Below are 66,149 nucleotides of genomic sequence, written 5' to 3' on the forward strand. Positions count from 1 at the left end.
AAAAATAGGGAAGTTGATCGACTATTCTTTAAGTTTGAGTTCTAGAATATCCAACATACACTTAGTCTCTATATCTCCATAATCCTGATTTTCTTTATAGAAACCCTAAGTCTAACGCCTTTTATATCTGTTTCAAAACTCCAATCAATCAACCGAGTAATTACTTTGCTCACACCACTGCTATTTACATTTAAACATGTTTGTCTAGCTTAACCACATAACTACTAGATCTTTTTTGTGTGTTAGCTCCATATAAATTTGATCCCTAAATACTACAACTCGACCTCTTATTTGAGAGAGTATAAATCACTCCTTAGAGAATTTTGAGTGATATCAAATTTGGCGCCGTTGCCGAGGAGCTTTGATCACCATTAGATCAAATTTAGTTAGGTTTAGTCTAGGTTTTTTGTTATTTGCCCAACAATACCAGAAGCAACAAGGAACAAACACTGCTCTTTTCAGATCCTTCACGTTTAGAACGCCTAATCCGCATTGAAAATCGCACTGCATCGATCAACAACAACACTCGTTCGTCGACCGACACCCGCCTTACACCGTCGACCGAGACTACTTTTCCATCGATCGACATTCCACATCAGACATCGATTAACATTCCAAATCGAACATCGATTGATACTGAGCCGCGAGACATGATTGCGACTATAGTTCTAATTCAGGACGTGACTGGAAACCTGCATGACCAAGAGGGTCATCTGCATAATGCAGTAGGTGATTATGGGGATGTAATCCTTGATACTGATGACTGAGGACACTAGCTGATTACAACATGCCAGATCAGAACTACGAGAACATATCTGCCAATCGCCTTCCGGCCATTCAGAGGCAAGACTTCGCGTTTAAGCCTCAGTATTTTACACTCGTGGGACAGATATCCTACTCTGGCTTATCACACGAGCATCCTAGGGACCACCTAGAGAGGTTCGTGTATCGAGTTTCTGCTATTAAAGCCAACGGAGTCCCTAAGGACTACCTCTTTTACAAGCTCTTCAAATACTCAGTTGCTGGAGAAGCTTCACACTGGCTCAAGCAGTTACCACCATGATCTCTTACATCTTGCGCCGACATCAAGAGCGCATTCCTGCGTAACTTCTTTGATGAGGCACGCTGTGGGAACCGAAATCCGCACTGTCGATTTCTGTTTAAATAAGGAAACTAGGAAACCCCTAATTTTCCAGAGGTCCCGGATCTCTGCGACAGCCAACGACAAGTGACCGAATATATGCGGAAATCATGAAAAGATAACAAACGAGTTTAGAGAAAACAGTAGATCTTATTTCGAGTCCGCGTAAGAGCGTTGCGATCATTACAAGAGGTCATAAAAGCTTTGGCCGCAAAGGCTGTCAGCGAGTTACTTAGTTCTAGCGGTCTAAGAGCTCAAACCTAGTTGAGTCGCAGCTCGATAACAAAAGACGAAAAAGATACATAAAAGGTTTTTGATTGATTTCGGACTGAACCTTGTTAAAGGCTGCCTACGTACCCCTTTCGAGGATCAAGCCGAACGTAGTTCAATTGATAGAGCTGGACAAGAAATCGAACTGCCTGGGCGAGTTCGTCTAGTAATTGAGTGCCAGTCATAGAAACCGAGCTTGTCGAGAATAAAGCCTAAAGTTTCTATATGCAGAGAATTCCGACTCTAAAAAGTTCTCTTCCATGCCTCTCGCCTAGGACTCCTTATATACTAGCTCCAAGGTCGGTTTATGCTTTTACTCTTCTGCCCTTAAGCCGTCATAGCATAAAATGGAGATATTCCATTTTTTTCGATCTTCGTAATTATCCTCAAAATTTCGTATTTATCCGCGGAAACTTGACATTTATCCTTCCTTGCGCGCCAAGCGTAAACCGTCATACGGTTTATGGGCTTTTGGTTAAGAAATCGTAAGTTGGGCCTCGAGTCGTGTCTTAGGTCCCTTTGGGCCGTCTTACGACTCGAAACGTTTATTACGACTTCTTTCGATAAAGAAGGAACTTTCCGCGGTTTTTACCGCAAAGTTTGATTGATGTCTTTAGAATGGTTGGAAGACATGAACTGAGTTCGCTACGGTATTCGGGAGATAGCATCATAGGATAGACGAGAATGCATGAACTGGTGTCGTATCGACGTTTCGGAAGAGTTCGGTCGCGACGTAACGACCGAACAGAACACACACTCGGTTGCTACGTAGCGAGCGAGCGGAACGGACACTCGGTCGCTACGTAGCGACCGAGCTTGGCTCGAGCTCGGTCGCTACGTAGCGACCGAGTGGGACGGACGCTCGGTCCCTACGTAGCGACCAAGCTGTGTGCATGTTTGGTCGCCGCGTATCGATCGAGCTTGGCTTGTCCGCGGTCTGATTTCCATACTCGAGCTCGTCCGCGGCCGATTTGGATACATGTCCGTTGCCTTCGGACAATCGGTATTTAGTGGTTCGATTGAGATTTGGACGAGATTTTACCGCAAGGCTCTTCGTAAAGATATCTTTACGAAGATTACTTTTCGTAAAAACATTTATGCTGATTTTTACGAACTTTCAGACATTGATTCTGCCGTGACCGATTTTGACCCCAACACACGCGCTGAAGACTTGAGGAGCAAGATTGCGACATTCACACATGAGCCTACAAAGTCATTCAAAAGCTCATGGATCAGATTCAAGTCATATTAGAGAGACTGTCCACACCATGGATTCAATGAAGTACAGCTGCTCAGCACCTTCTTCAGAGGCATCACGTTGTCATATCAGATGGCTATAGACTCATCTAGTGATGAAAACTTCAACACTAGGAATCCAGAAGAGGCTGTGAGACTTATTGCGAACTTGGCATCCAGCAACAACACCAAAAACACTGATTTTGAAGGAGAAAATCAGCCATTACCCTAGGGAAAGAGCAGATGGACAATGTTAAAGCTAAACTGGATAATGTTCATAAGCTTCTCAAGATGCAGGTCAGCTCTGCAGAGGATGTAGAAGCTGTAGATGACGACAATGGCATAGATGAAGAGGAGGATGTGAACTTTGTTAGTGGTAAGGCTTTCAGAATCAGAGGTCTGGAAATCAGAGTGGATACAAAAACTCGTATGGCAATGGACATAAGAGTGGATACAACCAGAGTTCATAGTACCAGAAACCCTTCAGCAGCAACTACAACAACAGCAACATAGCTTATGAAAATTCTTTCTACCAGAATCCACCGCCACAGACTCGAGAGAACAAGATAGAGTCCATGCTTGATCAAGTTCTTGAAGGTCATCAGAAGTTGATGGTGAACTTCAATGGAAAGATAGATGTTGTCTACACAGAGCTGAATTCAAAGTTTGAGTCTTTGAACACACATGTGAGGATGTTGTAGACAAAAGTGGTTCCGAGAGGAGAAACTTTTAAGAGGCGGGTGGCCTTCATCAAAGGTATAGGAGATAAATCACTGAAGCGCAACGTGAATACCATCATAGATGATGATTTCTGGCAAATGGTTAAAGAGGAGAAACTTCATGAAAGGGACTTCAAACTCGAGAGCTCCATGAGTTTGGCATTTCACACTGGTGTCGACCGACGCCAAGAGATGAATATCAACCAATGGAGACAGACGAATATCGATTGACACCGGTTACTCAACATCGATCGACAGAGGAAGTTACATCATGTGCCGCAGTAAGTATCCTAACTCACGAGGAGTTTGTAGCTAAACACCCTCATCCACCCAAACCCTTACGCATCAAGAAGTTAGATATCGATCGGTACCATGAGCCAGCTACCGATCGACAAACATAATCAACCGACGATCGACACGACTACTCCAGCGTCAATCGACGACAACATCTTACATGCCGAGTGCAGCTACCAAAGATAGATGTAGCACGCCTGAATGCACTCAGAAACCCATTTCAACCTTCAGAAATTATTGCAGACAACTTCAGTCAACAATCTGATGATGCACCAGAGTCTATGCAGGTTGATCAGACATATAAGAAGAGAACCTTGAGGAGAAGGAAGAAAAGGTTCCTAATCATCTTAAGAGAGGAGTTAATGAGAAGGATATGAATAGCTTCACCAAAAGAGTTCTCAAGATACCCTTGGACAAGCCGTTTAAAGAAGCTTACTTTACCCACATGTTGTGGATGTTCTTCAGAGAGACCAAGGAAACTGAACATGACATACATAGGATGTTCAATCAGGTCAGAGAGAAGATGAAGCAAAGGATTACACTAAAGAAGAAGAGTGATCCTGAGAAATTTGCAGTGCCATGTTTGTTTAAGGGCATTGAGTTTCCATGTGCTCTGTGTGACACATGTTCATCAGTCAGCATACTACCCAAGGTAATGGGAGACCATCTGGGTCAGAAGATAGAGTCTTCAAAGGATTCATTCACTTTTGTAGACTATTCTACGAGAAACTCAGGAGGAATCATTAGAAACCTTGAGGTGCAGATTGGTAATGCACTAGTTCCAGTTGACTTCCACATCCTGGACAACAAGCTGAACATGAATCATTCCCTACTAATTGGGAGAGCTTTCATGGCTAATGTAGGATCAGTTTGAAATATGCAGACTAATCAATTGTGTCTAACACTGATAAACCCTAAAGTTGTGTCTACTACGATCCAGTCAGAATTGTCAAGTCATAGATGTCCAACACTGAAGTTGATACATGATTCATAGTAGCATGCTACTGCGAATTTGAAGCTGAATACAAGAAAGTGTATGAAGCATTTATCGGTAGTCAGCCTCAACCATCGATCAACAGCACCATTCAGCCAACGATCAATAACCGCACCAGGGAATCGATCGACAGCAGTCATGCGAATGAGTCTTTAACTTTACCAGTACACTGCTATCCGAGATTTGCAATGAACACCCAGCTACATACATCGATTGATTACCATCACGGTGACACGATCAACAGACAAGGTGATTATTCTATTGGCAGTTGGGCAGACGATAGCCATCATGAGAGCTTTGCAGTAGGCACTGCATTACATGAGATGCAATCTGATGAGTATGACGAGGACGACCAGAGAGAGAAGAATATTGAGTAACGTGGTCTTGCCATGGACGAAGAAGGAGTTCTCTATACATCGCATGCAGATAAGAAGGCAACATCGATGGACAGCAACACCAAGCCATCGATCGACATTCATCACACACCAGATTTTGTGGTACAAGTAAAAGATAATAAAGATAATGGTTATCTAATTCTGGATGAATACAGTATTTTCAGCGATGCAGAAGACCAAACACGATCCATGGATTGACGCATTCTGAACATATCCAGAGAGGAAATTTCTGATATCATTGCCATGAATGGGTCCAAAAACTTCTTGGACATGCAGAACAGAGCAGAGGATCCACCATCGATCGATGAAGCAGATGCACCATCAATCGACGGTCAGTCCGAATTCAGACGAAGAGTACTTCATCAGAACAGGAAAAGGAAACCTCGTTGGGAGATGAGAAACAAGTATGGTGTAATATCAACCGTGCCAGAACAAGACACTTACAGAAAAGCAAAGAATTGGTGAGTTGGTAGCAGAGATCTAGAGATCTATGAGGACGACGTATGATTATCATTCCAAGCAGTTCGATGAAATCTACTACCCAATCGACAACAGTATAAGCTGGTTAACCACATGCACGAATGAGATAAAGCAAGACATAACCATGATTCAGGAACAACATGCAGTCGTCACATGGCATCAAAATCGATCACCACTCACATTCAACCATAGATCGACGCCCGCATCCGAACATCGATCAACACTCAACTTTCATCATTCAAAGATAGGCTAGAAGCATTCACCTATAGGCTTGATGGTGTCTACTACCCACTCCGTGATGACATAGATTCATTGACTACACATATGAACGCACTGCAGGAGGAGATGTACACGATACAGAAACAACTAGATTTTTAAGTAGAACAGTCATCATCGATCGACAGACGTACTCGCCCATCGATCGACAGCGACCATTCATCATTACGAGGCAAGCTGGTAACCAAGAAGTTCTTACAGGATAAGCTTGATGAGATCACTTTTTCTCGAGACTTGTTGAAAGAAGATATCTATCAGGAGTTGAAGGACATCTCAGAATCAACACATGCCAGACTTGGAATGCACCAGCGCAGCATTGGTAATCTTCAAAATAGGATGCATGTCAATGAGGTTGATAAGAAGATATTGAAAAATCAGTGAACCAGAGCAGATGAGACCATAAGAAACTTCATTGGTACATGGTTCCAGATGAGAAAGGAAGATGTAGACACTTGTTTCCCAACAAGTAGTCATCCACCTCCTTACTAGCCAAACATAGCGTCCAAAGGCAACCTACTATTAGGTAATTTCTTTCAGTTTTAGTATTTAAAGTTACTTATTTTTGCATTTAATTTATTGCAGGTCTAAAAAAAAAGAAGAGAGAAAAAACCAAAAAATGACCGAAAGAGACGATTCTCAAGTCGTGGACCGATGAGACCAAATCGACATCATTCAAACATCATGAGACCAGACAAGATCGGTAGACACTTCAGTGTGTTGATCGCATCGAGATCAGCGATCATGTATATTGTTTTCCTTGTTACATATTGTCCTTATGATTTATGTTATCGTCAAACTCCAACTAGATATACACTGGAGATAGTGTAATTTAAGGGGGTGTTATTGGTTCTATAATTTTAATGGATTTGAAAATCCAAGCAAAATCTAGTGTTATTGGTTCTATGATTTTAAAATCTGTATTCAAATTCATTGTTATTGGTTCTATGATTTTAAAATAGATTTCAAAATTAGGTGTTATTCAATAGTAAGGATTTGATTAAGCATTTGATTTGAATTTGGATTTGAATAGATTTATAAGTGTTTTAGAGAGTAAAATACAAAGAAACAAATATTGAGTTATAGCTTGTTATTTTGAATGGATTTGTCTTATAAATTTTTCTCTAACATTTAAATTCCAATATCTCACGTTTCATCATGCAACAAAAATTCCTAAAAGCCATGGCACTTTCATCATGCAATATTTTATTATTAACATCAAATTCTATTTTTCAGTAGAATATGTCATCGTTTTTTTGGTAGAAGTATGTCGTTTCTTTTGAACAAAAAGTTATATTTCCTGATATTTTTATTTTCTATTATTTCTATATTGATTTCCGTTTTCCATAATACATGTGTCATGATTTCTATATAATCTTCATTATACACACATAATTTTATAAACACACAAACACATAAAACCAAAAACCAGAAGCATCAATGGGAGAATCACATCAAGAAACACAAGACCCATCGCAAGAACGAGAAAAAGGTTCATATATTCAATGGAGTCCTGAAGAAAATAAAAGTTTGATCAATTTACTTTTAGATGCTGTTGCTTCGGGTTTGCGTGACAGTAATGGCACATTCAGCAAATTTACGGTGGAGAGACGAATTCTATCTACTCTCAATCGAATGCATGGATGCAACAAAACCTATCAACACTACTCAAACAGAATGAAGATCTTGAAAACAAAATATCTGAACGCGGCTGAACTTCTTCGTTTTAGTTCTGGATTTGGATGGGATTCAACCACAAAAAGGTTTACAGCTTCAAAAGAAGTATGGGCTGAATATCTAAAGGTAAATAAACATAAGGCTGTATTACTATTATTATTATTATTTTCATTATGTTAACTTTTTTTTAATATTTTTTAGGCACATCCAAAGTTCAAAAAGTTTCGTGATGAAACATTTGAAGAATTTGATGATCTCAAACTTATATTTGACAAGAATATATCGACGGGTACGAATGCTATTGGTTTAGGTGAAACTACTGATGCACAAACAGTTAGAGTTGCAGAAACAGAAAAGGAGCAAGCAAATTGTGGTGAAGAGTTTTCTTTTGATGTCCAACAAAACTATGAATCGCAATCATCTTTTTTTTGCAGTCCTTCAGACGATACTTTGGAAAAGCTTCCTTTAAGAAAGAGACAAAAAACTAGTCCTCTTAACAAAGGTGATGATCTGTTCACTCAAAAAGAAAGTGTAGAAGAAGCTGACGAGCTGAATACTTTGACAACCATCACTCAGAAACTCTTCAATTTGATAGAAGAAAGAGAGACAAGACAAAAACAAGAAGCTGAGCAAAGAGAAGCAGAGAAAAAGAAAAATAATCTATGGGAAGCAGTCAAAGAAGTTTCTGATTTGGAAGAACATGTACGTTTTGATGCCGTTAAGCTGATCAATCAATTAGGAATGAAAGATGTATTCATTAGCATGTCTGTTGATGAACGTTACGGATGGATTAAGCATAACGTGATAGGATTTTGATTTGAGCTATTATTATGTGTGGTTTTTATTTATTTTATTATTTACTGATATTGGATTTTATATACTGGTTTTTGCATTTGATTACATGGTTTTTTATAATAAAATTAGTGTTGCTATCCTTTGTTTTAGTTTGAAACATGACTAAGCACATGTGTCTTTCATACAAACATATTAGATGCACTTAGCACATGTAACTAATATTACGATGCACTAAGCACGATGCACTAAGCACGATGCACTAAGCACAAACATATTTTTTTTTTACTTTTTAATTGAATGTAAAGTATATGTAAATATGTAAGAAATTCAGTTTCTTGGATTGCACAATTGTCATTTTATATTTATGTAAAATTTACATACAATTAAAAAGTAAACTTTTTTATATTTAACACATCAATATTTACATTTTTTTTTACTTTTTATTGAATGTAAATTTTACTTAAATTTATAAGTGAGAATTATGTAACTGAAATAACTTTACTAACTGAAAATGTAAAATTTATATAAATAATGATCTAGGTTGCTTATTGAGAAAACCATCAAATAATTACTAAAAGTCTCGTGCTTGTTTGATAGGTTCTAAGCTCTTTTGTCAATTTATTATCAAACATGGATTCAGAATTTCTTGGCCAACAAGAATCAGAAGAAAAAGAATCATATTTGTCTCATGAAGATGATGAGTTAGATGCCCATATTATTTTATTGGTGCTCCTAGTTCTTTGTCAGATGATGTGTTTGAAGAAGCGACAACGGGAACGTCAGTTGCAAATTGAACGTCCCACACGACGCCCAATCACAAGAGCTGGTCAAGATTATATAGATAATGTCTTAAAAGAAAATCCTCTTCATTTTAGAGAGTTATATCGGATGTATCCAAATATTTTTTTGAAGTTATGCAATCTTCTCAGAGAGAAGACAAGTTTAACTGATACAAGATATATCAGCCTTGAAGAAATGGTTGCATCTTTTCTCCTTGTAGTTGGTCAAAATTAGAGGTATTGCTATACAAGAGATACTTTTAAGAGATCCAAGTTTGCTATAAGTGAGAATTTTCACAAAGTTTTGCGAGCTTTAAACCAAATTTCACCGAGTTTTATGGCTACCGCCGGACCCGGAACACCTCAAAAGATTAAAGAAAGTACAAGATTTTATCCATACTTCAAGGTACATTTTTTAATATTTTAACCATGATTGAGTTATTATTTTCTATAGATCATAATTTTACTCTATGTTAGGATGGTGTCGGAGCTATCGATGGTACACATATATTTGCAATGGTGCAAAAAAAAGATGCAGCTCCTTTCCGCAACAGAAAAGGTGATATATCCCAAAATGTGTTGGCTGCATGTAATTTTGATCTTGAATTCATGTACGTACTTAGTGGATGGGAAGGTTCAGCTCATGATTCAAAGATATTAAATGATGCTTTAACAAGGAACACTAACCGACTACCAGTTCCAGAAGGTACACATATATATATAAATATATTGTAAATCATACATATTTTTTCCAGATAATTAACTACTTTATCGTTTAATATCAGGAAAATTTTATCTAGTTGACTGCGGTTTTGCAAATCGTCGGAACTTCTTAGCTCCATATCGAGGTGTTCGATACCATCTACAAGAGTTTTCTGGTCAGGATTCTACTCCTCAGAATGATAAAGAGTTGTTTAATCATCGTCATGCTTCCTTGAGGAATGTTATCGAGAGAATTTTTGGTATATTCAAATCTCGGTTTCTAATTTTTAAATCTGCACCCCCTTTTCCTTACAAGACACAAACAGAGATCGTACTTGCGTGTGTTGGGTTACATAATTTTCTTCGGAAGTTTTGTAGAACAGATAATTTTCCTGAAGAAAAAGACTCTGAGGATGTAGAACATGTTCAAGAAGTTAATAACAACGACGAAGAAATTCTTGTAACTCAGGATCAGCAAAGAGAACATGCCAATCAAGTGAGAGCCACAATAGCAACAGATATGTGGAGAGATTTTATAAACGTATGATATATGAATATGTTTTACATTTTATATACTTTATTTTATTATAAAGCTGAATTTATTGCAAATCCATTTGATTGATTTTAAAAATCCATTTATTTTGATTCTGAATTCTGTATGTTTGATTTCAAAATCTATATGTTTGATTTAAGAATCAACGGATTTCTTAAATCCTAGAAGAATTCTCAAATCCATTAAAATAGTAGAACCAATAACCCCTACTAAGTCTGAGAGGAAGTTTTACTGATATTAAATTACCTATGAGTTTTATAAATGTTTTCAAAAAGTTTTTATTGAGTCAAAAAGGGGACAATGAACTTTTTAAATTTTCCTTACTTATCTAACCACTCTTTAGCATCATTCTTAGATTTATTGACTGCATAATATACTATAGATGCTAAAGTGGATCATCCTGCCAACTATTCACAAGCTGACCTCCAACCTAATTGAAATCAACTTGCTTGTATTGGGGCAAGTCTGGAAGGTTTTACTGGTATACATTGGATCGGAATCCTCCTGCAAGTCTGGAAGGTATTAGTCTTAGTGTCCCTGGTTTTCCATCCACCTCTCTTTGGCATCCAGATATATAGTTACAAAAGATTGAGATGATTTCTTGCGGATTAGAGGGGTAGGAGTGTCTTCTGCGACCCCATTATTCTACTCTAATAGAATGATCACACCTTTTTGGAAGCGAGGGATAGATACATTATCGATGACCCCACTATTCGCCTACAACTTTGCCCAATAAAAAATCGGATTCAGAAAAAAGAGAAGTGATAAGGGGAACCAAACAAGGGTTACATGTAGGTCCATATACTTGCTTAAGTTGATTCCATGTGTTCAGTGATTAGAAGCCTACACTTTTATTTTATTTTATTTAATAAATGAGGTCTGAAGAAGTTAGTCAGACATGATTAGTTATGTTGATGGATGAATGGAATCGGTTGCTAAACTAGGATATTACATATAAAGTACTTCTAAAAATTAAGATTGATTTGATGTAGTTTGCAATATTGCTGAGGTGGTGATAGTGATTTCTTAAATTTTGTGAGTCCCTGCTGTTTCCAAACCGCTTCCATAGAGACTGCTCGTTGTTTTGCTTGAGGACAAGCAACATAGTAAGTTTGAGGGTGTGTGATATACCATGGTTTATACCCATTTTAGCCATGGTATACATGTGTTTTAGATACAATGTAGTTGTTTTGGAGTCTTTTTAGTATGTTTTCTGGTTTTGGAGTGATTTGGAGGAAAGTGGTGATTGTAGTACATTTTGGAGATAAAATTATAAAGACCTATAGCTTACCATTGAACAGCCCGGCGGTCGATGATTGAAGATGATAATCGATCGACACACACTATGTGTTGTCGATCGACAGCAAAGCTCACAAAGGCCAGATTTGGTTCCAGCCGACTATAAGCTCAAGTCCTACAAGAATTACCAAATTGCCCCTGGCGAGTTTTAACCTAATATTTATTTAGTCTGCCATTGTTCTAGGCAACACACGCTCTCTACACTTTCATACAGTAAAATACTTAAGTCTTAGGTTTGGAGAGAAGATACAAGAACTCCTTTAGTGATTTGTGATTGGAACTCCAAGTTTTTTTATTCTTATCTATTTATGCAGTTTTCTTATTACTTTGTTATTGTTATGAATAGCTTAGTTATTTCTGAGTAGTTCTCTTTGTAACATTTAGGGTTCAAATATTCATGAGGGATCAGCCAAAAATATTGAATTGCTAAGTGTTAAGATATCCATCAATTAAATTGTTCTGTAATGCATGTGTTCTAGAGTAGCTAACTAGGACTTTGCCTATAGATATTAGGACGCAAGCGGAAGCATGGTCCTTTGTCTGATCTAGTTTACATTGTGCTAGAATTTCTAGAAAGAAGCAACAGCTAATTTACTTTAGCCTAGTGAACAAGTCAAACCCATGTGTAAATCTTCCTAGAAGGTACATCGATCGACAACTAGTAGCTGCATCGATCGACGGGCTGAAAAGTGTATCGATCGACAATCCATAATTGGTATCGATCGACACTTTCTCAAGACCAACAAGCGACAGCTGAGATCTTTACATCCGGGAATAGATAGTCTAAAAATACGGAAGTTGATAGACTATTCTTTAAGTCTGAGTTCTAGGATATCCAACATACACTTAGTCTCTATATCTCTATACTCATGTTTGTCTGAATAGAAACCCTAAGTCTAATGCATTTCATATCTGTTTGGAAATTGCATTCAATCAACCGAACAATTACTTTGCTCAGACCAGTGCTATTTACATTTAAACATGTTTGCATAGCTTAACCACATAACTACTAGATTTTTTTTTTGTGCCTTAGCTCCCTGTGAATTTGATCCATAAGTACTACAACTTGACCTTTTATTTGAGAGAGTACATATCACTCTTTAGGATAATTTGAGTGATATCAATTCTCTCCTGGAATATTTAGAAAATGTATTGCAAATTTGCTTGGATCTTATGGTGGAGCCATGATTAGAGGATCAATGTTGAGTTTTGTCAACTTTTATCAATAGGATGTTTGTGACTCCATATGGTGATCATCATCATGTGTGGGAATTGGAAATTTTGGATTAGGTTGTTGCGTTTATGACTGGTGGTCATCAGCATAGATGGGAAGGCTTTATTCTTGAGGATATTAGTATGCCATATCATGTTCTTTACAAAGTATCCAGGAAAATTCGATTCTAGGAACAAATAATGTGTAACTAATGAACCAGTCTATGCATTTTTTATATATATTCTTGTTAAGAAGAAGCCGATTAATTTTGTTTGTCTCGTGTACAATCAGATAGTAGCAACATCAAGGCACTCAAATGAACGACAGCCTATCACTTGCCCTAATCTTATTTATCAGGTTAAAACTCATCAGTGTGAGATAACACCTCTAGTAGGAGATGAAAAGTTAACTAGTAGACCAATGTACTTGTGATACATGCAAAGGCTCATGAATCATGTGTTGTTTCACTACAACAGGTGATGTATCACAACGTTGATCAAGCGATGCTACGACTTCTGCAGAGTTATATTCATGGTGAGAAGTTTTAAATGGAGAATATTATGATTACGAGGATGAAAATGTTTAGGATTGTGGGAACCGAAATTCACACTGTCGATTTCCGTTTAAATAAGGAAACTTGGAAAACCCTAATTTCCCAGAGGTCCCGGATATCTGCTAATACCACACGCCAAGCAATCAGAACACAAGAATAACAACGATAAAGTATAAGAAATCGAAAAGAGAGCAAAATAGATCTTATTCCGAATCGCGTCTGAGCGTTACAACAAGGTAAGAGCCTGGGCTTCGAGAGCTGTCGGCGAGATTCCTAGTTCTAAAACCTTAAGACTACAAAACCTAGTTGAGTCGCAGCTCGAGTATCAAAAACGGAAAGTTGCCTAAAATTGCTCTAAGTGCTAAGTTTGCTCGGAAAAGTTCTCTCCATATGCCTCTCGCCTAGAACTCCTTATATACTCGCTCCTAGGTCGGTTTACGCTTTTACTCTTCTGCCCTTAAGCCGTCATAGCATAAAATTGAGATATTCTATTTTTTCCGATCTTCGTAATTATCTTCAAAATTTTGTATTTATCCGCGGAAACTTGACATTTATATTTCCTTATGCACCAAGCGTAAACCGTCCTACGATTTACGGGCTTTTGGTTAAGAAATCGTAAGTTGGGACTGGAGTCGTGTTTTAGGTCCCGTTGGGCCATCTTCCGACCCGAAACGTTTATTACGATTTCATTCGATAAATAACGAACTTTCTGCGGTTTTTACCGCAAAGTTTGATTGATGACTTAGAATGGTGGAAAACATGAACTGAGTTTGCTACGGTCTTCGGGAGATAGCACCGAAGGATAGACGAGAATGCATGGACTAGTGTCGAATCGACGTTTCAGAAGATCTTGGTCGCTACGTAGTGACCGAGCGGGACGGACGCTCGGTCGCTACGTAGCGACCGAGCTTTGGCTCGAGCTCTGTCGTTACATAGCGACCGCGCCTTGGCTCAAGCTCGGTCGCTACGTAGCGACCGAGCGGGACGGACGCTCAGTCGTTCCGTAGCGACCAAGCTTGGCCCGAGCTCGGTCGCTACGTAGCGACCGAGCGAGACAGATGCTCGGTCGTTACGTAGCGACCGAGCTTGGCTCGAGCTCGGTCACTACATAGCGACCGAACTTGGCTTGAGTTTGGTCGCTATGTAGTGTCCGGATAGCAGGCATGTGCGGTAGTTGCGCAATGACCGGGCTTGGTTTGTCCGTGTTCCGATTGTCATACTCGAACCTTATCCATAATTGGTTAGGGTATGTTTCCGATGGCTTATGTTTGATCTAAATGGAATTCGAATGAAACTTCATCTCGAAAAGATATGTTGCGGAGAGACCTACTTGTATATTGCAGAGATTTGGACGTTTACTTTATCGTAACCGTTTTCGACCCCAACAGTTAGCCCCCCTGCCCGTTAGAATCGTGGGTTTCCAGCGAGATTCTAATGCGCGGTATGGCGAGTTCGGATGAGATATGTGTATTTGGGCGAAGTTTGTTTCCGAAAATCTGCAAGTAAATAGTAAGTCATCATGCCTATAAGAAGGGAGGTAACTTCTTCACAATTTTTTCACTTGCTTATTCTCATAAAGATTTCCTTAAGAAAAAAATTCTTTCTTTCTCTCTATCCTTTTCTTCTTGTTTCCCAAAAGAGAAATACAAAATGTCGAGTAAGAAAAGGACTTCAAAGAAAGGATCTTCGTCCGCAAGCGTTCATGAAGAGCTCCTTGTTCCGAAGATTGAGTTCGTGCCTCATACGGTAGACCCAGCCGAGAATGAGGCATGGTGGGTTGCGTGTTACGGTTCGATCAATCCTCCCAAAGAGAAGTCGTTCCCGGTTCTGACCCATCGTTCAGTTGAGGAAGGGGCTCCAAGCAGGAGTACCGACGAGTTTCTCGAGATCATGCGGTCGTTCTACCATATTCGGGACATGGTGGAATTCTGGGTTCCTTGTCAAGGGGAGCGCGCTAGCAGCCCCCCAGAGGGTTACTTTACTTGTTACAAAGCGTTCGTAGTGCGCTGTCGCTTGTGGTTCCCGATTCCCGAAATTATCGTCCGCGTGTTGGACCATTACGAGTTGACCCTTACCGGCGAGCACTTTGAAGCGCTTTTGAGGCTACAGATCATCAAGGATACGGACAAGTATATGCTGGTCCCTCGGAGCTTTAAGTCGGTGGTTAAAAGGTTTAGCTCCAACTTCAACTCGTGGAAGAATTTTTTCTTCTTCGTTCGTATAGACGCTGCGTCTGTCGAAGAGAGTTGTATCCCACTGTTCCGGAGGTTGCCGAATGATCGTCCCTTCATCAACCCGCTTGCTCTGTTCCCCGAGGATATCATCGAAGTGAGGGATCTTCTTAGGAACGGTCCGTTTTTCTGGACTTCTTTTACGCCGAAGCTAGTTCGGAAGGCGTTGAGGTTTGTGCGTCCCGGTCATGTTTTGGGCGTGGAAACGGGGAGCAATTCCGAGCCCGATGATCAGAGTCCCAACGCTGCCCCCACTGTTTCGACGGGGTGGAACTCTTCGAAGGGGAAGGATATTGATCTTGGTGACATAGAGTTTTCGATGGGCGATTCTATGCTTCCAGGATGGGATCCAGACCTTGCTTACGGTGATGGAATTGGTACTAGCGAGGTTCCTATTCTGGACTTCGATGATTTATTTGCTGGTCTACCTTCGGGCTTCGATGCTCCTCCTCCTACGAATGAATCGGGGAGGCCGAAAGTCGTCGCGGAAGGGTCTCGCATCATCAACGGGGTTAGTTTTTTTTTTTGAAAATTTTGGCGATTGCCTAGGTGTTTCTTTTTCCGCTTATAATGTGTTAATCAGTTTCGCAGGGCCTTAACTTGCTTGGCTCGGCCATTGAGGCGAGCCATAGGGAAGCCATGGTCTATCACTTTAAAGCGGAGAAAGCAGAAAGGGATCTCGCTCGCGTGCAAGGCGAGATGTTGGAGCGAGATGCAAAACTCGCTCGTGATCATGCGAGGGCTGTCCTCAAGGCGGAACGGAAGGGCAAGAGGGAGATCGTCGAGGTGATGAAGACTTGTGCCTCTCAATTCCAGGTCAAGTACGGGAACCTCAAGGACGCTTTTACCTCGGTGGGTGATTTCCGTGAGTGTCGTGGTTCAGTAGAAAGTCTTTGGAAAACGCGAGCCGACGACTATGTTTTTGAGAAGGAAATGAGTTTGATGAAGGGCGGCATGAACGAACATGCTCACGCTGAGGCGCTCATTCCCTCGATCGACGGGAGGATCCAGGGATTCTGGGATCCCATCCCGGTTTCCCGTGATACTGAAGAGGTCGCGACTGGGTTTCCCGATGATGGCGAGGAAGTAGATCGTACTGCGGATGCGTTTGGAGCTTCGTTGTCCAGGGACTTTTACTTTGGACCTTGAGAGGTGGAGTGATCATTGAGAGGGAGGTGTTTGTTTATCTGTTCTACGTTTGTGGCCGAATGTGGCCTTCATTTCGAGAGATTGTATGGGCCTGTTTTTGCCGTTTTATCGTTTACCGGGACTGGCCGTTGGTGGCTTTGAATCCCTACCGCTTTACGAGGTTTTTATATATACGATGGGTATTTTATTTCGAATTGTTTTGAATAAGTTTGAAGTAAATATGAGTTGTCGTCTCATATTTAATTTCGTTGAGACGTTCAATCTGTCGGTTCGTGTGACTTTTCGTAAAAATTACTTATTCTTACGATTTTCGGGAACGGAGAGACATGATTTAGGATCTCGTATCATTTAGATATCATGTCTTGAGATGTCTGAGACCAATTTGATGGGTTCAGGGCAAGACCTAGGTTTACTTTCGGTATAAGGTTTGTGCGGTGACTAGCCGGCTATCAATTTTCCTGTTGCGATTTCTTCCTGATTCGTTCCGACTTAAACTCCCCGAAATGTTCTCGGCTTTTACGACTTGTATGGTATGAATCGAGCATCTTTCCAGAGACAATTTTTAAGTCAACTGGAAGTGTTAAACCAAAATTCCGGATTTTTGTTGTAGCGCGCTTTTGTCCTTGCGTTGGACGTTTGAAGATCAAAAAGAGTGATCAAGTTGCATTTGTTTAAGACGGCTGCCGTGTTCGTCGGGGCCAATCGACGAACGGGGTGTAAGGTTTTTGTGGTCGCGGTCGGACAATTTGTTCGTATCATCTCGAATTTTTAACTTGGCGACGTCTCGCAGTTGTTTCGAAGATTATATGTATATCTTAAGTGTTGAAGAATGATTATTTTTCAATTTTGGTCCGGATGAGGCCGCTGACAAGAGTCTTAATGTTTGTAGAGTTTCTAGGCGTGTCCTGAGACTTTTGCGTTAACTGAAGCGTAAGCGTTTTAATAAAAACGGAGCAATGTATATTGTAAAACTTTCGAAAAAACTCGATTACAATAAAGCATTTTTTCCAATGTGGGAGTATACGCATCCACTCCCCCCCCCTTTTTAGAGAGGGGGATAGCTGAACTCGTCTTTCGACGAGCTGCCTACGTACCCCTTTCGAGGATCAAGCCATCTCGTAGTTCTGTTTTATGCCGCAAGCGTTTTTTACTCTGCGATTTGCCTTAACTTGTGCTCTGCAAGGAAGCATAGCCGCAACTGTTTTTGACATCCCCAGATAGCCGCGACTCCGCTTGGGGTTGGGAATTTGACACCCAGGTGGTACGTTGATGAAACTGCTTGCATGGCGTTGAGCCATGGGGTTCCCATGATTACGTTGTAGATAGCGGGATGATCGACTCCCGCGAACTTGACGATTTTCGTGATCTCCTTGGCCATGACTGGCAACTAGATTGATCCGAGAGTCATCGACACTTCGCCCGAAAAACCCGTGAGTGGTTTCGGCGTCGGAGTTATTTCCCCGAGTTCGATGCTCATTCGATTGAGAATGTCGCGAAAGATTACATTGACCGTGCTTCCCCTGTCGATGAGTATTCTCCCGACTTCCAGATCTCGTATGACGAGCGGATTGCAGTGAGGTTGATTGATGCTGACAGCTTCCTCCTTTGTGAAGGTGATCGAACAATTTTGGCCATCTCGGGGAGGAGACCATGTAGGCCAGTTTGCACTCGACTATGCCTTCCGCTGGTAAGCCTTGATGGCCAAAACAGTATCGTTGCAGTATTGCGATCCTTCGATGATCATGTTGACTCTGCGACGATTGTTATCATTTCCCTTGTCGTCCGGCCTTCTGCCACGTTTAACCCCAGATTGGTTTCATTGAGAGGATTTTTCCGCGGGCGGATTTCTGTATGTCTTCAGAGGGCGATCGGAATCGAGGATGATATCTTTCACACTGGTCACTTCCGAGAGCTCTCCAGCGAGTAGCTTCGCGGCCAGCCTTGCTCCCAAGACTTTGCAGTTGGTCGTGGAGTGTCCTCGAGACTGGTGGAACTCGCAGAAGGTGTTTTCTTCATATCCTTGACTGCGGGTCCACGTATTACCCGTGGTTCGGCCTTGGTCCGAACTGATCGCATAATTGTGCACTCCTTGGAGATCTTCCCCCTCGTGATGGACATACTTATTGTTACGAGAGTTCTTCTTTTTCGCTTTCGGATCTATGTCTTTCGAGGATGGTTTTGCCGACTTATGTTTTTGCGACAAAACTTTCATTTCTTCCTCGATTATGATGTAGTCTGTTGCCTTGTGGAGGGCGTCCTGGATCGTCCGCGGTTTGTCGAGGGTTACCCATTTTCTGAATTTTGACTTGTACCAGAGCGTCTTTCTGAGCGCGTCGATGGCCATTTTGTCGCTTATCCCGCTGACCCTGGACATCACCAGCTTGAATCGGTTGATGAACTCGCCGAGGGGTTTGTCTTCCCTCTCAGACAGACTCCAGAGATCGACATCGGAAGTTTCTCTATCTATGAACATAGAGTATTGTTTGAGAAATTCTGTTGCAAGCTGTCGGAAACTCCCGATAGAGTTTCGCTTAAGGTGCGCGAACCATTCGAGGGCTGCTCCTTCCAGATTCTCGACGAACAGGCGGCAATAGCCGGCGTCTTTTTCGCCATCTTTCAGTCTCGCTCTTCCCATCGTAATGTGGAATGCCTGAAGGTGCGCCTTCGGATCGGTCGTACGGTCCTACTTTGGTACTTTGATTTTTCCCAGATCGGACAGCCTCATATCTGAGATGAGAGTGGTGAAGGGGGTCTTCCGAGCCCCTTCCAGCAGCCTGTCGATCTCGAGGGCAGCGCGAGTAGCGTGATGGATTTGAGATTTTACAGCTCTTACTTCTGCCGCAGTTTTGGTGATATAGTCGCGAAGATCGTGAATATCCGACGTCTCATCAGCAGATTTCTGAGCCTGTCGGCATTTACTGCGAGTGAGCTCGGTTTGCTTTTCAGCCAGCTCTTCTTGTTCGTTCCAATAGAGGAATTCCTCCTCTTCTGTCATCGGTTTGTCCAACGGAGAGCTTTCCCGAGCAGATCGGCTTCTGGTCCTTCTTGGATGTCTGTCGACGTCCTCATAAGTATTGTTGGAGACATCGCTAGGATCCAGGTCGACGCGTTCGACTTCGTTATCCTCCGACGGGAGATTTTTCGATAGGGTGTTGACCCGAAGGTCGTTCCCGTGCGACTCCAAGTCTATCGAGTGGGATGGCGAAGTCGAGTCTTTTCCCGCGGACTTTAGTGGTTCCGCGGGGACGGATTGCTCGAGTCCTTGCCGTGAAGGTTTCAACCTGTTTGGTCAAGGTGCTCACGAGCCTGTCCTGTTCTTCCGACTTTTTTTCATAGGTGGCGAACATCTTTTTAAACTCCTCGAGCGCCGCGGCGTTGGCTGGTGCGTTGGCCGCGGATACGTCCGCTGCTGGAGTGTGGAGATCAGTGCCATTGCCTCCGTTAAGAGGAGTATGCACGTTATCCGCGTTGTCTGTTGACATGTTTGGTTGAGCGTGATGTGGTTGAGAGTTAGATTAATCCGTATCCCCCTCCTTCTAGCGCCAAACTGTGGGAACCGAAATTCGCACTGTCGATTTCCGTTTAAATAAGGAAACTAGGAAAACCCTAATTTCCCAGAGGTCCCGGATATCTGCTAATACCACACGCTAAGCAATCAGAACACGAGAATAACAACGATTAGGTATAAGAAATCGAAAAGAGAGCAAAATAGATCTTATTCCGAATTCGCGTCTGAGCGTTACAACAAGGTAAGAGCCTGGGCTTCGAGAGCTGTCGGCGAGATTCCTAGTTCTAAAACCTTAAGACTACAAAACCTAGTTGAGTCGCAGCTCGAGTATAAAAAACGAAAAGTTGCCTAAAATTTCTCTAAGTGCTAAGTTTGCTCTGCAAATTTCTCTCCTTATACCTCTCGCCTAGAACTCCTTATATACTCGCTCCAAGGATGGTTTACGCTTTTACGCTTCTGCCCTAAAGCCGTCATAACATAAAATGGAGATATTTCATTTTTTCCGATCTTCGTAATTATCTTCAAAATTTTGTATTTATCCGCGGAAACTTGACATTTATCTTTCCTTGCACACCAAGCATAAACCGTCCTACGATTTACGGGCTTTTGGTTAAGAAATCGTAAGTTGGGACTCGAGTCGTGTTTTAGGTCCCTTTGGGCTGTCTTCCGACTCGAAACGTTTATTACGATTTCTTTCGATAAAGAACAAACTTTCTGCGGTTTTTACCGCAAATTTTGATTGATGACTTAGAATGGCGGAAAACATGAACTGAGTTTGCTACGGTCTTCAAGAAATAACACCGAAGGATAGACGATAATGCATGGACTGGTGTCGAATCGACGTTTCAGAAGAGCTCGGTCGCTACGTAGCGACTGAGCTTTGGCTCGAGTTCGGTCGCAACGTAGCGAACGAGTTTGGCTCGAGCTCGGTCGCTATGTAGCGACCTAGTTTGGCTCGAGTTCGGTCGCTACGTAACGACCAAGTGAGACGGACGCTCGGTCGCTACGTAGCGACCGAGCGGGACGGATGCTCGGTCGCTACGTAGCGACCGAGCTTGGGTCGAGCTCGGTCGCTACGTAGCGACCGGATAGAAAGCGTGCGCGGTAGTTGCACAATGACCGGGCTTGGTTTGTCCGTGTTCCGATTGTCATACTCAAACCTTATCCGTAATTGGTTTGGGTATGTTTCCGATGGCTTATGTTTGATCTACATGGAATTTGAATGAAACTTCATCTCGAAAAGATATGTTGCGGAGAGACCTACTTGTATATTGCGGAGATTTGGACGTTAACTTTGTCGTAACCGTTTTCGACCCCAACAAGGATGTTCAAGAGTATCTCTTCTTAATGCTCTGTTCAGATTTTGAAGTTTGTATTTGTCTGGCTATTAACTCATTCTTCAAAGATTATAGGTGGCTTGCATGCTAATGCTAAAATTTTTAAATTTCTTAACTCTTAGCTTTTGTCTTTTCTATTAGTGAACTTAGCTATACACAAGCTCAAGTTCAAACAAGTTCAGTCTCTCCCGCCAAAGCGAGACTTACGCGTGAAGAAAAGGGCAAAGCTAAGATGTTTGAAGAAGACAAACCTTGTGATAGCTTCCATTCAAAGAGTGACAGCATGGCTCCCAGAGATCAACGGTCACTAAGCGTTGGCTTTTCCAAAAGCAAGCTTCACGACAGAACTGAGACTAAGTCTGGTACTAATGGAGTGTTTAGTGTAAAGCTGGCAAACGCATTCTCAGTCCTTGATGGCGCATCAGACACTGGATGAAGCCATCTGTCTCATCTTAGGGCTTTCACTTCTTTGTAGAAATATGGTAGCTTTAAAAGAGAACAGCCTCCATGCTGAAATGAATAAAGATTAAAACTTTATATTCTTCATTTTGTGTGTGATATTGAGGTTTCTTATATGGTATCAGAGCCATGGAAGCTCAAAATCTAGAGGTCTATCATCCTCTTGGTCTTCGCATCACAAACAGTGTCACCGTTACCTTGACAGAGAAGAACTACATTCTCTGGAAATCTCAGTTTGAAGCTTTTCTTAACGGTCAAGGTCTTCTCGGCTATGTCACCGGTCAGTCTCCTCAGCCCGCTGCTACCCTCACCGTCACAGGCATCGATGGCGTGGCTACTCAAACCCCAAATCCTGACTCTACCAAATGGTTTCAAACGGATCAAGTGGTAAAGTCTTGGCTTTTAGGTTCTTTCTCTGAAGACATTCTCAGCCTTGTCGTCGACTGTCAAACCTCTCATGAGGTCTGGATCTCTCTGGCTTGTTACTACAATCGTTCGACATCTTCTCGTTCTTTTGAACTCCAAAGGAAGCTCCAGACGACACTCAAGCCCACCAAACCCATGGCCGAGTATCTTCAAAAGATAAAGTCGGTTTGTTCTCAACTCTCTTCCATTGGTAGTCCTGTTCTTGAACGTATGAAAGTATTTGCGGCTCTTCACGGTCTTGGTCGTGACTATGAACCTATCAAAACTACCATAGAGAGTTCCATGGATGAGTCTCCCACTCCAACCTTTGAAGACATCATTCCTCGACTGACTAGCTTTGATGACAAACTACAGAGCTACAACAGCTCCTCAGACGTCTCACCACACCTTGCTTTCTACACTCAGCATGGTCGTGGTCAGTACTTTCGCCCCAGAGGAAGAGGTCAAGGTCGAGGTTCTTACTCTACTCGTAGTAGAGGTTTTCATCAACACATCAGCTCTCCTTCAGGATCCTCTGCTTCCTCCGTTTCGTCAGACGGTGATAACAGACCCATTTGTCAGATTTGTGGCAAACCAGGCAACAACTCTCTTCGCTGCTGGCACCGCTTCGATAACAGCTATCAATTAGATGATCTTCCTGCTGCGCTTACTGATCTCCACATAACTGACGTTACCAACAATGGCCATGAGTGGTTTCCAGATTCTGGAGCATCGTCACATGTCACCAACTCTCCCCCACCATCTCCAACAGTCTCAGGTCTACACTGGTTCTGACTCGGTTATGGTTGGTAATGGAGAGTACCTCCCTATCACGCACACTGGTTCCACCAGCTTGGCCTCCACGTCAGGTACAATTCATGTCTCTGATGTCTTAGTGTGTCCTAAGATAGCTAAGTCTCTACTCTCTCTCTCTCTAAGATTACTTCAGATTATCCTTGCTCTATTGATTTTGACTGTGACAATGTGCACATCTATGATAAGGCAACATAGCGGCTTCTTCTTCAAGGGCCTCACACTAGTGGTCTCTACTCTTTGCGGTCGTCATCTCCTCAGGTCTTCTACTCCAACAGACAGATCAGTGTGAGTGATGAAGTGTGGCATCAGAGGCTTGGCACCCTAATCCGCTTGTTCTTCAACAGCTCTCTGCAAATAAGGCAATCTTCATCAATAAGAGTTCCAAGACTGTTTGTGAAGCTTGTCATCTCGGAAAGAGCTCTAGATTACCGTTTTTTTTAGACCTTTGGAAAGGGTCCATTGTGATCTTTGGGGCCCTTCTACGGTTTCTTCTATCCAAGGCTTTCGCTTCTATGTAGTTTTCATTGATCACTACACTCGATTCTCTTGGTTTTATCCTTTAAGAAACAAATCAGACTCCTATGAAATTTTCTTAAAATTTCAAGCTCTTGCACAAAATCTTTGCCAAACTAAAATACATACCTTTCAGTGTGATGGTGGAGGTGAATTCATCAGCCATAAGTTTCTAAAACATCTAGAACTTCATGGGATTCAGCAACATCTCTCTTGTCCTCACACGCCTCAGCAAAACGGCTTAGCTGAATGTAAGCACCGTCAGTTAACTGATCTCGGTCTTGCTCTTATGTTTCATGGAAAGGTTCCTCAAAAGTACTAGGTAGAAGCCTTTTTCACAGCCAATTTTCTCAGTAACTTGCTGCCTCACACTGCTCTTGATGACTCTAAAAGTCCCTTTGAGTTGCTTCATCACAGGAGGCCAGATTACAGAGCTCTTCGAGTGTTTGGCTGTGCGTGTTTCCCCATGCTTCGTGACTACTCTGCTAATAAGTTGGATCGAAGATCTCTCAAATGCGTTTTCTTGGGATACAATGAGAAGTTTAAGGGTTACTGCTGTCTGCTACCAACAACAGGCAGAGTTTATATCACGTGTCATGTCATCTTTGATGAAACATCCTTTCCGTTTGCTGATAGCTTCTCTCATCTGCATCCAGCTACTAAATCTACTCTTTTGAAAGCTTGGCAAGACAGTTTGTGCAACTTAAGATGAAGCCGCCTGAGGTTCAGAAGCCTGTCAAGTCTACTCTTGAACCTATTAGCTTTGTCAATGTACCTTCTCCTTTGGCTTCCTCAGTTGGATCTACCAGCTCCAGCATCTTCACTTCTGAAGACTTTCCTCCTCTAACATTGAGGCCTCATTCCCAAGCTACTACTTCAGTTCCAAGTCCGTCTGTTAGTACTACGTCTTGTGAAGAGCATCGCACTGGGTGTACGTCAGGCTTAGATCATGTTTCTATATTCAACAGCGTTGCTTCTTTACAAGAACGGCCAGTACTATCTTCGGCTCAGACTACTTCGTCCCCTTCTCCAACATCTTCTCATCCCATGATTACTCGTTCAAAAGTTGGTATAGTGAAGCCTAATCCTCGTTATGCTCTTCTTACTCAGAAGGCGGCGTTTCCAACTCCCAAAACCATTTCTGAAGCTCTTAAGCATTCTGGTTGGAACAATGCCATGTTAGAAGAAGTTGATAACTGCAAAGAAACTAAAACTTGGTCACTTGTACCTCGAACTCCTGGTATGAATGTTCTCGGTTGCCTTTGTGATGAGGACCTAAAGTCAGTAGCTGGACCACCAACTCATGAGATCAACCATACAAGCTACATTGGAGCCAGCAGCGACATAGGTGCACTCAAAGAAGGATATCTTTGCAAGCATAAGGAATTTAACCGTGAAACCAGTTTCTATAGATTCTCAACTCAACCAGAGCACGCAGCGAATTGGTTTCATACCAAAAAGAGTAATGGTTTAGGAGATATGCCAGTTACAAATCAGACTATCTACACTGCATCCGAATTGGTTCTAATTAAGGAAAGTAATTCTTTGCTTAAGGAGTGTGCAACTCAAACTCACGTGTGGAAACCAGGAGATTATTCATTACATCTAAGAGCAGTGGGAGAGTTTCTACCATGCACCAGCAGCCACATGATCAAGATGAATCCCTTATTTGTCAACTTACCTTACATGGATGCATTCACACTTGGAGTTATTAAAGACCAACGGCTCTTTCCCCTTCTGTTCAGGCACGACTTAGAGACTATCCAGACATCAAAGGAGATCCCACGGATGCATTTATTTCTGCCCAAACTCACAAGATACAAGGAGAGAAGACAACTTCCATACATGGACAGATTCTGCACCAACTAAGTCCAACGGCTAGTTTTTCACTTATTATTTCTTTCCAAGTTATTCTTTTAGGAAATTGTGTTCTTTTCTATTTAAACAGAGCTAAGTCTCATTTGTAAATCACCCTTGCACGAAATTAATAAAGTATTATTCAGTTTACAAAGTTTGTCTTTGTTTTGTTCAATTAGTCTTTAGGTGGATTCCTTTAGATTTCTTGTCCGTTTGCTTGTCTCCTTAGTTTGTGGATTCATTCTAGGATACAAGTGTAGGTCTCTGTCTTTGTGTGGATTCACATAGGCGCAGGCTTCTGGTCTTATCAAAGGGATATTTCCGCAACCCTTTGTGGCGACAATCGACCCATTCAAGCTTGACAACTCATGTTGCCTTGTGATCTAGCCTTTGTTAGCTTAGGCTTGTATCATTTTTGGTATCAGAGCTTCAAAAGCTCCTATCTATCAGGTTATATCTATCCTTGTCTCTATTCATTTGCATTTGTTTATTTGTTTCATCTCTTTTGCATTTGTTTCATTTATAAAATCATATTAAAAAAAAAACCATAAAAATTGTTTGCAATTTCTGTCCATTTTTGCATTTGCTTGTTCTTGGTGTTAAAACCAGGGAGGCACGACAAAGATGACCATTTACTTTCTTTGATTCATATAAATTTGAAAAGCCAAAAGAAATCGTGTTTGCGTTAGTTGTTTCCTTAGTTTCCATTTCGGTTTATTCACTTACTATATAAAAAAAAAAGGTCAATTTTGTTTCTTGCTTCTCTTAAATTCTAAAAATTATAAAACCAGAATAAAAAGTTAATTACATTGTCTTAGTTTATATATTTCGTGTTTCCATTAAAAAAAAAAACAAAAAAAAAAAGTGAATTCTTTTTCATTTGTTTTAATTTTCCAAAAAAAATAAAAAAAAAAAATAAATAAAATAAAAACAAGGAGATACTAAGTTTCCATTTTTCTTTGTTCTTTCTTATTCTTCTTTCCTTTCTTTTGCTAAGCCACGACTTAATTCCTTTTTCTTCTGTTTGTGCAAGGCAAACTCTGAGAAAAGATAGGGAAGACGCCAATGGAGGATGATTACTCAGAAGAAGAGGCTGAAGAATACAACACGTCTGAGGTAGATTGGGGAGAAGAAGCTGACCAGGATTGTTGGGACGATGGAGATGACCACACTGAAGGTCATTGGTGCGCAGACTCTGTTCCAGAGTATGTCCCAAACGATGAACAAGAATACCCAGAGGTGGAACCAGAATCAATGGACCGGTATTCAACTTGCTATGGTCCCAAATCCCAACTCATCTATGAGGATAGTTCTGAAGGGAAATATTATTCTCAAGCGTGTCCTAGAAGAGAAAAGACCACCGTGGCTGCACCATCAAGATCTTATCATGGGAGTCTATCAAGACATGCTCACAGCAAGCCATGGAACTACAATGGAGATCAGTTTTATCAGAATCGCTTGGCTGCACCATCTATACATTTTTCTGGTCATAAGCAAGGACCAAGTACATATCTAAGGTGGGAGGACGACATGGAGCAATGGTTTATAGCTTGGAGAATTCCATAGAAGCTAAAGCTAACTTATGCGAAGGATACCTTAACCGGAGAGGCATACAATTGGTGGAGTCAGCTAGATGCTGATAGGATCTATTTCAATGATCCGGCTTTTACTTGGAAAGAGGTTAAGATGCTCATGTATAGTGAGTTTGTGAAGAAGGCAAAATACATTCAGAAGGTGTCCACAAGAAGATTAATAAAGCACCAAGTCTTGCAACCCACAGTTCAGAGAGAAGTTGTTTCCCAAAGACAAAGTTCAAGGCCAGTGCATCCACCTCAAGTCAAACGAAACCAAGGTGAGCACTCTAACCCTTTAAAACCATCTGAGGTTATTTGTTATAGGTGTCAAGGCAAGGGCCATCTAGCAAAGGAGTGTCCCACAAAACGAGTTGTGAAGTCAGTACTATCTGAAGCAAAAGAAACAAACTTGGAGGTAAGTGATTCCGATACTAGAATTGATGATTCCTTTTCTAGAATGGATAAACATATTGATGATCTTATCAACTTGATTAAAGCTAGATCTACTTCTGTTTCTAGTAATTCCATGACTGTCTTAACACACTTGTCTAGCGCCCAAAAGGTTGAAAGTATTTCAGGTACTAACATAGAAATCAAGGAACAAGAAACCAACCTTGCTGCGCAATCAAGTCCAACACTTGATAAGGTGATTTCTGAACATAAAGTGAATAATCTTACTTATCAAAACACTGGTATGATGCACTTGCACTCTGTCCAGAATGTTGATGAAGGTCTAGGTAATGAGGAGACACGTACAGAAGCTAAACCACAAGAGAATAATGAGCAATCTACCCTAGAGACCTCTACACCAGCTGATCATGCTTTAGAGGTAGTAAATACCAAAGCTGAATCAATGCAAGATAACCAGGTAAGTGAAGCTCTAAATCTTACTCAATATTATTTTTTTGAATCGTCCACTTCAAGTATGAAACACTTGCTCTTGCCCATAAGTGATGATTCAGATATAGGTACAATGGAGAAGCATCCAGAACCAAACTCACAACCTTACACCCAAGCAGTGGTCAATGGAGAAACCAATTGTGAAATAGGAGATTTCGAAAAGGAGACCACGATCCTTCCAAGGGAAATCATAGACCGACCATGGAAAGGGGGCATAGCTTCCCTACTGATCAAAGAAGAACCACCAGATGGACAATGCATCACAAAACCGTGCATATACCAAGGTAAGACCCTAGCCTCCCAAATTAGAATGAAACCTAACTTGCTCTATCTTGGTGCAGGTAAATTGGTTTTGAGGACAAAACCTTTTGAAGAGGGAGGGAATGATGAGGACCTAAAGTCAGTAGCTGGACCACCAACTCATGAGATCAACCATACAAGCTACATTGGAGCCAGCAGCGACATAGGTGCACTCAAAGAAGGATATCTTTGCAACCATAAGGAATTTAACCGTGAAACCAGTTTCTATAGATTCTCAACTCAACCAGAGCACGCAGCGAATTGGTTTCATACCAAAAAGAGTAATGGTTTAGGAGATATGCCAGTTACAAGTCAGACTATCTACACTGCATCCGAATTGGTTCTAATTAAGGAAAGTAATTCTTTGCTTAAGGAGTGTGCAACTCAAACTCACGTGTGGAAACCAGAAGATTATTCATTACATCTAAGAGCAGTGGAGAGTTTCTACCATGCACCAGCAGCCACATGATCAAGATGAATCCCTTATTTGTCAACTTACCTTACATGGATGCATTCACACTTGGAGTTATTAAAGACCAACGGCTCTTTCCCCTTCTGTTCAGGCACAACTTAGAGACTATCCAGACATCAAAGGAGATCCCACGGATGCATTTATTTCTGCCCAAATTCACAAGATACAAGGAGAGAAGACAACTTCCATACATGGACAGATTCTGCACCAACTAAGTCCAACGGCTAGTTTTTCACTTATTATTTCTTTCCAAGTTATTCTTTTAGGCATTTGTGTTCTTTTCTATTTAAACAGAGCTAAGTCTCATTTGTAAATCACCCTTGCACGAAATTAATAAAGTATTATTCAGTTTACAAAGTTTGTCTTTGTTTTGTTCAATTAGTCTTTAGGTGGATTCCTTTAGATTTCTTGTCCGTTTGCTTGTCTCCTTAGTTTGTGGATTCATTCTAGGATACAAGTGTAGGTCTCTGTCTTTGTGTGGATTCACATAGGCGCAGGCTTCTGGTCTTATCAAAGGGATATTTCCGCAACCCTTTGTGGCGACAATCGACCCATTCAAGCTTGACAACTCTTGTTGCCTTGTGATCTAGCCTTTGTTAGCTTAGGCTTGTATCACTTTGGATTTATAGAAACAAGCTCAATGCTGATGGTACCTTCAAGAAGCATTTGTTGCTAGAGGAAACGAGCAATTTGAAGGCGTCGACTATCTTGAGACTTACAGCCCAGTGGTTCGCTCTGCGACAGTATGCATTGTCCTTCATATTGCAACAGTCATGCAATGGAGCATCAGGCAAATGGACGTCAAAAACGCGTTTCTCCATGGCGATCTTGCTGAGACGGTCTACATGCGTCAGCCTGCTGGTTTCGTCGACAAAAGCAAGCCTGATCATGTCTGTTTGCTTCACAAGTCTTTGTATGGTCTCAAACAATCGCCTCTAGCTTGGTTTGAGTTCTCCAATCCGAAGTTCTTTCGCACTCTTGCAGGCAAGTTGCAGTATCTAACTCTTACCAGACCTGATATTCAGTTCGCAGTTAACTACGTGTGTCAGAAGATGCACTCTCCAATGGTTTCAGACTTCAATTTGCTGAAACGGATTCTTCGGTATGTTAAAGGAACCACTTCTATGGGCATTAGTATCATCAAGGAGACAGACTTTATGCTTCGTGCTTACAGCGACAGTGATTGGGGAGGTTGTTCAACAACTAAACAGTCCACTGGTGGCTACTGCACCTTTCTTGGTAGTAATCTAATCTCTTGGTCTTCCCAAAAGCAACCTACTGTCTCTCGAAGTTCCACAGAAGCTGAATATCGTTCTCTTTCTCTGAAACCGCGTGTGAGATAACTTGGCTTTGCATTCTTCTTCGTGAACTAGGTATTCCGCTTCCTGAGACACCTGAACTGTGTGGAGACAATCTATCTTCTGTTCATCTTACGGCAAATCCTGCTTACCACTAGAGATCCAAGCACTTCGCTCTGGATTATCACTTCGTTCGAGAGAGAGTAGCGCTTAAAGCCTTAGTGGTCAAGCATATTCTGGCGCATCAACAAATCGCCGACATCTTCACCAAATCTCTCCCCACTACAGCTTTCCAATCTCTTCGTTTCAAACTAGGTGTTGATGTTCCACCTACACCAAATTTGAGGGGGGATATTAGTGAACTTAGCTCTACACAAGCTCAAGTTCAAACAAGTTCAGTCTCTCCCTCCAAAGCGAGACTTACGCGTGAAGAAAAGGGCAAAGGTAAGATGTTTGAAGAAGACAAACCTTGTGCTAGCTTCCAATCAAAGAGTGACAGCATGGCTCCCAGAGATCAACGGTCACTAAGCGTTGGCTTTTCCAAAAGCAAGCTTCACGAGAAAACTGAGACTAAGGCCTGTACGGATGGAGCGTTTAGTGTAAAGCTGGCAAACGCATTCTCAGCTCTTGATGGCGCATCAGACACTGGATGAAGCCATCTGTCTCAACTTAGGGCTTTCACTTCTTTGTATAAATATGGTAGCTTTGTAAGAGAACAGCCTCCACTGAAATGAATAAATATTGAAACTTTATCTTCTTCATTTTGTGTGTGATATTGAGGTTTCTTATATTTTCTTTAACTATTAGCTTTTGTTTGTTTTTGAACTCTTAGCTGTGTGATTTTTTTACATACTCTAACCGATGTATCTTTTAAATTCTATTTGATGTGTTTGGTGTATATTTGTTTGTTGATATGAAATGTTTGTAGGTTAAGAATGAGTTGACATGCTCAGACAAAAATGAGAGATTGTTAGCTCAAGAAAATTGAGGCGCACAATGGAGACTACTTGTGAGAGAAGTAATTGTTGTTTCAAAAAGTTAATTTGGGTAATTAGAAATTGGTCAGTCGTGATTAACAATTTGTGTGTAGTAATTTAAATATAACTAGATTTTGACCCGTGCAACCGTACGGGTATTTGTTTTTACTTTTTTATACATAAATTATTGTTTTAGAACATAAGTGGTATATATTTTTAATGTTAATCATATACTTAAAATATTTATATAACTATTTCAAATACAATAATTTTATAATTTACATGTTATAATTAATTAATTATTTAAACCTTATGTATTTGCCACTTCTTATTATAAATTTATCTTATTGTATTTGCATTTAGTTATTAAGCAAATTAATATATTCATGAGAAAATATATTTAAAAAATATTTTGTATTTAATTTAGGCTAAATTCTGACCCGTATTTCAAAACTGGATTTCTTTTTACCAATATTTTTATGTTTATTCATTTTAGATAATTTATTATTGTATATATAAAAGTGTAAGATATGTTAATTTTTAGACATGTATTATATAGTTTGTTAATTTTAAAGGAGAAATTACATGTTTACCACTTTCATGGTACCACTTATCATTTTTACCACCACTAACGAGATATTTTCAAAAATATCTTCTTCATTAAATGGCAAAAGACTCTTATGTCATTGTAATTTATATATATAATAAATCATTATTTAAATAAAAAATTAAAAATTAAAAATTAAAAATTAAAAATATTAAAAAAATAAAGAAAAAGTAAAAAAAAAATTTATGTTTTCGAATTTTACTTTTTCAAATTCGAACTTTTTTATAATTTATTTTTTTGAAATTTTTTTCTTTATTTTTTTTGCAAATTTCTTTTTGAAAAACGAAAATATGTTTGAAACTATTTTTCAAAAAAAAAATTATATATTTTTAAAGTATTTATTTATATATTTATTAGAATCCTAAATTTCCCATTCCAAAAACTCTACCCCACCCCTCAACTCTAAACCCTAAGTATAGATTAGTTAACCCTCAGAGTATAATTATCTTTTACCTTTCATTAAAGTGAGGGTAAAAATGGTTAGTATAAACATGAAAAGTAGTACTATGAATGTGCTATATGTGGCAATTTCTCAATTTTAAATCGTTCTATCATCATATTATATTTTAAATAAATAGTTTATATTTATGAAAATAAAATTTATAAATTTATCAATTGAATATAATTTTATCATATTTATTTTAGTATAATAATTATATTTTAACATGATCATGACTATAAAAGTAGATAAAATAGGATGTAATTTATTTATTTTCATTTCTAAACGATAACTTAAAATACATTAAGTTATTGTTTAAATATTTTTACACAGATTTATTAGAATTTTTAAAATATAATATATAAATATATATTATATTTAAAATGAAAATATATTATGATTAAAGTAGTTACAAAGGTTTTATATTATTAACTTTAAAGAAATACATGTTAATTTTTATACATGTATTATATAGTTTGATAATGTTAACCCATCTTACCAACATATTAGATTTTATTTTGAACATAAAATATTTTATAATTACGAAAATAAAATATATAAATATATAAATTTAATACAATTTTATTATATTTAGCTCAATATAATAATTTTATTTAGCTCAATATAATAATTTTATTTTAATATGATTGATTATGATTATATAATAAAAAAATATTATAGATTTTTTTTATATAACTGAATATATTAATGTATAATAATATTTTAAACTAATTTCGAAATTAGTGAAAATATTTAAATATAATTTCAAAAATGAAGATCTTGTAAAAATCTTTTCAAACAGATTTGTTAGACTTTTAAAATAAATATATTTATATTTAAAATGAAAAGATATTAAAAGATATTATGATTAAAATATTTTAAAAATTCTATTTATTATTAGTCTGAATTAAAATGTATTATGAATTTCTATGAATAGGTCTATTAGGTCCATTTTTAAAAAAAAATCACACATGAATCAAGGTTGTGACTTCTGTTTTAATATATAAGATTTTTTTTTTCAGCTGCCCATTTAAATGATATAAATATGATTAAACAAATCTATTCAGAGTGTTAAAGTGATTTCTTTCTTTATTTATTGAAGAAAAAAGTCTTCTATCTTTGATTATTCATATTATCCACATTTTAGGTTTTTCATCTTGCAGGCTCAAGTCGTATCCCTTGCTCAAGAAGGGTGAAAGATGGGTATGAAGATATTTTTTTTGCATATTTCAAAGAATAAAGATATCTTTCATTCTACGACTCCAGCTTTTGGTTTTGCTTCAGTTTTTGCTTTTAAGCTATTCCTGTTAAGAAAATTTTCCTTATATTGGCAAAAAAGTTGGATATTTTTATCAACTGCATAGACCTTAAAACTAAGTGATACGAAGGGATAGAAGGGAAAAAACTGATTTGTTTAATGGAGTATAAGGCATTTTAACATATCGTATCCTACTCTTCATTTTTGAGAAAAAACAATGGAGAGTAGAATAATAAATTATCAGGAAAATACAAAGACTGATTTGACAATTACCAGTCCGATATGAGAGTCATTAGCACTAATACAAGTTGATTAGTTTTGAAGGATAAAAGGAAGAATTTTATATTATACTTGTTATTTACTCTTCCGTTTCCACTGTATCTCCAGCTGCAAAACAACCAACCAAGTAATCCTGTAAGACCTCTTCTACTCTCTCCAAAATAATTTGAGATTGAATTCAAGATTCATTCTCGTTCTGGGACCAACATGTGTTTTTTTTGTTGTTGTAAAAGTTCTAGCTAAAAATTAATGTTAGGCGGAGGCTAAATTGATTTTTTTTTTTTGTTGATATTTTGATTTTCAAAGACAGAATCTACATAGTAGTATAAGAAAGAAAGGTGTGGATATTTAAAAAAGGAGGAAGAAGAAGAGCTTATTACCTGAGGTGTCATCTTTAGGATGATTCTCAATGCAGTTAAGTAAGTACTTGAAAGTCTCGACCTCGCAAGGTATGGTTAAGGCGCCGCTATGATCAAATCCGTATTCTTCCTCAGCTTTCTCAAGCAAGACCTTGAACAGAGAATGGCTTAGAAAGTTTGTAGGAATTATAAATCTCCGGAGCTCGGGTCCAACATAGACCGCCAAATACCCTTCAGGGACATCAGAAGGTGGCTCAGGACTTTGGCTAGTTTCCTCATCCGAATCACATGTCTTCATATCCAATAGCCTCTGGTTGATAACAGGAGAAATGATGGCTGTGTGCTTTCTTGCTCCCAACTCGGTATCATCTGACTTTGAACCTATTGTGACACTTTGCCATTTTTGCAGAATCTCCTTTAGCCTCACAATCTGCTTGATCCCGGTTAACTTTCCTGCGTTGTTTTCATCCATTTTTCTCCTTGTTAAGGATATGTAAGATCTTCCGAGGAAAGCTGCAATTTAGAATCCCGCAAACCATTTTAAAAAGGGAAAGGAAAAGGAAAAGCATATTTCATCGTTTTGCTTCATATTGCATTGCTTAAGATCAACAAAGTCAATGTTTTCTAAATCAATCCGACTATAGGTTTGATAAAGCTTGAGTTTGTAAGGTTGTATAATTTTGGCACTTATAAGACACGGTGGTAAGATCAATCACTATTATAAATAACCTAGTAAAGTGCTATTTGTTTATAGGACAGATATGCTATTTGCAAATATCTCTCTATATGTCCATAGAATTAACGCAAGTTTCCAAAACAATGTAGGATTGATTTTCGAGAATAAATGCGTAAGATGTATCATGTTTACATAAACAAATTGTGCGTTATTCGATCTGATCTCAATAAACATGAACTCTGGATCACAAAGGCCCAAGAAAATTAGTACAAAATTTATTTGATCCTACATAAATTTGTAACCTTATATCAATCTCACAAAACATCAACCCTCCCTTATGTTTCCTTGTATATTTTTCTGTAGCCTTCCTAAAATTGCAGCATTCAACCATATATAAGCAGGGAATCAAAAGCACATCAATCGAATGGAAAAAAAAATCGAAATACATGAAGCAAAATCGTTAACAAGACCAATCAAAATAAATCACCGGTGATTCTCAATAACTATTCATGCTAGTTACATAAGAATGTACAGATTACCAGAAGAGGAAATGGAAATGAAGCACTCTTAGACACGAAGAGGAAACGCCATACAAATGGATTTAGCAGCTCTGGAAGATTTAATTCTTTTTCGATGACTTTTTTTGTTTAGTTTTAAGATGATAGCGAGAGAGATTTCAAGCAACGGATCTACGAAATTTACAATTTAATTTCTAATTTTTTTAAAAAAAAAATCTTATTTTAGATTTTATAATTTCACTGATTTTCTTTGCAAAACAAAGATCTTTCTTGGCCTTTCCGTTACTTTCGCCATTATATGTTTTTTTTTTCTATTTATATCATCATTAGTTCACTAACAATATCTTAAAAATTACAGGGTCTCTTTTTTTAAAAAACTATTCTATTATTTAGGAATATATATTGGAATAAAATAACCAACAAAAACTAAAAAAACAATGAAAAATATGAGACATCATACCTAAACCATATGTTGTACGATTCTTCTCTTTCAGAATATAGAAAATTTTGAAATCCGGAAATTTCGTTGAATCAATGCTACCTCACTTAACTCTGTGGAGAAACTCTTCAATGTTTTTGGATCATGATCATCAATATAATATCCTTGCTTTCTGCCACAAAAATGCTAGCAATTTGTGTGTTGAAACATGATCTCCTAGACCAAATTAACACCTCCACTTCTGAATACAAAGAAAACATACTATTTTCTTTGTTACATGATCCCTTTTTATTTCAGCAAAATTATTATGTTATTCTGTCATTGTATTTAGCCTAGATCTTATCTTCATTTCTCTCTCTCCTCGCAGGAGGCAAGCGAGTCAAAATGTTCTTTGTATCGCCACTTGCAAATTTGTTGGAGCCAGAAAAGTTTGCATTATAGTGTACTATTTTGTTGTGTTCTATTCTTTTTGAAATTATATAGTAGAAAATATGATTTTTATGGTAAATGAAAATGTATTATGTTTTTGTTGTATTTTTGTTATGAATTGATTAATTTGCACCTATTGATAAAAATTAAGGATTTACAATTGACAATATTTTAAATATACATGTCAATTAGGACCGAATCCTGCAGCTCAATCCCGCCTATCCTTAAAAATACCGGGTTTGGGCTTAGTTTTATAAGTTCAAAAAAATATGTTTTTCGAGCTAAGCCTATTTGGGCTTTAGGTATTTTAGGCCTAAGCCTGTTTCGGCTAGAGCCAGCCCGAAAACCCAAAATTTTGTATTTTACCAAAAATATTATCGTTCTTGCAATCAAAACAATTATTAGTATTGACATATTATTTAAATATTTTTCTAAAATCTAATAAAGCAAATATAAAAGTTGTTAATGCACTTTATTGTTTAACCATTACAAGTGTCACATTTTAAATTTTGCAGATGTACCTTCTTATTTTATGTACAACATGTTTTTTATTTCAAAATACAAAGTATGAAACGTTTGACCATGTTTATCACAAATTTTTTCTATTATATATTTAGTTTTAATTTATATTTAATTATTTAAATTTTATTAAATTTAGTTTGTTTATAATATGGTTTTAAAGCATACGAAAAAGTAAAATATTTTTTTATAATGAAAAAAAGTTAAAACTCACTTTATATTTTAAAACAAAAAAAAAATAAAACTGTATTTTTATGAAAATTCACATGTATTAAAATGATGAAAGTGACAATGACAAACTATTTTTTTCGAAAAGCTCAAAAAGCCTGAAAAGCACTATAGCCCTATAAAGGCCGGTGATATACCATAGATTTTATCCACTCTTAGCCACAGTATATAGGTGTTTTAGGAACTATTTATTATGTTTTAGGGTCTTTTTAACATATTTACAGGTCTAGAGTGTTTTGGAGGAGAGTGGTGATTTTGATACATTTTAGAGATAAAATGAGAGGAAGCCCGTAGCTGACCATCGAACATGTCCGAAGGTCGACATTCAGAGATAAAATCGATCGACGCACATCTTGTTACGTTGATCGACAGCGAAGCGCACAAGACCCGACTGGGTTTGCAGCCGACTTAAATCCCAAGTCACCCACATTTACAGAAATACTCCTGGCCAATTTTAACCTAATATTTATGTGCTCTGCCATTGTTCCATTCATACTTTTCACAGCAAACACTATTTAGGGTTTATAGTAGTTTGAAGAGAATATCCTAGACTCATTCAGAGATTTGTATTGGAACTCGAATATTTCTGAATATATTCTATTTATGCAATTTATTTAGTTATTTATTATGATTTGCTTTGCTATGTATGAGTAATTCTTCGGTTAGATTCATGGTTCAAATAGGCTATGAGGGATTAGCCCAAAACATAGAATTGCTAAGGTGATAAATATCTTTAAAAAATTGTTGTTAATACATGTGTTTTAGAGTTGCTAACTAGAACCTTGAACTTCAACTACGACGGTAAGTTCTGCACCAGAATTAATTCCTTTGAGCTAGTATTGCTAGAAACAAGTGAAAGCTTATTTAGACAATACTGGTGAACCTATCGATCAATTCGCTAATGCTTTTCTAAGAGAACACATCGATCGACGTTCTTACTATAACATCGATCGATGTTCGATCCGTATCAACAAACGACAGCTGAGATATTGGACTTAGTCAATAGGATTTATTCAACAACGAAAGCTGGAATACTTTTTCATAAGAAGTCGAGTTCTAGGATTGACAACCTAAGTATTCAATACCTCTAAAATCCTGATTACCTGAATAGGAACCCTAGATCTAGCGCTTTCTAAAAACTGTTTACAAACCTCAAACCAATCAATTGAATAACTGTCTTGTTCGCCTTACTTGCTTATTTATTGTTTTATTAATTTACCTAGCTTAGTCACTCCTGATTAGGATATATTGTGTGCCCTAGCTTCATGTGGATTCGATCTCTAAGTACTACAATTGAACCTCTTATTTGAAAGAGTAAATCACTCATTAGGAGAATTTGAGTGATATCAAATTTGGCGCCGTTGCCGGGGAGCTTTGATCGCCATTAAATCTTATCTAGTTAGATTTAGTCTAGGTTTTTCAACTGTTCAAGAAATTTTATAATGTTTTTTCTTAATTTCTTTCAGGTGCATGCCCAGCAGTACCAGAAGCAACAAGGAAAAATCACTGTTATTCTCAGACCCAACACTCTTGAAATGCACGATCCACAAAGAGAAGAGAGCCGCATCGATCGACAATAACCTCAGTTCGTCGACCGGCACTTCTTAGCAAACGTTGACTGATACTACTAATCCGTCGACCGATACCTGTGAGCTACCGCCGATCGACACTTCTATCTGAACATCGATTGACACCCGTCAGCGAGACATGGTTGCGACCCCAATCTTAGTGCGAGATGAGAAAGAATACATGCATGACCAGGAGGGTTATCTACGTAATGCAGCAGGTCAGAGGCTAGATGATCAAAGGCCTGTAATTCCTGATCATGATCCTGATATTGCTGCAACTGCTCAAGCTGTAGACGAGGCTGCTTGACCCAGAACGTTCGCTGAGTACAACCGTCCAGATCAATACTACCCCATTCGCTGACTACAACCGTCAAGATCAATACTACCCCAAGTGCTATTCGTCCTCCAGCTATCCAAAGGAACAACTTCGAGCTGAAACCCCAGTACTTTACACTCGTGGCGAGACATCATATTGTGGTCTTTCGCACAATCATCCTATGAACCATCTGGAGCGGTTTGAGGATCTGGTTCTGCCATTAAAGCCAATGGAGTCCCTGTGGACCATCTCTTTTGCAACTCTTCAAGTACTCACTATTTGGAGAAGCTTCGCGCTGGCTTAAGCAGTTACCACCAGGATCTCTTACATCCTGGCCTGACATCAAAACACATTTCTCCGTAATTTCTTTGATGAGTCATGAGCTGAGGACTTAAGGAGCAAGATTGATACATTCACATATGAGCCAACAGAATCATTCAGAAGCTACAGGATCAGATTCAAGTCCTATCAGAGAGACTATCCACACCATGGATTCAACGAAGTGCAGCTGCTTAGCACTTTATTCAGAGGCATCCAGCTGGCATATCAGATGGCTCCGGACACTGCTAGTGAAGGAAACTTCAACACTAGAAATCTAGAAGAGGCTGTGAGACTTATTGAGAACTTGGCATCTAGCAATAGCACCAAGAACACTGATTTTGAGAGGAGAAAATTGGCCACCCTAGGAAAGGAGGAGATGGACGATGTTAACGCTAAGTTGGATAGTGTTCACAAGCTTCTCAAGAAGGAGGTTAGCTTTGTAGAGGCTGTAGATGTCGAAAATGGCAGAGCGTTCGAGGAGGATGTGAACTTCATCAGTGGTACCGGTTTTCAGAATCAGAAGACTGGAAATCAAAGTGGATACATAAACTCTTATGGCAATGGACAGTGGAGTAACTTCAACCAGAGTTCACAGTACCAGAAACCCTACAACATCAACTTCAACAACAACAACAACAACAGAACTTATAGCAATTCTTCCTCGAGAGAATATGATAGAAGGAATGATTGATCAGGTTCTTGAGGGCCAGCAGAAGCTGATGGTGAATGTCAATGGGAAGATAGATGATGTCTACAACGAGCCGAATGCAAAGTTTAAAACCTTGAATACACATGTAAAAAAGTTGGAGACACAAAGGGTTCAGACAGGAGACGCTGTTAAGAGGCAAGAGACCTTCATCAAGGATAAAGGAGATGAAGTACTGAAGTACCACGTGAATGCCATCATAGAGGATAATTGCTGGCAAGTGGTTAAGGAGGAGAAGCTTCAGGAGGGAGGTTTTGAAGTTGAAATCTCTATTAGTTTCGAAAGTTCACATTAGTGTCGACCGACACCGAGAGAGGAACATCAGCCGATGGAGTCAGGTGAACACCGATCGATACTTGCTCTCAAAAATCGATTGATACCTGCTGTCCAACATCGATCGACGGTTCATACGGAGTCAGTTGCATCATGCCAGATGGTAAGAATCATGACCCATGAAGAGTTAACAGCTAAGCGCCCTCATCCACCCAAACCCTATCATACATCGATCGGCCCCATGAGACAGTCACTGATCGACAGAGAGACTCAACCGACGATGGACAAACACCTTCCAGCATTGATTAACGAGCACCTCTCACCTACCGAGTGCAACTACCCAAAATCAATGTAGCGTGATTGAATGCACTCAGAAACCCATCTCAACCTTCAGATACATCAAGAGACAACATCAATAAGCAATCTGAAGATGCATCAGAGCCTATGGAAGTTGATCAGGCTACTGTTGGAAGAACCTTAAGGAAGAGGAAGGAAAAGGTTCCTAAGCATCTGAAGAAATGAGCTAATGATAAGGAGATGGATAGTTTCACAAAAAGGATTCTAAGGATTCCAATGGACAAGGATTTGAGGAGGCTTACTTTACCCACAGGTTGTGGATGTTCTTCAGAGAGACAAAGGAGACTGAAGAAGAAAATAGGAGAATGTTCCACCAGTTCAGAGGGAAAATGAACACATGATTACACTGAAAAAGAAGAGTAATCCTGAAAATTTTGTAGTACCATGCTTGATAGGAGGCATCAATTACCCTAGTGTGCTCTGCGACACATGTTCTTCAGTCAGAATTCTACCAAAGGTGATGGCATACATCTAGGTCTGAAGATAGAGCCTTCAGAGGATTCATTCACTTTAGTGAATTGTTCTCAGAGGAACTCAGGAGGAATCATCAGAAACTTGGAGGTGAAAATTGGTAATGCCCTATTTCCAGTAGACTTCCATGTCATGGACATCAGGCTCAACTGGAATTCTTCTCTATTACTTGGGAGAACTTTCATGGCTACTGTAGAAACAATTTGCGACATGAAGACCAACAAGTTGTGCCTGACACTCATAGACCCTACTGTCTATTATGATCCAGTGAGAGTTGTCAAGCAACAAACGTGATACATGGAGATTGGAGATGATCCAGGATTCATTGTAGTTTGTTACTGCGACCATAGAGCTGAAGTGGAATCAAAGAATGAAGCATCAATCGACACTCAACTTGAAGAATCCATCGACGAGATGTCTGAAGCGATGATCGACAAAGCTTTGGAAGCACCGATCGATAGTGACCTTGTGAATGAGATAAGACGACTTCCCAGAAGGATCTATCAATAGTTGGGAGAACGATTACTACCAACCTAGCTTCGCAATTCAGACTGCTACACCTTCAAAGAGGAAGATCAGTGCAATGGATCCTGATGAGTATGATGAGAACTACAGAAAAGAAGAGATCATTGAGTATCGTGGCTTTGCCATGGAAGAAGAAGGAGTTCTCAAGATTTCCCATGAGACCAGGGGGAAACATCGATAGACGGAAACCACAAACCATCAGTCGATACTCATCACGAGACAAAGTCAGATGCAAGAGCAGAAGATGACGCGGATTTTGGTTATCTCAGAGCAGATGAGTTTGGTATTTTCAGAGATTCGGAAGGACAAGCACGTGTTTGGATGGACGAGTTATACACATCTCTAAAATCTTCGCAGAAATAATTGCAATGGCTAGAGAATCAGGAAACCTTCTCAGCCAGCAAAACGAAACAGAAGAACTAGCATCGATCAATAGGAGAGGTCAACCATCGATCGACAGCCGCTACGAGTTTGGAAAGAGAGTTTATTATCACAGCGGCAGAAGAAGATTCTAGTGGGAAACAAGAGATGAATACTATATATACGGAAACGAGCATGGAAATGCACAAACTGTAGATGGCAGAATCAGTCATATGTCTAGGAAAGAGATCAGGGAAATTATGGAAAGAGCTGCAATGGATGGACACACTCATATCTTTCTACCATAATATGGAGAGAAAGTCACCAGAACCATGCCAGTGCCAGACAATTACAGCAGAGCAAAAATTGATGACATGGTACATGGGATTTATAGAGACCAGGAGATGTCACTGGATAAATCCTACAAGAGGCTCGATGATGTCTACTACCCAATCAACGACCAAATTGACAGGCTGAATGTACGGATGGATGAGCTGAAAGAGGAAATATACATGATTCAGAGACAAACTGTGGTTCGATCAGAAGACTATCCATTTATCGACGGTCACACTCGACCATCGATAGATACTAGTCACACACCTTTCAGAGGAAACCTGGTAACAGTGAAGTTGTTAGAAGACAAGCTTGATGAGATTAATTTTTCTCAAGACTTGCTGAAAGAGGATATTCCCCAGAGATTAGAGGACATCGTGGAAGCAACTCATGCCAGACTTAGAATGCAGCAAGGCTGTATTGGACACCTTCAGGAAAGGATGCAAGTTAATGAGGTTGCTAGAGAGGTAATGAAAAACAAGTGGACCAGAGGAAATGAAGCCATAAGAAGCTTCGTTGGAACATGGTTTCAGATGATCAAAGAAGATGTATACATTTTGTTTTCCAGCAAGTAGTCACTTCCTTCCATAATAGCCAAACAATCTCCAAAAGTCAAGCTAAATGACTAAAAATAAGCGCTGAGTGAGAGGCAACCTATCGACAAACACTTAAATGCAGGTCTAATATTAAAAAAAAATCCAAGGAGACGATTGCTCAGTCTATCGACCGATGAGACCTGGTCAACATCGATCGACAATACTACACCAGCAAAGATCGACATACACTTAATTGTGTCGATCGACCCTAACATAAGCGAGCAGGTATATCGTTCTTCCTTACTAATTTGTGTACTTTTAGTTTATGTTATCACCAAACTTCGACTAAATATACATTAGGGACAATATAATTTAAGTGGGGGGGGGGGAGTTTACTGATATTTAGTTTATTTATGAATTTATAAAATATTTTCAAAAAGTTTTTTTTTAATTGAATCGAGAAGGGGACAATGAACTTTTTCAATTTCACTTATTATATAACCACTCTCGAGCACCACTCTTAGATTTATTGATTGTAGAGTGTATTAGAGTTACTAAAGTGGATAACATGCCAGTTACACTTGCTGAAAATGTTTGAAAGAACCAAAAATTGACCTCCAACTTAATTGAGTTTAATATGCTTGTCTTGGGGCTTGGTATACATTAGATAGGATTCCTCCCGTAAGTCTGGAAGGTAAAAGTTTGTGTGTGTCTCTCTCTCTCTCTCTCTCTCTCTCTCTCTCTCTCTCTCTCTCTCTCTCTCTCTCTCTCTCTCTCTCTCTCTCTCTCTCTCTCTCTCTCTCTCTCTCTCTCTCTCTCTCTCTCTCTCTCTCTCTCTCTCTCTCTCTCTCTCTCTCTCTCTCTCTCTCTCTCTCTCTCTCTCTCTCTCTCTCTCTCCAGCATCCATAAGAATAATAGATTGAAATGACTTCATGTGGTTTAGAGGGGTAGGAGTATCTCATGCGACCCCATTATTCTACTCTAATTGAATGATCACATATCTTTGGAAGCAAAGGATAGGAGTGTCTCATGTGATCCCATTATTCGCCTACACTTTTCCAAGAAAAAAAAAGAAGAGAAAACACGAAATGAAGATGAATAAGATGGACTGTATCAACATCATTGGAATTGGAATTGAGATTCAGAAAAGACAGAAAGATGGAAGAAATGGATCAGATAAGATTACTTGCGTGTTTAGAAACTTGCTTGAGTAAGAATCTATATGTCTTTTGATTGATACTCCCAAGGTAAAACGTACACTTTTTATATATGTAAAAAATGAGGTCAGTAGAGGGGGTTAGTACAATATTAGGTAAGTTGCTAGATGGATTTGGTTGCTAAGCTAGGATATGGTATATAAAATACCACTAAAGTTGGGACTGATCTGATGTGGCTTGCAACATTGTAGAGGTGATGATAGTGAGTTCTTAAATTGTGTGTGTCCCTGCTGTTTTCAAACCTCTTTCATAAAAACTACTCTTTATTTTGCTTGACGACAAGCAAAAGGGTAAGTCTCGGGGTGTTGATACACCATGGATTTTATCCACTTTCAGCCATGATATATAAGTGTTTTAGGAACTATTTATTATGTTTTGGTGTCTTTTTAGAATATTTACATATTTGAGAGTGTTTTGGAGGAAAGTGGTGATTTTGGTGTATTTTAGAAATAAATGAGAGGAATCACGTAGCTAATCATCTAACCAGTCCAAAGGTCGACATTCAGAGATAAACATTGATCGACGCACATCCTGTGCCGACTACATTTCCAGGCAACTTAAATCCCAATTCACACACATTTACAAAAATACCTCTGACCGATTTTAACCTAATATTTATATGATTTACCATTGTTCTAGGTAATACACGCTTTCATACTTTCATACTTTTCACAACAAACAAAACTTATGGTTTTTAGTAGTTTGGAGAGAAGATCCAAGACTTCTTTAGAGATTTCTATTAGAACTCCAGTCTTTCTAACTATATTCTATTTATGCAATTTATTCAGTTATATATTATGATTTGCTTTGCTATGTATGAGTAATTCATCTGTTAGATTTAAGGTTCAAATAGGTTACGAGGGATTAGCCCAAAATATAGAATTGTTGTTAATGCATGTGTTCTAGAGTAGCTAACTAGAACCTTAAACTTAGGATTGTGGACAACTACGATGGTAGGTTCTACACCAGAATTAATTCTTTTGAGCTAGTATTGCTAGAAACAAACAAAAGTTGATTTAGACAATAATAGTGAACCTATCGATCAACTCGCTAACGCTTGCCTAAGAGAATATCGATTGACGTTCTTACCATAACATTGATTGACGTTCAATCCGTATCAACAAGCGACAGCTGAGATATTGGACTTAGTCAATAGGATTTATTCAACAGCTAAAGCTGGAATACATTCTCATAAGAAGCCGAGTTCTAGGATTGACAACCTAAGTATTTTATACATGTATAATCATGATTACCTGAATAGAAACCTTAAATCTAGCGCTTTATAATAACTGTTTACAAACCTCAAACCAGTCAACTGCCTTATTCGCCTTACTTGCTTATTTATTGTTTTCATAATTTACCTAGCTTAATCACTGATGATTAGGATATATTTTGTGTCCTAGTTACTTGTGGATTCGATCCCTAAGTACTATAATTGAACCTTCTATTTGAAAGAGTATAATCACCCCTTAGGATAATTTGAGTGATATCAGTCAGACCGGGCCAGCCCGAATTGACACCCCTAACTTTAGAGTTATATTATTTAAAATTGAAATGGTTAAAGAGTTGTTGAATACTATGAACTAGTAAAACAAAGACTATACTATTTGTGTTTAGTATAACATGTTTTTCATCGTAGCCACAATCTTCTCGTCCAACATTGTCGTCATCTATTAGAGTATCATTGTATATATGGAAATGATCATAGTGTAAATGTATATACCCTAGTTCTCTCTGTATCTTAGCTCCTATATATTGTACTTACTATCATTCTAATAAAATATACAGTTCTACATTATATATGGTATCAGAGCCGTCACACCTAAAACCTAAAATTTTCTCACGTTTTTCTTTCACGCAACCTGCTATCACAGAAACGATCACGACAAACAACCAAACCCTCCTCAACATAACCATGTCAAAAGTTTCTAACTTTCCACATCCAGTTACCTGATGTGGAGTCGCCAAGTCCATGCTCTCATTGATGGATATGGTCTTATTGGCTATCTTGATGGATATGTTGCAGCCCCGTCTCTAGTTGTTGTCACGAATGGAGAAATTTCTTTCAATCCCGATCACACCACCTAGAACTGAAAAGATCAATTGATCTACAGTACACTCATCGGTGATATTTCCTTTCCTCTGCAACCTCTTGTTTCCCATGCTGTCACAGCTGCTCAAGTATGGGAGACACTTGCTTCAACCTATGCGAAGCCAAGTCGAGGACGTATTAAACAATTGAGAGATCAACTCAAAGTTTGGAAGAAGGACAACAAATCAATTGACCTCTACTTACAAGGTGACATTACTCGCTTTGATCAGTTCATCATCTTAGGAAACCATGGATCATGAAGATCAGATTGACACTGTTCTTGCTCGTTTGCCGGAAGAATACAAATCAATTGTAGATCAGATAGAAGGACGTGAAACAGCTCCTTCCATCACTGAGCTTCACGAGAAGCTCCTAAACCATGAAGCTAAGTTGTTGTCTGCTTCTCCATCGCCACAAACACCATTCCTTATCTCTGTGAATCTGTTTCACAAGAAGAATCAGCCTATCAACACCAGCAATCACAACAAGGGACGTCAGCACTACAACTACTTCAATCCGCAGTCTCGCCCAATCAACAACACCAATTGGCAACACCAACAACAATAAAACTGTGGACCAAGACCTTACTTTGGAAAGTGCCAGATCCGTGGCACACAAGGACATGGTGCGAAGAGGTGTCCAGAGCTCCTAAGCTTCCAGCAATCTCCCTTCACGCCATGACAGCCACGTGCGAATGTTGCTGTGACAAATCCTTATACATCAAACAACTGGTTACTTGACAGTGGGGCAACTCACCATATTACTTCTGATCTCCATAACCTGTCCCTACATCAACCATAAGAAGGAGGAGAAGTTGTGGTCATTCCCGATGGATCAAAGCAGAACATAACTCATACGGGTTCCACTACTCTATTATCTTATAACAAACCGTTTGCTTTAAATAACGTCTGTGTGTTCCTAATATACACTAAAACTTGATATCAGCCTATCGGTTATGCAATGCTAATAGGATTTCAGTGGAATTCTTTCCATCATCTTTTCAGGTGAAAGATTTGAGCACAGGGATCCAGTTGTACTGAGGCAAAACTAGGAATCAGCTGTATGAGTGGCCTTCTCAGACATCTCCACCGGTTGCATTGTTCTCCTCTCCAACTTCCAAGACTACTTTATCTTTTTGGCATTCCCGATTGGGATATCCATATATTTCTGTTCTCAATAAAACTATCTCTAAATTTCAGCTCCCTATTTCAGACACTTCTTCAAACAAAATTTCTTGCTCAGATTGCATGATAAATAAGAGTCACAAGTTATCTTTTTCAGACTCGAGCATTTCATCTACTCGTCCCTAGAAATGATTTTTACTGATGTTTGGTCTTCACCTATTCTTTCTACAGACCAATTCAAATATTACCTCCTATTTGATGATCACTATACTCGATACTCTTGGTTATACCCAGTAAAACAAAAATCGGATGTCAAACATATATTTGTAGTTTTCAAAAGTTTGGTTGAGAATCAATTCCAGCAAAAGAGTGGTACCTTATTCTCTGACAATGGTGGCAAGTACATCGACCTGAGACCATTTCCTCAACAACATGGTATCTCTCATCTCACCTCATCCCCCCCCCCCCCCCCCCCCCCCCCCCCCCCCCCACACGCCAGAACACAACGGAATCGCAGAGAGGAAATATAGACACATTGTTAAAACTGGTTTAACACTACTCTCGCAAGCCTCGATGCCAAGAGAGTATTGGCCTTTTGCCTTTGCAGTTATGGTCTTCCTTATCAACAGAATGTTGACGCCAAATCTTGATAACAAAACACCTTATCAAAAGCTCTTCCAGCAAGCTCTCAGTTACAACAGACACTGAGTGTTTGGATCTCTCTACTTTCCTTGGCGCCACCCTTGCACCAAGAATAAGATGGAAGATCGGTCAAAAGGTTGTGTCTTCCTCAGCTATTCCACTACTCAAAGCGCATATCTTTGTCTAATCTCCCTACCGACCGAATCTATAAGTCGTGCCATGTGATCTTTGAAGAAAGCCGATTTACATTCTCTGATTTGTCTCGCTTTCTGCCGGTCACTGTTAACAAAACTAGCCTATCGGAAAGCTTCAACCCGCCAGTCACTCATGTATGTCGCCTAAAGAAACCTATCTACGGACTGGAACAGGCTCCGCGCGCATATTACATGGCTCTCAAGCATTATCTTCTCGACCTTGGCTTCACAAACTCTCTCTCTAAAACGTCCTTGTTCACTCACCAGTTTGGCAATCACAGCACATACATCCTCGTTTACGTGGATGACATTATTGTCACTGGAAGTAACTTATTGAGGATTTCAGATGTTCTGCGATCTTTAGCGAACAGATTCTTAATCAATTATCCCGTAGATCTTCACTACTTTCTTGGCATAGAAGTAACTCGAACCTCCTTGGGTTTACACGATGCAGAGACAATACATTCTTGAATTACTAGCCAAGACCAACATGACTGACGCCAAACCGGTATCAACGCCAATGCAAACATCTCCTAAATTGACGCTCTCTGATGGAAGTAGTCTCACAGATGCATCTCAATATCGTTCTGTTGTAGGAATTTTACAGTATTTCGTCTTCACCCGACCATATATTTCATTCACGGTGAATCGTCTCTCTCAGTTCATGCACCAGCCAACAGACTCACACTGGCAAACTGTGAAACGAGTTCTTCGATATCTCGCCGGTACACCTTCGCATGGAATACATATGCGAGTTAGCTCTCCTCTCACACTTCATGCTTTTATAAACGCTGATTGGGCTGGGGATCGCGATGAATACGTCTCCACGAATTCATATGTTATTTATCTTGGCTCAACTCCAATCTCTTGGTCATCTAAGAAACAAAATGGAGTTGCGCGGTCTTCGACGGAGGCAGAATATAGGGCCATTGCAAATACGGCATCTGAGGTCAGTTGGTTATGTTCTCTCCTTCATAAGCTTGGGATCAAGATACCGGTTGCACCTATCATATATTGTGATAACATGGGTGCTATGTACCTATGTGTTAATCCTATATTTCAGTTTCAGATGAAACACATAGCCATAGACTATCACTTCATTCGGAACTTGGTTCAAGCTGGGGTGTTACGTGTGCCTCACATTTCCTCAAAGGATCATCTGGCTGCCGCTTTGAACAAACCCTTATCACGCCAGCAGTTCTTCTTAGCAACATCCAAGATTGGAATCACAAAAGTTCTTCCATATTTAGGGGTATATTAGAGTATCATCGTATATATGGAAAAGATCATTGTGTAAATGTATATATCCTAACAAGATATACAGTTCTACATTCTATATCGTCCATCTTCTCTTCACCTTTTCCTACTATATCTTCTTCTCCTCCACTTTTTGTAACAACAACAGCATCATTTCTTTCGCCGTCGTTAGATAACCTTCTTCTTCACTGCAATTAGTTTTGTAAAATGATCGGAAAAGATGAACAATTTATTCCACTTCTAGCCTCCACCTCTTTCTCCGTCTCAATCACCTTCACATGTAACTCGGCACCACCACTGCCGGTTGTTTCATCACCATCACTGTAGAAACCCGTTAAAAAAAAAAAAAAAAGAGAGAGAGAGAGAGAGAATGGTCGAGTATCTTTGTGGTGGTCGATTCTTGGGCGATATGGATCGATCGAGAAGTTTTGAAGTACGAGGTGGGCGAAGAAGTGATCGTGAGTTAACTATGGGTCGAATAAGTTGGTCGACCATAGTTAGAAGATGCCTTAGATTGATGAGACGGACGTTTTGGAAACATAATATTTTTGGAAGCACGACGGTTTAGAAGCTTGACGTTTGTGAAGAATGACGTTTCTTCAGCACGAAGTTTTCCGCGAAACTTCGTATCAGCGGAATATTATTTCGAAGACATTGGAAACATGACGGGAATTAAGCACGACGGGAAGCAAGCACGACGCGAAGCAAGCACGACGGGATCAAAGCACGACGGAAAAACCTGAAGTTGGGCGAAAACCCTAATTTCGGTATAATGGAATTCTTCGAGGAGGCCGGAGGCTCAGGGAATATTTTTCATCAAGGTCAGAAATATTTTGTAGTCTCTGAAGAATAATTAGCTCATGAGAACGGGAGCGGAAAAATATTCGGGATTGTTCGCGGGATGAAAATATGCCGGAAGGGTCAAAAATCGCGTAAACCGACCAAGAAGCTCGAGGTGTCTCTATGCATTTGACCAGGACGTTCTGTTTATCACATCAGCAGCTGAGTGTCAACACAAGGAGGAGGTGTAGACGTGCATGGAAGCTGCACATGCAGCTTGACATGTAGAAGCACGAGGTGGATCGACCAAGCACGAGGTGTCTCCGCGCATGCAACTGAAGCATGCAGCCAGCCATGTGTGTGATGCTGTGGCGCCTTGCATGAGTTCCAGTAATGCAGCCTGACATCTGGGAGGAGTTGTGGCGTCCTGCATGTGTCCTGGACATGCAGCAAGCCATGTGGAGCACGAGGTGGATCGGCCAAGCACGAGATGTCGCGACGCATGCAACCGAAGCATGCTGATCGACATGTGTGAGGATGTGTGGCGCCTTGCATGAGCTCCAGTCATGCAGCCTGACATCTGGGAGGAGTGGTGGCGTCCTGCATGTGTCCTGGACATGCAGCCAGCCATGTGGGGCACGAGGTGTCGCCGTGCATGCGTCCGGAGCCATGCGGAGCGACACACGGGCTGCCACCAACCTGAAGCTGATTGGCTGGTGTCTCCTATAAATACCCCACGACCCCAGCTCATTTCTTCACATCCAGACCTGTCCAAACAAAGTTAAAACCTTGAGAGAAAAGTAGAAAAAGAAAGCAAGTGATTCCGAGCTATTTCGAGAGTTTTAGAGAGTTTTCGAGATCAGTTCTCTATTGATTTCGAGTCATCGCCTTGGGAAGGTTCTGTCCAACTGAAGGTCAATCAAGTGAAGATCAGATCAGATGGGAGTCAAGTCAACGTGGCTATAGAGAGAGAGAGAGAGAAAGGAAGTGATCGATTCTAGAGTATTGTCGATTCTGAAGACCGATACTCCACTGAGAAGGCCAGTTCCGTCCAATCGGCGATTCTCTACGATTGTGACGCGGAAGCTCTGTCCAATTCAATTCGTCCAAGCCAGTCATATTCTATGATGGTCTAGTGGAGGTTCTGCCCAGAGTTAGTTCAGAACCACGGGTTCAGATCAGTCGAAGTTCTGCTCGATACTCCGCGAGAAGTCCGAAGAACTGTCCAGAAGCTAGAGGAGGTTCTGTCCGAGTCCAGATCAGCCTGTCGAGGCCTGTCAACTTCTTCATGGTGAAGCCAAGGTTGTGTCCAAGACAAGATCAGTCCATTCCAGTCCAGTCAAGGCGTCCATTGGGTTTTGGCCAAGTCTTCTCCGATCAACCAGCTGCTTCTCGCCTAGAACACTGTGAGTTGGTTTGTTTGAATTCCACTTGGAATTTAGGGTAGATCGAGTCGCATATAGAGTAGAATGATCACGTTATTGAATGGTAGAGTCCTTAGGGTTATTTTATTTATGGAACCGGACTCAGTTTAGCAAGGGCTAAGCTGAGATGAATGGAATTAAGACTGAGTTAATAACCTGACTAAGACTAGGGCTAGGATGCATCATGTTTTCTATTATTGCGTGTTGATATTGTTGAGTGCAGGTTCCCGTTATCTTTAAAGATAGTTTCTCAGCGGGAGGCTGGACTATCTGGGTAACTGTTTGATTGTGTTGTTTAGTATTCATATTATTGTTTAGTAGTTAGTACTAATTGTCTTAGGCCATATAGGCCCGACTACTGGTACTATTGGTTTGTGTTGTAGAGTCGAGTGTCTAGTTTGGATCTGGAACTTTGGCTTTAGGTTAGGTTCTAGATTGAGTTTGTTTTGTTGTGAGTGTGCCGACAGTATGTGCGTGACCCGCCCATACTAGGCATGTGTAGGGGTGATTAGTGTTTCCTCGGCCTCGTACCCAGCGGGTTCAAGGAAACCCCTTATTCGCTGGATCGGGAAGACTCAGACGAACGGTGTCATGTACTATGGCTGAGTATTACACGACGGTGTAATGTGGCAGTGACCCGAAGGACTGTGGGCTGTCGCGCGGTGACCCGAAGGACTGTGGGCCGCGGTCGGTTGAAAGTTCCTTCTTCTGGCCTTTGTGGTAGGAAGATAGGATATTGCCGATAGGGAGGAGGAACACGAAGTCACCAGGGCCCAGGTTAGAGTGTTGTGTTAGAGTCTCGTAGAGGGTTATGGAACCCTCGAGTTAGTGTAGCACCGATATACGGTGTTACAAGTTAGATCGAGTCGTAGTTACTCATAGTCTTATTAGTGTGATTGTGTTTGTGGTTGATTGATTTGCTTGCAGGTTCTGACATTAAGTCCTAAGTCTGGCTTAGGTACCGAATTAGGCTTGATGTGTATTTTGTTAGTGTAGGCCTGACGTTGGCCTATATGTGTTTGAGTGATTGCTTGTGAGGGGTGGTGGATATTAAAGCTATGCGGTATCATTGGTTGGCCGATCATGTTCTTGTTTGATTGTTGGTCGATCGGCCAATGGTATTTGTATAGTCTAAGTGTCTAACACTACATGAGTACTGAACTCAAGCGTATATATGGTTAACTAGGGATTGCTTGTTGACTTGTTTTAATGCAGGTTCCCGTTACTTGAAGCTAGATCATGGCAGGAGGCCAAGTCTAACTTAGTAACGGTTTGCTTAGCCTTAGCTTTTATTGCATGCTAGGGCTAGATTGATTGTTATTTTGGGTTGTCTGGGTAGAGTCTAGGTTGCGGGTAGAGGCCGCCAGCTCACTGAGTAATACTAGATTACTCATCCAACTCCGTTGTCCTTTTTGCAGGTTGCTTTAGGTAAGGATGATAGGATAGCTTCGTGCTGGACGTTAGGACCGCCGGTGTAGATTTTCATGCCTTTTGTAAACGGTATTGTGAATTGTGTTATGTTGACTCGATTTGGCATTAGGCCGGGCCCAGTCTTGAATTATTCAATGTATGAATATTTCTTGAATCAATAAAAGTAATTGTTTTATATGCGCTTCATGAGTACTCTGATATTTGACTAGTCCGGTCTAACACAACGTTAGGTCGTGGTACGGGTTGAAAAGCCTTAGGCCTCGATCTAACGGAAAACGCTAACTCTAGGTACGGGTTGCAAAGCCTTATGCCTTGACACAGCGGGACGAGTTAGTGGATGAACTGGTCTAGGTCGTGGACTAAAGTTTATGACTCTGACCGGATCGTCCCTAGCCTGTCACGTAGCGCTTCCGGACCATGGTGTTGGGTTGGACGGTCAGTCATGTTCTTGTTTGATTGTTGGCTGGCCGGTTCGCCTTTCATCTCCAACCCTTGGTGTAGGTCGTCCGTCGGTCATGTTCTTGTTTGATTGTTGGCCGGTGGGTCGACCTATGCCTAGGACGGTTCGGGGGTGTTACAATCACCATCTTCTCCTCCATCACCGTTGCCACCCATCGTCTTCTCACCTCCTCCCACTTGCGCTTCTTATCACCGACCCTCATGTGGTAAATTATTTTCCTTTTCTCAATCAACTTCAGTAATAACTCCATCAGCTCCTCCGAAAATCATGTCTTCCTCCTTCTCCTGATTCTTCTCACTCACTTGCGGCACCAATAACAACATTTCCACATGTAAAGCTGAATATTATAGTATTTGGATAAACAATGCGTTATAGTGGATGATTGGTTGCGGCTGTAGATGCGATCTAGACAGCCAAAATTTAGTCTAAAATAATATATGTCAACCAATCGAGCTTTTCTTTCCTTAAAAATCTCACAGAAAAAAAATCTCTACAAATTATAATATGGCTGTAGAAAACATTATTTCCAGAGCAAAAAGATAGTGCTTTACAAAGGTACAGTAAAATAATCTACATCAAATAAATTTATAGTTTAAATTCTACAGGCAAAAACATAAATCTACGGACAAAAACATAAATCTACAGCTCATTCCAATCTTCATCATAGTGTGAGATTTAGTGTTTTGTCACATAATTAAGTAATAATACTATACTACTGAAAATTGCATATTCTATCATATATCTCGAATGCGCATGTTCACTCACGCACATGTTGGGTTATTTGGTCTAAATTGGTGATAAAGTGTTACATCATCCTGTACATGGCTATATTTTTAATTATTATTTTTTTTTGAAAAATATATTTTTAATTATTTCCATCATTTTTGTTTAACAAATTCTCCCTAAAATTAATTGAAAAGTTACAAAAAAAATATTACTCGAAAAGAAACTATTTATATAATATTCTTTCCAGTTCATGAATTATAATATATGATTTAGGAAGGTTTTATATTTTCAAAGGTAATAATTTTTGAGATTTCTATGTTAACTATAACTTTATTGAAAAGAAAATTAACGATTACATTTTGAAGTTTTTTATTAGTCCCTTTTTATTATTTGATAAATTATTCTTAATGATATATGAGATGAGTTTTTTAATATTTGTGATTTTAGTCATAACATTCAAAATCTATTAGCATCTTATATTACGAGACATATTTTACAGTCTTTTGAAAAAAAGTAAAATGGGAAATGAAAAAAAAAAAAAAAAAACAAAAAAAACAGCGAAAATCTATGAAACAAAAAAAAATATATATATATGGTTTTATCTTCGTCTCTTCCTAATGAACACGGAAATATGATTTTTATCGGTTATCAGTTAGTATCTTCACTCCTATTTATGTAACACTCATTTCCTGTTATGTTTGTTTATCTACAGATTCCGAAGGCTTCCTCTTAAAACCTTGTCAAATCGTTATTCCTTCTATCCTTGTAACAGTTTCCTTCATGGTTTCTCTGTCATCTGGATTACTTGCAATACAAGCAGCCCCGATCCGCAGCAATTCCACCATTAGTTGCAACGAATCAGTATTACTTGCTATCTCTGGATCAATAAGTTCTTCTTCTTTATGCTGCTCAACTGAAGATTGCACCCATTCAACGATATCCGTCCCGCCTTTACCATTGTTTAGGTACTGCGAAGGAAATTTCCCCGTCATGACCTCAAGAAGGATAATTCCGAGGCAATAGACGTCTGATTTTGGTGAAACTTGCTGGTTTTGAGCGAACTCTGGTGATTTAAAAGCGAATAAAGCCTGTGAGGCGTTGTTAGGCTGAAGAAACGGGAGGAATGCGTAATCACTGATTAATGGCTCATAGGTTTCACTTAGTAGAACGTTACTGGATTTAAGATTTCCATGTGGAAGGTCGTAGGACGCAAACTCTTCGTGCAGGAACTGCATCCCACGTGCGACCCCTTGTATGATCTTCAACCTTGTTGGCCAAGTTAGCTCGGAATGATAAATCCCTCGATCTCCTGAAATTATTAATAAAAAGAAAAGACATTCGAAATTTGTTGCGAGTAGGGATAACAATTTGGGGGAAAAGTCTGCGGAACATGAGACAAAGCATGGCCTTTTTCAAAAAAAAAACATGAGACTAAGCCATGCATGTGTACCGTGCAAAACGTAGAGTAGACTGCTTTTAGGCATGTACTCGGAGACGACAAGCTTTTCTTCGCGACGATAGTGATAAGCTAAAGGGGTAAGAACGTTAGGATGTCGTAGTTTCCCAAACCGTTGTAGCTCGACATCAAATGCGTCACGTGTGAGCTTGTTCATATCCCTAATCCTCTTAACAACCACAGATAATCCGTTAGCCATTACGGCCTTATAAGCCGATCCAAGACTACCATTTCCCAGCACTTCGGCTGCAGCCTTCATGAGATCAGGTAAACCAAAGGCGCCTTTCTCGCTGTTCACCATTATAATGTCTCCCATGCCGCCTCCTCCAGGACCACCTTTCCCATGATGATTTGAACCTTTCTTAGAGGAACCGTCGGCGTTACTCCGCTTCTTGGTTGACTCAGCAGGCTTCTTTACCGACTCTGGCAAACGGACTTCCCCGCTTTCACGGTCATTTAGATGGTCCTTGCCGAGCATCCGGAACTCGGACTGCCTCTTCTTCTTCCATCTTGTTATAATTGCCACCAAGATCAAGAATATCAAAAGAAAAAATATGACCATAAAGACGGCTTTCCCCGTGACCTCGTTTGGGTCTCTCCCTGGTGATGATGGTTTATCATCACATTTGATATTCAGCGGCTGTCCACAAAGCTTCTGGTTCCCTTGGAAGTTCATCTGTAGATTCTTTCTTTCTGCAATGCTCTTCGGGATCTCTCCCTCCAGGTTATTATTGGAGAGGTCGAGAGATTTCAAAACCATGTTGCCATCTGTAAGCAAAGGTATCTCACCAGAGAACTGGTTGCCTTGCAAGTGAAGCTCCTCCAGGCCCGGGAGTTGCATCACGGACGCGGGAATTTTCCCAGCAAAACGGTTGTTATCTAAAAACACCCGCTTGAGCTGTTGCATATCCTTGAAGAAATCATCAGCAATCTCTTCAGAGAAGCTGTTGTTTGATAGCAAGAGGGATCTCAGGCCATGAAGCTTGAAGAAAGGAGGGAGTGGGCCTGAAAGAAGGTTATTGTCGAGCCTGATTGTTCTTAGGTTTGGGAGATCATTTAGATCCTCGATATGGATGATCCCAGAGAGACCCAGCTTAGTGACATGAATACCGGAGACTGTTTGACCTTTTTGACAGTAGATACCAAACCATTTGCCATTGCAAGGATCGGTTCCTGTTCTCCATGAATTCAGGTCCCCTTTGGTTATATTCACTGAGCTTTTGAACCGCATGAGCGGCTCAGACTCGCTGACGTGTTGCAGAGAAGGGGTGAAGGAGAAACAGAGGAGGAGGCAGAGAAATTGAACAGCAGTCATGGGTTAAGGAAAAGAAAAATAGCTGCTGTTGAATTGTTCTTTATGAAGAATCTGATCACAAATATGATGTGTGGTGATGTCTCTTCGTCTATGAATGTTTTGTTTGCTTGGATTGTGTTTATTGTTCAAAACTTTGGTCATTTTTTTTGAGGGTTCAAAAAGAAAGGGAGACATTTTTCCTTGTCCTTGAGGGAGTTAGCTGGCAAAGTTTAGACTTGCTCTTACCAAAAATAGGGTTTAATTATTTTCCTAAATTGAAGATTGATGCCAGAGACTTTCTTGGAGAGTTTCTTACGGCCATGGGTTTTAAAAGGTTTTGACCTTGTATTTACCATCGTTCTCGGGGTCTTTTTTTGCGACATCTCTCATTTCTTCATAGGATTTGTTTTAACTTTTATTTCATTGGTAAATTACCATAATTATACCAGTTAACTATCTATTTTCTTTTTAACATTGGCTTCACTATCTATTTTGCGTTAAGCTACTATATCTATGCGAAAGTTTACCAACTCTTTTTTTTTTTTAGTTTTAATTTTTTTTTGAAATTTTACTGAATAATACTCTCTTTTACTAGAATAAATTGTTTTATAAGAATTTTTATCATTTTATAAAATGTTAACAAGTTTATGCCTATTTTAACGTTATTTATTACTTTTTACTCTTAAAATTTATAATATTTTATATAAATTATTGAGCATATGTTGTAACTAAAAAATAATATATTTATATGTTTTTATTTTGATATGTATTTAAGTTTAGGTTATGAAAAGAATTACATTTTTTGATTTGTACTTTTCTTTTATGTTAAAAAGCTATTATATTACTAAAACGAGATGGTATAGAAGCTACATCAGAATAAAACTAACATATAAAGATCTTTATGAAAGAAATTTAACAGTCTTAGCTAATGAATCGGCAATCCCATTTTGAACCTATGGTAAGTAAGAAATCATGAAGTCTTGAAATCTTGTTTTTAGAGATGCTAACTTCTTCAGTTATGTTTTGAGAAGTTTGGTCATCTCACTCGTTCTTCGATCATCAAGATCATGTCTTTGCATTCCGAACCAAAATGCTGACAAGTTGAATAGCAGAATATACTTTTCATTGTTCAAACAAGTGCTTCCAGATTCGAATACAGAGAGGATACTGGCCTCTTTTGATTTTTTTTACCCATAAGCTAAATCTGACCAGATGTCTCTTTTTACAAATCCATCCACACGAACTATATTGCAATGTAGAAGTCCATGAATCATCTATCATACAAATGTTCAGTAAGCATACAGCTTGTGAAGCTGTTGGATAAAGTGGTTGCTACCTTCACTGCAAACCATGCATGATATTCTCCTTCTGCATACTTAGTAAGCTCTAAAGGATCTTTGTTGATTCCTCTGAATAATTTATCGTTTCGAGATTTTCAATGATATCATATTATCCACGGATAAATATTTCTATTCAACTCCATATCTTTAATAATTTTTCCACCATAAGAGATATGCCAAATTGTTATGGACACTCGTACGGATGGTGTAGACCATAAGACCCATGTTTGTAAAGATGGTGGACATTCAAAGATAGCATGAGTTACAAATTCAGTCTCTCCACGTTTAGAAAAATGATTATCATAAAGCATATGACGACGGGTCATGTTTCGTGTTACAACTAAATGTCATGTACATGAATCGTGGCTTTTTGCAGAATCGTGGCTTTTTGCAGAATCGACATTCTTCTAGCTTCTCATCATCTCCCAATAGATCATGGAGTTTTCAATGCAAACATCTATCATCTCCGAAGGAAACCCAAGACTATAAACCAATTTCTGAATCTCATAATAAGAATCAGCAGACACATTGTCTTCCGGCAAATACTCTTTAAACAAGTCCGCCCATTCGTTCATGCAACTTTCAGGTAGATTGTGATCAGTTTTAATATTCATCATTCTAGCAGCCAACGACAATTTAGAGAGACCTTCTCTACAACCACTGTAAAGTGGTTGATTCGCCGCGTTTAACATTTCGTAAAACTTTTTTGCATCTATATTAGGTTCTTCATCTTCATCATGAGCTACGAATGCATCAGCTACCATATCATGAACCCTATCATAATCTACCATCTCCTCCTGATGGTAACTATGTTCATTATGCAAATGATGATTAACCGGTTCTTCCTGAAAATTGCTATTACTACTACTAGCTTCATTCTGATCATAATTAAAACCTTTCCCATGTTGAAACCAGATATAGTAATTTGGCGTGAAACCTCTATTTATTAAATGCTTCCAAACATTTTCACGGTTTGCCAATTTTGAATTGTTGCATTTCCGACAAGGACAGAACATCTTACCACTTTCTTGGGCGAGCGGTGTTGAATCTGCTTGATGCATAAATGTCTCCAGCCCTGCAAGGTATTCTTTCGTCACTCTCCCGTTAGCATCTCTATGCATATACATCCAATTCCGCAACTCGTAAATAGTCCCAGCACTACAAGAAAACACAAGTTTTACGAGGGCAGTTTTCCTCGTGACTTCGTCGTAAAAGCAGTGTTACGAGGAATTAGCGAGGAAACCCGTTTCGTCGTTATACGTTTGTCGTAACGCATATATCCTCGCTAATTCGTCGTAACATAGCGAGGAAATAATTTCGTCGTAAAAGCGAAGAGGAATATTTCGTCGTAAAGACCACGTAAAGTTTCCACGTAAGGACGTCGCTAAGTTTCCTCGTAAATACCACGAAAGACTTTCCTCGTAAAACCCACGTAAATAAAAACTCGTAAAGTAAACGTAAATACCTTGATAGCTTTCCTCGTAAAGTAAACGTAAATACCTTGATAGCTTTCCTCGTAAAGTAAACGTAAATACCTTGATAGCTTTCCACGTTATTTCCTTGTAAACAATTCCTCGTAAAAACCACGTTAAGCTTCCACGTAAAGAAGCCGCAAAATTAGCTACGAATTTACTTTGTTTCGCTATTTTACAGAAATATAAAAATTTATAATTAAAAAAATAATTTAAATTATTTAAATTATTAATAAAATTAAAATTCTAAAAAAATCAAAACCAAAATATTTTATATATAAATAAGTTTTGAATTCATAATACAAGAACCGAAATTAAAAAGAACTAATGGTTGTTAATCGCCCGGTAGAATTCATCACTCCTCGCCGTTACATCCGCCTCGACATCTGAGTCGTCGGTTGGTGACTCGCCTGGGATAGGATTTTGTTGTCGCATGGTCCTCAACAAAGTCGCCCATTCCGGATTTGTGGCCGCTACAACGTCCAAGAAGCCCTCGAGTCCACCCACACGAGCTGTGAACGCAGATCGCGTCGAGCTCAACTCGTGACGCAGCTCAGTAGACTCTCTACGCAGCTCTTCGGACTCCCTACGCAGCTGAGAGACTTCATCATCCCGTCGCTGAACATATGACGATGTTGCTCTCGGAACATTGTTGACGGAGCCAATCCCCAACGTCCGTCCCTTTTTTTTAGGGGCAACCTTAAAAACAAAAAATAAATTTTGTTAGTAAAAATTAAAAGTTAAATTAAATGAATAATTTAAAAAATTAAAATTTTAGAAAATTTACCTCCTCGTAAAGCTTATCCACTTCAGGTGTGGATAAGGTGACGGGTAATCCATCGGTGGACTGCTGGGTCTGCTGGGTCTGGCGTTCTTCAACCCGAGCAGCCAAATCGTTGTAGATTTGCTCGGAGTTGCCATCTATAAATCGGCACGCCTTGTTCTTGTGGGTCCTCTCGTAAAGTTGCATAAGAGACGGGAGAATTCCCGTCTCTTTGGCCTAAAAAACATTTAAGAAAGTTGTTAGAATATATATAAAAATATACTAAAAATTTAATATAATTAAATATTTAATTACCATTTCCAAACGGACACCGGCGTGGGGTTTTTGGCCCGTAGTGTGAAGCATCGGCCCGTTCCCGTGCTCATCGACTGTGTTACGGGAGTTAGAGCAAGACTGGGCGATTCTAATGGAATCAGGAAGACGCCAATATCGGATGAGGCCATCCCAGACATCCGTGGTGAGCTCAGCAGGTTTGCCACGCTCATACCCCTTCACGATCCAGTCACCCTTCCAGTTGGAGACCGTGTCCAACAAGCGAACTTTCGCCTTCGCGATAAACTTCTTCCTCACCCTCTCAGTGATCCCCAAGGCCCAATTATATTTTTGCTGTTGGAAAAAATAATTTATAATTAGTTTTTCAGAAAGAAATATATATATAAATAATGAAAAAATTTAAAGATATATAATTAATTAATAGAAACTTACAGCGTAAATTTTGAACCACGTCTTTCTGACGTAGTGAGGCGTCTTATTCCAGTTCGGATGTGCCATGGAGAAGTAACCTTTTATCGTGTCGGTTACGTCCGATGCAAGACATCCGTCAATCCCAAACTTGGAAAATACAAATTTAAAATTTAAATTATTTTTTAAAGTTATAAAAGAATTTAAAAAGAACAAAAAAATAATGAAACATACCACAAAGTTCCGTCCGGTCGGTCGGGGTCGATGACTGGTAAACCTTCTCTGCCTGGCAAACGGAGAATGTCCTCTACGGTGTAGTGCGAGTAAGGAGCACTCGGAGGCACCATCAAATCGGGATGAATCTCGGCGGGCATCGGAGGTGCCATCGGAGGAGGCACAGGAGGAGGAGCCATCGGGGGAGGCACGTGAGGAACCGATGGTGCACTAGAAGAAGGAGATCCAAAGACTCTCTGAGTGTACTGAGTCTCGGGGACAGTCTCCTGACCCGAAGAACCGGGAGCTGAAGAAGACGACGGGTCTAAACGACTACCCGGCTCACCGAACATCTCTCTGTAATGGGCAGTAAGTCTACCTTTTCGAACCTGAGAAAAAAATTTAATTTTTTAAATTTTCGTGAACAATATACTTTCCAACATTATCCACCTAATCAACACTAAATAACATAAGATCCGTAAACCTATCTAAATTCCCTATACTAACCACCTAATCTATCCTTAACTAATCAAACTAGAGAGGAATTAGAGAGACTTACCATTGCTACGAAATAGGGAGGAAGTGGAGAGGAAAGAAAGAGCGAGCTCGCTCGGGGATATATATAAGATTACTTGTCCTCGTCATTTCCTCGTAAAGTTACGAGGAATTACAGAGGCCCGCGTTTTCTTATACGAGGAAATAGCGACGAATTACAAAGGCCCGTGTTTTCGTTAACGACGTTTTTACGACGAGTTATGTTACGTGAAATTAACGAGTTAACTTGTTACGAGGAATTAGCGAGCTTATATTTTCTATAAATACCCACAACTTTCCTTCTCAAACCACACACAAACTCACAAAACACACCCTATCTCAAATCACACACCTCACCAAAATGCTTTTCAAATTAGAAATATTTGAAAAAAAAAGAAGAGAAGAAGATTTTGGAACTTATGTGGACGAGACGTAAGTCTCGCCAAATATAATTCCAGAATCTTTCTTCTTTTCTTTTTTTACTAGTTTTTATACTATGAGAAAGTAGCAAGTCCCGCTTTTTACCAAATTAGAAATATTTGGAAAAAAAAGGAAGAGAAGAAGATATTGGAATTTATGTGGGCGAGACTTAAATATTATAATTGCTGGAAGTCTTGCCACATGTAAATCTGGTATCTCTCTTCTTTTTCTTTTTTTTTTCTAGTTTTTACTCTACGAGGTTTTTACGACGATTTTTGTTATGAGGTGTTTACGACGAATTCATCCTACGTGGAATTAAAGAGTGCCTCCTTCGTCATTTACTTTACGGGGTATTTACGTCTATTTACCTTACGAGGTCTTTACGACGATTCCGTCCTGCGTGGAATTAACGGGTTTCGCTTTCTTTATTTTTTTAATTTCGTCGTTATTTCCACGTTACCTAACGAGTTCTTTACGATGATTCTGTCCTACGTGGAATAAACTAGGATTACGTCGTACATTCGACGTCAACTTACGAGGAATTAATGAGTAGTACGTTTAAATCCCTAAAATCCGAAACCCCAAACCCCAAAACCCCATATTCCTTATCTTCTACTTCATATATTCCAAACCCCATCTTTATTTCCATTCCAAACCACAATTCCCATATTTACTTATTTATAAAACAAACTCCCACATTTTCTTATTCATAAAACAAACTCCCACATTACCTTATTCATAAAACAAACTCTCACATTACCTTATTCATAAAACAAACTACACAAAGTCAAATACATCAATCGGATACATCGACATTCTCGTCATCACTAGAAATATCATCATTTTCATTAAACTCGTCTTCTACAGCTTCGTCTGTGGCATCATCGGTAAGATCTTCGTATTCGTGATTATGCGGATCAATGAGAAGGATGTCATCAATTTCTTGTTCAGGTTCCTCGACTTCATTTATCTGTTCTTCTTGCAATGGTGGTTCTTCTCCACTGATGATTCGTCCTCGAGGTGTAACTTTGATCACTGCTAACCAATTTATACCCGAATCTCTCATCCGAGGGTATGGAAGGAAACTAACTTGGTCTGCTTGTGAAGCTAAGATGAAAGGCTCGAATTTGTTGTACCGTCATCCACCGTTGACATCAACTACACCAAATTTGTTAGACCGAACACCTCTGTTGACGACGGGGTCGAACCATTCACATTTGAAGAGGACGCATTTCAGTTTCAGTATCCCTGAAAATTCGACTTCAATAATCTCCGTCAAGATCCCGTAGAAATCTGTTTCCCCTTTCACACATATTCCATAGTTACTGGTCGCCCGCTGTCTACCATACTCATATGTGTGAAAAGTATAGCCTCGTGTGAAATACATCTGTGATGTGGTGACCTTTACAAGTGGAGATTGAATTACTTCGTGTAACCACTTAGGATAATCTGCATCGTCGTCATAATCAACCTGCAAAAATAAAGAGAACATTAAAATATAAATCATGTATGAAAAAATAGTTTGAGTTAATACCTGATTCCGCAACCACTTAATGAAGTGCTGATCTTTCCTTTTGTCTACGTCACTTGTGTATATACCAGGAAATGTTTCTTCGACTTGAGAAACAAATAGGCTGTAAAATTAATCACATTTCATAGGAATGAATCTCTTGCAATTATATAATTAATTATATGTGTTTTGAAGTGTCCATATATGTTACCTTTCAAAATAACGCATCAATGGATCCTCGCAATTGAGTAGAATATAGGTGTGTGCACTATGAACGTCTTGTTCATTCGACCACCAAACCTCTTTAGACTTCCCACCGAGTCGTCCAATCTGGCTAAAGATGTCTGGAACACCAGCAACTGCATATGTTGGCGCAACCCCACCATCATCATATCTTCTTGGAGCTCTTCTCCGGGTACGTACTTTTGACGCAAAGTAGTACGATGTGAAGTGAGAAACTTCTTCCGTCAAACTTCCAGAAATTATAGAACCTTCAACTTTGGCGAGGTTCTTTGCTTTTCCCTTCAAATATTTCATGGCTCGCTCATACTGATACATCCATCCGTAATGTACAGGTCCACGAAGCAATGCTTCATATGGGAGGTAGACAGCTAGATGCTCCATGACGTCAAAAAATCCAGGAGGAAATATCTTCTCCAAGTTGCACAAAAAGATGGGAATGTTCTCCTGAAGCTGTTCCACAACTTCTTCTTTAAGAGTGCGTGTGCTCAGATCCCTGAAAAATGCTTCAATGCCTTTTATATTCCAAAAACAATTAAACACATTGTTAGTCATATATTATTTTGCAAACTAGACAGTTATAAAATTATTGTGATATAATACACTACGAACCTGCAAGTGCTTCATGTACGTTTGTTGGAAGTAGCTCCGCAAATGCAAAGGGCAGTAGTTGTTGCATAAAGACATGACAATCATGACTCTTCATCCCGGAGAACTTTTGACCCTTTTCAACACATCTAGAGAGATTTGAAACATACCCATCGGGGAACTTCACTTCTGATGCCACCCAGTTGAACAACACCGACTTTTTTTCTGAAGACAGTCTGAATATCGGAACGGGAACTTGTCCATTGCTTTTAATATGTAACTCGCTTCTTGAGCAAATATCCGGCAAGTCCAACCTCGATTTTATGTTGTCTTTTGTCTTCCCTGGGACATTCAATATTGTATTCATGATGTTCTCAAAGAAATTCTTCTCTATATGCATCACATCGAGGTTGTGGCGCAGAAGAAGATCCTTCCAATATGGCAACTCCCAAAATATACTCTTCTTGTGCCAGTTGTGATGAACACCGTAAGAATCAGGCATATTACGAGGGACATGCCAATTACCACCCCAACGAACTGTTTCGTTAGCTCCGTAGTAGTCGATTTGTGCTTCAATTTGTTCTCCAGTTAGATATGGTGGAGGAGTGTCTCTCACAACCCTTTTGTGCCTAAACAAATTCTTGTTTCTTCGGTAAGGATGGCCAATGGGAAGAAATCGACGATGACAATCAAACCAACTTGTCTTCCTACCATTCTTCAGTTGAAACGCATCTGTCGTTCCATTACAATATGGACAAGCTAATCTCCCATGTGTAGTCCATCCAGACAACATACCATAGGCAGGAAAGTCACTTATGGTCCACAGAGCATAGCTCGCATCGTAAAATTTGTCTTCGTTGAACAGTCGTACGTCCTCACCCCTGTTGACCACAAATCCTTCAACTCTTTTATCAGTGGTTGTAGGAAAACATCCAGGGACCTTTTTGGATGGTTCGGACCAGGTATCAATATGGTCAAGAATAGCAACTCCCGTTGCATGCACATCTCCGGTGGCAGGTTGTATGGCGTAAGAAAGACTGGCCACAATGAATATTGTCTCCCTGACATTCCGAACGGACTAAATCCATCTGTGCATAATCCGAGATACACATTCCGGCTATTGCTAGCAAAATCCGGATGTACTTTGTTGAAATGTTTCCAGGCTCTTGCATCTGATGGATGAGTCATCTCACCATCCGTCTGAGTATGCTCGGCATGCCATCTCATCTTTCCAGCAGTCTGCTCTGATTGATACAATCTTTTCAATCTGTCTGTAATTGGTAGGTACCACATCCTTTGGTACGGTACCCTATTACGTCCCCGTCCTTGCGGCTTGAATCGTGGCTTCTTGCAGAATCGACATTCTTCTAGCTTCTCATCATCTCCCCAATAGATCATGCAGTTGTCGATGCAGACATCTATCATCTCCGAAGGCAACCCAAGACTATAAACCAATTTCTGAATCTCATAATAAGAATCAGCAGACACATTGTCTTCCGGCAAATACTCTTTAAACAAGTCCGCCCATTCGTTCATGCAACTTTCAGGTAGATTGTGATCAGTTTTAATATTCATCATTCTAGC

General features: G+C 39.6%; 5 protein-coding genes across 6 annotated transcripts; 3 read left to right on the forward strand and 2 right to left on the reverse strand.

Moving 5' to 3' along the window:
- The first annotated feature begins 5,292 nt into the window (after positions 1-5,292).
- On the forward strand, positions 5,293-8,295 carry LOC106398535 (uncharacterized protein At2g29880-like). Its single transcript, XM_013839074.2, has 3 exons — positions 5,293-5,510; positions 7,533-7,605; positions 7,681-8,295. Exons 1-3 carry the CDS (start codon positions 5,293-5,295, stop codon positions 8,293-8,295), a joined length of 906 nt encoding a protein of 301 aa, XP_013694528.2.
- Positions 8,296-9,390: 1,095 nt separating this feature from the next.
- LOC106398536 lies at positions 9,391-10,302 on the forward strand. Its single transcript, XM_013839075.1, has 3 exons — positions 9,391-9,459; positions 9,531-9,759; positions 10,154-10,302. Exons 1-3 carry the CDS (start codon positions 9,391-9,393, stop codon positions 10,300-10,302), a joined length of 447 nt encoding a protein of 148 aa, XP_013694529.1.
- A 17,232-nt stretch (positions 10,303-27,534) lies between these two features.
- LOC111202330 lies at positions 27,535-28,842 on the forward strand. Its single transcript, XM_022695044.2, has 2 exons — positions 27,535-28,090; positions 28,191-28,842. The coding sequence occupies exons 1-2, from the start codon at positions 27,680-27,682 to the stop codon at positions 28,269-28,271; spliced, it is 492 nt and encodes a 163-aa protein (XP_022550765.2). The 5' UTR covers positions 27,535-27,679; the 3' UTR covers positions 28,272-28,842.
- A 4,770-nt stretch (positions 28,843-33,612) lies between these two features.
- On the reverse strand, positions 33,613-35,494 carry LOC106433452 (auxin-responsive protein SAUR71-like). 2 transcript variants are annotated; one of them, XM_013874277.3, is made up of 3 exons: positions 35,327-35,494; positions 34,133-34,624; positions 33,613-33,860 (listed from the first exon to the last, which is right to left on the reverse strand). In XM_013874277.3, the coding sequence occupies exons 2-3, from the start codon at positions 34,581-34,583 to the stop codon at positions 33,832-33,834; spliced, it is 480 nt and encodes a 159-aa protein (XP_013729731.2). In that variant the 5' UTR covers positions 34,584-34,624; positions 35,327-35,494; the 3' UTR covers positions 33,613-33,831. The 2 variants fall into 2 exon arrangements, with proteins under 2 accessions (XP_013729731.2, XP_048590777.1); XM_048734820.1 differs by lacking the exon at positions 35,327-35,494 and adding an exon at positions 35,090-35,171.
- Positions 35,495-54,570: 19,076 nt separating this feature from the next.
- Positions 54,571-57,474, reverse strand: LOC106375152 (pollen receptor-like kinase 3). Its single transcript, XM_013815032.3, has 2 exons — positions 55,484-57,474; positions 54,571-55,342 (listed from the first exon to the last, which is right to left on the reverse strand). Exons 1-2 carry the CDS (start codon positions 56,802-56,804, stop codon positions 54,774-54,776), a joined length of 1,890 nt encoding a protein of 629 aa, XP_013670486.2. The 5' UTR covers positions 56,805-57,474; the 3' UTR covers positions 54,571-54,773.
- Between the last annotated feature and the right edge of the window lie 8,675 nt (positions 57,475-66,149).

The sequence above is a fragment of the Brassica napus genome, chromosome A6 (genome assembly GCF_020379485.1).
Source record: "Brassica napus cultivar Da-Ae chromosome A6, Da-Ae, whole genome shotgun sequence".
In the NCBI taxonomy this organism is placed as follows: domain Eukaryota; kingdom Viridiplantae; phylum Streptophyta; class Magnoliopsida; order Brassicales; family Brassicaceae; genus Brassica; species Brassica napus.

Coding starts and splice junctions, on each gene's coding strand:
- LOC106398535 (XM_013839074.2), top strand. CDS start 5,293: ATGAATGGGTCCAAAAACTTCTTGGACATGCAGAACAGAGCAGAGGAT. Junction 5,511..7,532: donor TACAGAAAAGCAAAGAATTG/GTGAGTTGGTAG, acceptor TCTTCGTTTTAG/TTCTGGATTTGGATGGGATT. Junction 7,606..7,680: donor TATGGGCTGAATATCTAAAG/GTAAATAAACAT, acceptor AATATTTTTTAG/GCACATCCAAAGTTCAAAAA.
- LOC106398536 (XM_013839075.1), top strand. CDS start 9,391: ATGGCTACCGCCGGACCCGGAACACCTCAAAAGATTAAAGAAAGTACA. Junction 9,460..9,530: donor GATTTTATCCATACTTCAAG/GTACATTTTTTA, acceptor ACTCTATGTTAG/GATGGTGTCGGAGCTATCGA. Junction 9,760..10,153: donor CCGACTACCAGTTCCAGAAG/GTACACATATAT, acceptor ATTTTCCTGAAG/AAAAAGACTCTGAGGATGTA.
- LOC111202330 (XM_022695044.2), top strand. CDS start 27,680: ATGGATAAACATATTGATGATCTTATCAACTTGATTAAAGCTAGATCT. Junction 28,091..28,190: donor AATCAATGCAAGATAACCAG/GTAAGTGAAGCT, acceptor ATTCAGATATAG/GTACAATGGAGAAGCATCCA.
- LOC106433452 (XM_013874277.3), bottom strand. CDS start 34,583: ATGGATGAAAACAACGCAGGAAAGTTAACCGGGATCAAGCAGATTGTG. Junction 33,861..34,132: donor TCCTAAAGATGACACCTCAG/GTAATAAGCTCT, acceptor GTTGTTTTGCAG/CTGGAGATACAGTGGAAACG.
- LOC106375152 (XM_013815032.3), bottom strand. CDS start 56,804: ATGACTGCTGTTCAATTTCTCTGCCTCCTCCTCTGTTTCTCCTTCACC. Junction 55,343..55,483: donor TCTACTCTACGTTTTGCACG/GTACACATGCAT, acceptor TAATAATTTCAG/GAGATCGAGGGATTTATCAT.